Source organism: Lathyrus oleraceus, chromosome 4, assembly GCF_024323335.1.
Source record: "Lathyrus oleraceus cultivar Zhongwan6 chromosome 4, CAAS_Psat_ZW6_1.0, whole genome shotgun sequence".
In the NCBI taxonomy this organism is placed as follows: domain Eukaryota; kingdom Viridiplantae; phylum Streptophyta; class Magnoliopsida; order Fabales; family Fabaceae; genus Lathyrus; species Lathyrus oleraceus.
In genome coordinates, this window is record NC_066582.1 from 478,423,309 (window position 1) to 478,495,397 (window position 72,089).

A 72,089-nucleotide genomic window follows, 5' to 3' on the forward strand; every position below is an offset into this window, starting at 1 on the left:
TGGGGTCATGGGGGGATTAACCCCCTCACCCACTGGGCCAATGGCACATTTGTGATATAAAAACGCGCTCACACGAATAAATAAGAAAAACAATAAATAAACGGGCTTCGCGCACGTATCAACCAATCCGAACATGACAACCAATATTTTCAAATTCAAAAAGCACGCACGACTTCATCTTCTTCCTCTGACCATCTCAAAATCAAATCCTCCAAATATGAGTTTTTCATTGGATTTGATCATGGAAGTAGCTTGAAAACACATATTTGAACTAACCTCCATACTCATGAGCCATTGATTGGCTCTGAGTATGGAGTATTTTCAAAAATCACAGATGAACAAGTTAACCTAGTTTAAAAATTAAACACTGAAAAAAGATTAATCAAAGCTACAAGGTTAGAGATAATGATCAGTGAATGATTTCGAGCAAGAGGGTAACTTGTTTGAGTGAAGGAGATGAGTGGAACTACCTGGTCGGGATCGATTTCAGAGTGGAACTCTGATAACAATGGATGGCTCATGGGAGGTGTTTGCAAGGTGAGTTAGTGTTTCAGAAAGTTTCTAGGGTGTTGAGGGATGAATTTTGGATGGTTATTTTGAACTGAAAGAGCTTGAATCTCAAAAATTAAATCTATGTTTTCAATGGTGGAAATCGGTTTTGCAGCAGGGTGTATTTGGATCTTCAAGCTTGGTTAATGAATGGGACACCTTCCCGTATTTATGGGGAAGGTGATTGAGTGGTTTGGAGGGAGAAATGGAGTGGTTTGCTCAGAAAAAACATGTGGTCCGAAGCATGCTTGTGGATGGATTTTTGGGGATTCAAATTGGCATGTTCTAAAATGGTTTACTTCACCAACCAAATGGTTTTAATCCTTAGCACCAAACAATACCAAGCAAAGGCAATGAAATTGACTGCTATGCATTTGGAGTTTAGCTATTTTAGGGAATTTCTGAAAAATCACATGCGGTCGGGTTTTGCAATTTGAGATGTTTTGGATATTGAGTTAACTTCCAAATACACCACACTACCATATGCAATATGTTTAGGGATCATTGGGATCAGATCAAAGTGTTTTGCAGGCTTGGTGAATGGAAATGAAGATTCCGACTTGACATGGTTTGGTGTGCTGATCAGGATGAACACTCATGTTTGGACCAAGGCCAGATGAATTTGGCTCATGCATTGTGTCTCAATTTTGGGCCATTTGTTCCTTACCATGAACTTTATTGAATGCAAAAAGAACCAAGCCAAAAGGGCTTGTGGTTTGGAAATGGAAACATGTCAAAGTAGTGGTCATGACATGATTTTAGGGCATGGTAGGCATTTTGGATTAGCTTGGCCAATAGCAAAATTGAACCCCTTCCTCATTGAATTAGGTCTTGGAAATTGAAACAAAGTTGGAGAGGAATTTATTTAGGACATTTGGCTCAAAGTGGAATTTGAAAGTCTTGAAAAATGAAGAAGTTATGGTCTTTGAAACTTAGCACAGGTCATTCTTGCCAAAATGTGACTAACCAACATGACCTAGTTTTAGGGTTTTTATGACTTCTTACTTTTCAAGCCACAATGATGGATGTTTTGACATAAAATGATCATATCATGATTATAAATGAAGTTGGGGCCTTTGGGGAATGATTTTAGGTCAAATTGGTGGGTGTATCAAGTCATGGAAAGTTGAAAAATCAAGTGTGAGCCAACTACTTGCAACATGGATTGGGAGGATGTTTAAATGGTTGATTTGGATTGTAAATAGACATGAAATGATGTTGAATGAGTGGTGGGGTGATTGGATGGCCAAAAATTATCAAGTCCAAAGGTCAAGAAGTCCCCAAATTAGGGTTTCTTGAGCCACATGTTTCATCAAGAACCATGTCCAGATGAATTGGGGTTTAAGTTGTAGGTGTCGCAGCCTAAAAATATATAGTATGCGAAAAAACAACCGGCGAAAAAGAAAATGACAGAAGAGTCGCCACCGTGCGTTATTTATCCCAAAGGAGGGAAAGGAAACGCTCGAAGTAAACCTGGAGAAAGGAAAGGAAAAGACAAGGTCTCGCAACCAAATCTTGGGTTCGGGAGTCGATTATGCGAAGGGAAGGTATTAGCACCCCTACGCATCCGTAGTACTCTACAGGATCCACTCTTGTTGTTCTTGTCTAAAGGGTGTGTGTTTATCTAATGTACTATTTACTAAAAGAAAGGGTCAAAGAAAATGACTCGCATGGATGTCGCATCCACTGCATACGTATCTCGTCTGAATATGAGAATCAGAGTCTTCGTAGCTCGGCTACCTATGGGTTAAGGATAAGTGTGCTCGCTAAGACATCGCGTCTTATGCCTACGTATCTCATATGGGATGAGAATCAGAGCAGAACGTAGTTCAGCTAACTACAGGAACAAAGGTCTCGATTGCAACTAGGGCAAGAGAAAGGGAAGGTCTCGATTGCAACGAGGGCGAGAGAAAAGAATAGCAACGAGGGCGAAAGCAAATAAGAATTAGTCGTTAGTTGTCAGTCAAACTCGGCAAGACATCGCATCTTGTGCCTACGTATCTCATCTGAACATGAGAATCAGAGTTGCCGTAGTTCGGCTACATAGGGGTTGCCATCTGAACATGGACTTACAAAGGAAGACACCAGTTGTGTCAAAGGAGAGTGGGCAATGTGTTCACATCCTAGCAGCAGGTGTCGCAGCTCGCTGAATCGAGTCTTAGGCAGTTACCTCTTTGCAATAGAACAGACTACATGCCACAAGATCGGAGACGCTCGAAAAGGTCTAGAAGTGGGGGAAGCTCTGCCCTAGAGTTGTCATGCAATATGTACTTAAGTGTTAGGATTTACAAATGGGAATATCTACCTAATGTTAACATGCAAAGAATATGGGAATTCTACCTATGTTATCATACAAAAGAATAAGGGAATCCTACCTATGTTATCATACAAAAGGATATGGGAATCCTACCTATGTTATCATACAAAAGGATATGGGAATCCTACCTATGTTATCATACAAAAGGATATGGGAATCCTACCTATGTTATCATACAAAAGGATATGGGAATCCTACCTATGTTATCATACAAAAGGATATGGGAATCCTACCTATGTTATCATACAAAAAGATATGGGAATCCTACCTATGTTATCATACAAAAGGATATGGGAATCCTACCTATGTTATCATACAAAAGAGTTCTATCTAATGGGTGCTACCTAAACGGAACAAGAATCGACGAATGGAGCAAGGAGAGGTGCTAGGGATAAGGGTAGATGGCGATGCATGAAGCAATCGACTTACAAGGTTGATGGCGATGCATAAAGCAATCGACTTACAAGAGAAATGGCGATGCATGAAGCAATCGACTTACAAAAGAATGGATAAATACGTGCTAGTTCTGTTAAGTTTTGAAAATGATTACTCGACGTTGAATCGAGGTTTTGATCTTGTTTTGAAATGGTTATCGAATGTTCATTTTAATTCTTGTATTAATAGATGAATAAAGAATGAAAGAATAAATATTATACATTTCATGGGAGAGGGATACATTTGTTATGAATGGGGATTGTTCATGGCAAACAAACAATAATAATATATGCCTCATACATCATACAAGTAGGCAACAGTTATTAATCAGACAGATAAGATATATAAACAAGTATATAATCAAATCAAATAATCCAAGAATGAAATAATGAAGCATTAAACAATGTATGAGAAGTACAAACATATTAAACAATCAAGCAATAAAGACATGGATGAAAGAAATAAGTATAAAAAATATTAGATGAATAAGACAAGTGAAATTATGCACATAAAGAATCAATGAATAATTTAATCGAGAAATGATGCAAGGATCAAATAAAATCAAGATGAAAGGCCTCTAATATGTGGCAAATGAGATGAACAAGGGAGGATCAAAAGATCTCTTCAATTGCCCTAAGCAATCCCTATGTCAAACATCAATCATGAAAAAGTCAACTATAAAGTCAAGTCAACTTAAAAATTATCAAATAAATAGTAAATTAATTCAATAAAATATGAAAAAATAAATTAAATGAGGTGGGGTCAGGACATCATCATCCCCCAAAAAGATTTTAAAAATAATGAAAATTAGTGTATTAATTAATTGAAATAAAACAGAAGTCAAATGAAAAGTCAACCAAGCAAACTAGGTAAAAAATAAATCCAAAATAAATTGAAAATGGGAAATAAAATTCCAATAAAAGGTCAGGTTGACCATGAGACATTGGTCAACCCTCATCCCAAAAATCAGAATCAAAAAATAATTTTAAGTCATGTAAATAAAAATAATAAAAAAAAGTGTACTTAAAAGGACTATTTGAAATAAACAATTGAAATAAAATATTAACATTAAATAAAATATGAAAATAAAAATTAAATAAATTAAATAAAACATTGAGGAATATAAAAAAATATTTTTTGGTATTTTTATGAATAAATGAACTATTTTTGTTAATTAAAATGAAAACATAAATCAAATGTGGGATTAAAAGAAAATAAATGAAATGTTGATGGACTTATTTGGAGTGGTGTGAATAGCAGTATACCAAGCCCGGCCCATGAAGACTCCAACGTGACTACAGAAAGCAAAAAATAAAGATGCATGTACATTCTTAATAAAACAACATGCCCAGCGTGATATTTGGTCACAGTGACTTCTTTAAGTCACTAAACGACAAGGCCACGTGGATGGATGAGAACACACAGCGGATGCATGATCGAACGGCTGTGGGAGGGACGCGCTGGGCTTCTTCATGCAAGCCCTAGTCTCATGTAATATGCAGTAAGAAAAAACGCGAAAATTCAAGCATGTTCTTTCCATCTTCCATCTAACTTATCTCACTCTATAGTGCTCCAAATGCAATGATGTAAAAAGCAAAACTCAAGTACAAAATGAGTAGAGTGCAATGGTATTTTATTTCATGCAAAATAATGCCTTTATCATGGTGAAAAGTGAAGAACAAGGTAGGCTCATGCAAAGATTTTCAGAAAAAATAAATGTCAAAAAAACTTAAAGTTTAAAACAAGGCCTCATGGTGAGGGTTTTATGGACAAGTAGTGCATATCATTAGCATAAAAAAAAGCATGAAGAAAAAGAGAGCATGGCATAATGGAGAGGTAAACATGGTAATGGCATGAAATAGTGTGATAATGGTATGAACAAATATGATGAACAAAACATGGAATATGGTCATGGAAGATGAGATAAAAAGATTACCTAGTGGAGAAAGTCCACTGCTTCTTGAAAATGGAAGGATGGGATGAGAATGAGATGCTTGTGCTTTGAGAACTTTTGGAATTTGTGAAAATGGAAGGGAATGAAACTTGGTCTCTTTTCTCTTGCCTTGCCTCCTTTGAAAAATAGCAGCCTCTCTCTATTCAGATTAGGGTTTCCAAGTCTTAAATATGTAGGATTTTAAGTGTTTGAATGAGCTTAAGTGTTGGTTTTGAATCATGGACAAAGTGTGCAAGAATGAGGTGTGAAAAGAAATGGTTAAAAGTGGCAAAACTTAAGTGAATGAACCAAAAGCAAATGGCCAAATGAGGTAAAAACATGTGTTGGTCGTTTTTGGGGTTTGGCTTGGTTTTCTTGTGCAGCATGAAAACAACCCAACTAGGTGACTTTAAGATCTTGTAACTTGATGAACACATGACCAAATGACAAGGTAATGCAAACAGTAGAAAGAGGGCAGGGAGCTTAACATCTTTCATGTTGAACACATCTTGAAATGGTGAGTGGAAAGAGGTGAAAAATGGCCATAAAGTTCAGGTCCCATGGCTGCAAAATGGTTGGGCCAGTTTGGCCAAAATGCTGTCAAAAAATTCAGCCTATGATACCAACTTTAGATGAGTGTATCTTCCAAACCAATGATCCAAATGGGGTGGTTCCAAAAAGTTATGAAAGAGGACATAACAAGGTACAGTTGTCATGAAGAAAGTGTTTCCCAAAGATGCCTTGAAGTGCAAGAAATCTGGCCCATAAGTCTTGAAAAATTTTGCAAATTTTGGACTTAGAAAATTTTCTAAGTGTCCTAAAATAAAGTCCTACTTTGACCAAGCATAACTTTCTCAATTTTAATCCAAATGAAACAAACTTTATATCTCTAGAAAGCTTGGAACAAGAGGAACAACTTTCATGTTGGAGAAATTTTCAAATGGAGCTTGCATCTTGATGTAATATAGGCTTAAAGTGGGTGCAAAAAACCATAAAACTTGCCTTAAATGGAAAGTCAACCATTTCCAAATTTGGTAACTTTTCCAACTCCTGATTAAATGATGAATCCATGATCCAACCTTGATAAAATTTCACATGTAGGTTTCCTTAGGCATGAATTTTGAGATTCCACTTTCAAAATGTCAAGAGTTGACTTTTCTGGCCTCACAGTTGACTTTTCCCAAACTGTCTGATTCCCGATTCCAGTGATCAATTGAAGCACCTCTGGCTCAAATAAAAAGTTGATTTTTTTGTATGTAGACCCTTGTGGACATATGGAGGGCCATGGAAAAGAGTTCCACCCAAAGAATCAGAAATAAACTGATTTTATACCAAACCCTGGTTTTAGGGCCAAAATGACTAGGAAGTGATTACACTGATTGCCAATGGATCTTTGTGAGATAATTGGGGATCTTCATAGGCCTAGGTTCTTCTCTTTCATGACATGAATGAGCCCTTCTATTTCCAACTAAACCTTGCCTGTTGCGGGTAGCCATGAAACCCTGATTTTTTTGATTAAATCCATATGCACACTCTGAGAGCTCTGAATCTTCCACTGATGAACTGAGGACCATAATAAGACATATGGAACCCCTTGAGACCCTTGAGACTTGTATATTTGGAGAATGAAATTCAATTCTCAGTCTTTCTCTGTGCAGGCTCCTTCTGTTGAGGAGTGATCAATAAAACCATGATTTCCCAAGTCACTGATGTAGTATGCAATGAGTATGACCTAGTATGATGCTAATGCAATGTGAAACATAATCCCATGCTTCCATAAAAAATGAAGGGTAAATTTTGGGGTATTACAGTAGGGATCCAATTAATATATTTAAGGGTATGGGGCATGAAAAAACTTTGGATTTGAGGAATCCTAAATGGCATGGTCAATATCCATGGTGCATCAATACTTGTACAAGCCAAGAGGAGGGTCAAAAGATAGGGTTTGGTCCTTGGGTGACCAAAAAAATCTTAAAGCTTTTTCAAATGGGACTCACTACCCCAATTGCACTTGGGAGTGAGTGAGATGGCTTGAGTGATCCTTTAAGCTTTGTGGGATGCTTGAGAATGAGATTAGGGTTAAGGTGTCTTGGGCACACCTCAACATGACCAGAGGATCTTGGGGCTTTGCAGATGAATCTCATGCCTTGGGCCCGTGGATCATCATGACCATTAAGTATAAATGCATATGAGATATATGTATGGGATGTATTCTTAAGGTTTAGGGTTCAAGAAGATGACATGGGGTAAGGGCAAATTTAAGGGTATGACAATAATTGCATAACAACATTAAAACAATCAGTTTGAATAATATGCCACTATAACTGAAAGATGACATGGGGCCAGGAACGTTGTCTTTATCCAGACTCAAAACCGCATTATGAACTTCCTTATGAGTTGACAACATAGTCAAAGTGTTATTGGCTTCATCTGTCATCATCAAGGGGATAACATCTTCAATGAAATGATCATCCTGCAAAATACAATTTTTTTAAAAAAAAGATCCTTGTAGTAAGCTACGTCATGATCAGCAATCCGATCCTGATCAGTGAGAACCACTCCCTCCACTTTCAAACTTGAAGTTCTCTTTGTAAAAACCTGGTGTTTCCATTTCCATCCATATTCCATTTCACCCTTGCTTTCTCTTTCCAGAAAATTTCCTCGATTCGAAGAGCATCATCAAGCATAACCTGAGCTTGCTTCTATAAAAAATTAAGAGCATCAGTCTGACCATCAACTCCAATAACTTTCTGGATGCCACTATAGTCTACAAAATTGAAACCTTCAAATGAGGAATACTTGAACTTGATATCGTAGAACTGAAGATGAAAATCTTCTTTATTATAGTACTGTTATGTAATTAATTTAAATTAATTGAACGTATGGTTTAAAAAGTTTAAAATATTCTAGAAATTTAAATAGGAAAATTGGTCGGTGAAATATATTAAATATGAATTGGAAAATTTAGTTCACAAAAAATTCAGGTTAAAAAAGATTTTAAAAAAAGATAATTGGTTAAGAATAAATAATAGACAAACAATACTATTTGTTTATAAAAAAAATCATGATAATAAATAACTCATTAATACTACTAAATGTTAACTTTAATTTTAATTTCTAGTGTTATATTTGTGAAAATCCTAGATAAGGGAGACATAAAGGTCTTTGTCTCGTGAGGTGTCGCATGGGCGCCACCTTTGCGTAGCAAGGTGCTCGCCCTCAGAATAATACATGTGGACAATAACAATAACCATCCACTAGTCATGCCGACTAAGTCATAACATGACTTCCTGGAAAATAAGTTATCAACAATCTCCCCCAATCAAGGGGGATAGGTTACTACTTCTAAGGGTTTCCTAAACACTATGCCCATGGGCGTCTATAAATACTTAAGCCCTGACGAGATATAAATATATTATATTTTACCCAAGCCTAACGCGTATACACATAATCACTCACCTCATATGAGTTGGTCATATCATACCACTATAAATGCCATAAACACCATCATATAGGGCCTCTCGCCATTGTGGGAAAGCCATTATTGTTATAAACCTGCTAAGTCTTTTGAGTATCCCATACCCTTGAAAAAAAACCATGCATACCTTTACTTTTTGACCAATACAATGGTGGCCACCATGGCACTCCAGTAAAACTAACCTGGGTCACACCTTCTTTTACAATCACCACATTCATTGCCACCCCCGCTCTTGTACCCAGAAATTTTCAATAATGCTTAACAAGAGAGCACATTCCCTTATGCCAAAAGACACCAAGGGAAGCAGTGATACCAATGTCATGGAAGAGACGTATCTGCCGTGGATCAACTATGTCGTGAGAATCAAGCCCTAGAGAACAACATTCTTAATATCCGACAACAACAACAAGAGACAAATCCCACAGAGGAGATGGAAGTGTTAGATCCCTAGCCTCTCTCAGATGAAATATGTGAAGCGCCCATTCTTGAAGGATTCAAACCTCCCTCTTTGGCCATGTTTGATGGACGCAGTTATCCTTATGAGCACATAGCCTCCATCAACACTCAGATGACCATCAACTAAACACGTGACTCCCTAAAGTTCAAATTGTTGTATGGAACCTTCAGGGGCGATACCTTGCGATGCTATATGAGTATACGTCAGGCTTCCATCGCTAATTATCAGGAACTGGTGAAGAAACTCGTGCACTAGTTCACTGCCAACCGTCACAGGAAAATGTCCACCACCAACCTGTTCAACATACGACAGGGTCCCTCAGAATCGTTGAGGGACAATCTCTCCCGGTTAAATGAAGCTACCATAAGGTTTGTTATTCAAAACCAAGATATGTTCGTGGGGGAGTTCCATAATGGTCTCAAGGTAATGAGTCTCTCGCCCAAAAGCCAACATTTTCGCTAGCAGAAATGGTCACGAAAGAAGAATACATAAAAGGCGAGGAGAGAAACACATAGAAGAAGGAGCGAGGCGCAAAAGAGCGTGTTCCTAACGCAGAAGGTCTGCACCATCATAGGAAGAACAACTACACCTCTCCCATCAAAGACAAAATTGTAGGCAAGGCGACAGAGAGATCCACACCTCTTAACACTCTCTATAAATCGACATGGCATGGGGTTCTTCATCTAAATAACATTCATATGCCTTTAACTCCTAAGGCAAATGTGATGGGTCGCGAACCAGGTAGATGGTGCAAGTTTCATAGATTTAAAGGGCACAACACTAAAGAGTCACTACTATGGAAAACAACTCTCATAACAGTTAGAAAAGGGGATACAACCATGTCCAACCAACCGTCGTGAGATAAGGTGTGATTGTATGTATGGTTCTTTCCACCACGATTGTGCTACTATGGTTATAAGTCAAGTAGCATGCAACCTATCACAATGGTAACTTTAAACAACCATTATTGTATGTCTCAACCTATCACAAATGTTACTTTAAACAACCATTATAGTATGTTTTTCAATAAAATAAAATAAAATGCAGCAGTAGAATAACAACGATAACAATAACAATGACAAAAATAAGAACAACAAGAACTACAACAAGAACAACAAGAACAAGAACAACAAACAACAACAAGAACAACAAGAACAACAAGAATAACAACAAGAATAACAACAAGAACAACAAGAATAACAACAAGAACAACAAGAATAAGAGTAATAATAATAATAACAACAACAACAGTAAAAACAACAACAGTAAAAACAACAACAACAATAACTAACATTGCTAACTTGAATCCATGTTTCCTTGTCTCATTCAGGTTGGAAAGGAGGTGACGGAGTTCTGAAATTTGTTAATGAAAGAAATGATGTTTTCGAGTTTTATTTATGGAAGAAATGGTGTTTTCGAAACTTGGTTTAATGGAGAAATAGAGTTTCGTAAATGGAAGATGATGTTTGGAGGTAGAAGATGAAGTTCGTCTAAGTTGGAAGTTCATCTAAGTTTTAGGTTTCACGCGGATCACTAATGGTAGTGTCTTGAGTGTTGATACTCCTTAAATGGACGATAAATATTTGTTTAAGGATGGTGAAGAAACTCAATAAACACGCTTATATTTCCCTATGACCCTGAGAGACTTTTCACCACGGTTGGAAGTTCCAACCGTGGTAAAAAGTGGCTCAAAAATAAATTAAAACAAAATTATAGGTTATAGGATTCAAACTCATGACCACATGCCACTTTTACCACGGTTGGAACTTCCAACCATGGTAAAAAATGGCTTAAAAATAAATAAATAAACAAAATTGTAGGTGCTAGGATTCAAATTGTTGACCGTGCGTCACTTTTCACCATGGTTGGAAGTTCCAACCGTGGTAAAAAAATGGCTTAAAAATAAATAAAAAACAAAACTGTAGGTGCTAGGATTCAAACTCATGACCAGACACCACTTTTCACTATAGTTGAAAGTTCCAACCGTGGTGAAAAGTGGCTTAAAATGAAATTAAAAGGAAAGCACCTAAGTGAATAGATTCTACCACGGTGGATACTTTGGCCGATGTGAAATGGCGTTACGAAAGGTACTTTTTGTAGTAGTGACTGTTACCAACTCAAGAAGGAGATCGAAAAACTGATATAGGAGGGACACCTCAAAAAGTATGTCAAGGGCAATTCTTCCTGTGGATCAGACAAATCTAGCTCCCAAAGGCGAGATGATGTGGGTAGCCCCATGCCTAACAAGGAAAAGGATATGTCCACAAGCAAGGATAACAAATTTGTATGCTACACGCTTAACACTATTGCAGGAGGATTCAGAGGAGGAGGGGAAACTAGCTCCGCCATAGAAATTAAGTTCGCCAAGTTATCAATATAGAATACCTCTCTAATAAGGAAGGTGAAGACGATCAAATGATGCTAGAAGCTGAAATCATCTTCTCTAAGAAGGACGCAACTGACATCCACCCTCACAATGATGACCCCATGGTCATTATTGTTAGATGCGATAACAGGGAAATCAAAATACCTTCAAGGGGTATCTAGTTAGATTCTCTGTGGAACAAGTGTAAGTGAAAGGCTACATCACCCTAAAGACCGCCTTTGGAGAGAAAAAGCAAGCCAAATAAATTAAGGTCAGGTATTTGGTTATTGATGCCCCTTATTATTTCAATAAGATTATATAGCGGCTAGATTTTAATCAGATGGATGCCTCTTTGTCCACTTTGTATTTTGCATGAAGTATCTTTTCTCTGAAGGGAGGGTATGAGTTATTCAAAGAGATCAAGAAATTTGCAGGAAATGTTACGTAGAGAGCCTCAAGCTGAAAAGGGTCCGCACTCTAGGCACAAACACCAGGAAGGCGGGCTCGAGAATAAAACCACGTGGAGAAGCTTGTAAAGGTGATAAGGCTCCCCCTCAAACCAGGTAGGATATTGAAGATTAAAAGCTCATAAGGAATACCATCATTTAATTACTCTATTGTTAGTTTTGATTATACGAGTGATACTTCTCGATCGTTTGTAAGGACATGTTATTTTTCGGGGTGCACTCTTTTCCCTTTGTACCTTGTATAGGGAAAGGGTTTTATCGAGGCCCCTTATTTTATTATTTTGAAGAATCTACATTTTCTATCTATTCCTTTTCTTGCAGGAAACATAAAAGTTTTGGACCGCCCTTAGAGGCGATCAAAATGATGGATCCCTAAGAGGAATTTTTTCTACCCTTAGAGGCGATCAAAATGATGGATCCCTAAGAGGAATTTTTTCTACCCTTAGAGGCAATCAAAATGTTGGATTCTTCTTTGTCTCCTTTAGAGGAAAACAAAATGATGGAACCCTAAGAGGAATCTTTGTTGCCCTTACAGACAATCAAAATGTTGGATTCCTAAAAGGAATACTTGCCGCTCTTACAGACAATCAAAATGTTGGATTTCTAAGATGAATCCTTGACGCCCTTAGAGGCGATCAAAATGTTGAATACCTAAGAAGAATCCCTGTCACCCTTATAGGCGATCAAAGTTCTAAATCCCTAAGAGGAATCCTTGTCGCCTTTAGAGGGGATTAAAATGTTGGATTCCTCCTTGCCGCCCTTAGAGGCAATCAAAATGTTGTATTTCTAAGAGGAATCCTTGTCGCCCTTAGAGGCCATTAAAATGTTGTATCTCTAAGATGAATCCTTGTTGCCCTTAGAGGAGATCAAAATTCTGGATTCCTAAGCGGAATACGTGTCGCCCTTAGAGGTAATTAAAATGCTGGATCCTTGAGAAGAATCCTTCTCGCCCTTAGAGGCGATCATAATGCTGGATCCCTGAGAGGAGTCCTTGTCTCCCTTAGAGGTGATAAAAATGTTGGATTCCTAAGAGGAATCCCAATTGAGGGTAAACAAAATCATGGAGAAAAGGGTTTGGAGAAAAATAATAGTAAAGATAATTAATATAAAAATGCCCAATGGGCGTCACTGTTTTAATGCTTACAAAATGCCCCCGTTGGGGAAAAGAAATACAACAAAGGTCATTAAGGGCCAAGGAACACCACCGAAATACCAAACCATTAATCCTCCTCCATATATGCCTCATTTGTGATGGCATCCTTCGGTTGGGGAGCTTCAAATATACCTCATTCGTTTGCCACGTCACCATCCTAAGTGTCCTTGGCGAGAGAGGAACCTTTGGGCTCTGAGGTGGCCACCACCTCATCATCCACCCGCTGACCGTTGCAGACAACTTTAGGGAAGTCTAACTAGGGATAAAAGAAGGAAATGATCTCTTTCGCCCGCTCAAAATAGACACCAGAAGTCGAATCGGTTCATCATTGAGATTCAAAACCTCCTCATCCAACTCCTTTTTGGAATAGAGGGCGTCTTCCAGAGATTTATACTTAGAGGAAATCTCTATGGCTTTGGCCTCCACATCCCCCAACTTCTTCTCCTAGGTGTCATTGTCTTTCTGCAAGGCCTGTAACAACCTTTGGCTTTCGGTGTAACCATCCTTATATTTCTTAAGTTTCACTGTCATCTCCTTTTAAGCCTGGTCCTTCCTCGTTTGGTTGACATCCTTCAATATCAATGCCCTTAATAGAAGGTTATCCTTCATGCCTATAAGTGTAGGAGGAAACTTGGATTAGAGAGCCTTGTAATCACTAGGGAACTCCTTGGATAAGGGGAGACGAGAACCTATGAATTAGATGGAATCAAAGCCAACATCACTCCATAAAGTAGGAGGAGGTGGTAGAGTCTCGCCTTCTGATGACTTTTGAGTACTCACCCCTCTTGGAGCAGGCAAGACGCTACCAACAGCATGTGAAGATCCCTTTTCCATCCCCCGAGCCTTTACATTAGGCGAATCAGGGCTTGTTCCTCATCTTTCCTCTTTTTTCCTTTAATAACAAAGCCCTCTAGATGACTTTGGGGGCTATCAGTCTCCCCACGAGCGACATGGATCTTCTGCCACCTTTCCTCAGTCCCTCCGCATATATCCTCACCATCTAATATGCAAAAAAATGCACAATGGTCACATGCCCTTTTTGGAAATGCCCAGAAAAGAACCATTATCCAAAACTTACTACGGTAATCAGCGAGATAATAATTGGCCTTCATCCGTATATCAATTATTATGCGTGAATCCATGACCTCAAACTTCCCTAAGAGTCATAACCCGCAATCACCATGGGATCATCTGTCCAAACCAAGGGAAATAGGGGGCATCATTAGCCCCCAACATCACGAGAGAACTTCCTCTCCCTCTTACGCGGGCAAACTGTTCTCTCAAATTCTTATAGTGGTTGAAGTGAGGCTTAAAATGGGCCCTTCCCGACAAATCGCCTATAGACACCTAACCACCTCTTGTGGTCTGGTAGCACAAAATATGAAAAATATCCGCACAGTAGGGAAAACTTATAGATCTTCGCATACCATATCAAATTCCTTGATAAAACCCCAACTGTTAGGAAGGAGCAGATAGGGCACAACATTGGCGACCTTCAATACCGACAACCAAAGGGGAGATGGGAAGAAAAGTCCATATTCCTTGAGAAAGGGGAAGATAAAAGACGAAGTAGGGGTATGAATGATTGGAATGGATGTGCATGATAACCCTCTCTAATGGTGAACAAGCCTCCAGGGTAACCATCATTATTTGATCTTTCGAATAAGAAACCTCCACTTCAGTTTGGAAAGAAAGGATTTATTTGTCGGAAGTATAATAAGACTCAATGTCCTTGGCATCCTTAGGCATGACGGAAGGGTAAACCATTATCTTTTTGTTCCCGGGAAAATAGAAGAACAAAAAGAAATCACCACCACCATTACAATCATCAAAAGGATGATTATGATCCTCAAATCCTACAACTATATGCTAACCTAAACCTTACTTCGAGCATTTCCTTACATCCTTACCTACATCTACTACAAAGGGAAGGAAAAAACAATCCATACATGGGAGGGTTGGAAATGAGGAATCAAGGGTATGTAGAGAAGCTGGGAAGTTTGAAAGAGCTTGCAGAAGCCATGAGAGCAAAATAGAGCGAGAAAGTGAAAGAGGAAGTTTTTATAAGGGAGTTAAAATTGCAAGAAACCTTTTAGGATCCCTCAGAATTTTGAAAACCATAGTACGCTTCTAGCACGTGACACTAATGTTTAGTGTCTCAAGAAATAGACTATCATTTCTTACATTAAATAAAAACAAGCGTGATCGTCTAATTGATTGATGTTTGACATCCCTAGCCGACAACCTAGTTAATCAAGAGACATCTAGCATATAAGTGGTGACTCACCTCCAAGTTAAGGGACTCACCTTCCACTTAAAATGTCGTATTCAGCTGAGGGACTCGCCTCCCACTTAAAAGATTGCATTCAGCTAAGCGGCTCACCCTCATGTTGAGGGACTCACCTCCCATTCAACAAAGGGGGTCACACCCTATAACAAGGAACACATCTCTTATTAAATGACTCGTCCTAGACCATAGGTAAAACTTGAGAGAAGCCTTAAAAAATTTCGCACTTTAAAAGTCCTCGTGCCTAAGGGACTATGTAGTGTTATATTTGTGAGAATCTCAAATAAGGGCGACACAAAGTCCCAACCTCATGAGGTATCTCCTTGGCGTCACTTTTGCGTAGAAATAAGGCTCGCCCTCAAAATAATACACGTGTACAATACTAATAACCCTCAATTAGTCATGTAGACTGAGTAATACCATGACTTCCTAGGAAATTGGTTATCAATAGTCTCTCCAGTCAATGGGAGCGGTTACCGCTTCTTAGTGTTTCATAAATCCTAAACACAAGGGCCTCTATAAATACTTCTTCCCTAACGGTAGATAAACATATCTCATTATATCCAAGTATGATGCTTATAAACAAAGCCCCTCACCTTACTTGAGCTAGCCCTCTCATACCACCATAAACGCCGTAAACACGATCATATATGACCTCTCGCCGCTGTGGGCAAATCTAACTGTTATAAATCTACTAAGACGTCTGAGTATCCCCTACCCTTGTAATAATTAATATTGATATTTTTGAAAATTTAACTAATAATTCTTTAAAATATTTTAATTTCTATAGACTAATTCTTAACTTTTTTATTTAATTTCAAATTTATTTTTTATTTATTTTTCTTTATATTATATTATATTATTTATATTTAAATTATATTTTATAGAAATAATTCATTAATTTGTTTTCTTATCATTTCATGCTTATTTCTAACCTAACTCAACTTTAAGATATAAATTTTAACTAGAGAGACATAATATTAAATTTTATGTTATAACATATCATATAATTATTATATATTGTCTATTATTTTGCGCACTGAACAAACCTTTAAGAGACATGATGTGTTAAAATGATAGTCGTAATAAAAAAAAAACTAATCCAACTTATATAAAAAGTCATTCATGTTTGTACAAAATTGAAATTGCCTCTGCTTTTCTTTTCCCTTTCATGCTCTCTCTTGTGTAAATCGGAGCCATTAAATTAATTTAATGATTGAGGGCTAAAAAAGAAAATAAAAGAGAAAAATACCTTAAAAAATTCTTCATCTAGTTGTTGACATCTTCAACAATTTCAGTTTTCAAGGAATTCACTAACAAAACCACAAATTTCCCTTCTAGATTTTTCATATACTTTCAATAATCATGCCAAATTCTAATAAAAACAAACACATATAAGTGTTTTCTTTCCTCTTTACCGGTCTTAAACCTTTCAATCAAACTTGCTAATCAACTTTTAAACTGTTTCTTCTCATTCTTTCACTTTGAAGAAAAAAAAACTCTTCTCCCAAACTAAAACTGGTTTTTTTACCGAGATAACCCAGTTTTTCGAAAAAATTCCCAAAATACCCAAGTTTTCAGAAAATTTCCCAATCTACCCCACTTTTAGGAGGAGGCGCCAATTGAATTGGCGACTCCTCTTAAAAATTGCAAGGAGGCGCCAATTGGATTGGCTAGGGCAGGTGCCCTAGCCAATCCAATTGGCGCCTGTGTGTAATTTTTAAGAGGAGGCGCCAATTCAATTGGCGACTCCCTTAAAAAAGCCTCAAATGACAAAACCTCCAACATGCAAGTTTTAGATCTTTTCAAGACAATGAATTTGGACATAAATTTTGCATCATTTGGATTTTTTATGAGAAAGTTATGGGCAGTTGAAGTTGGACTTCTGAGTTTTTCAACTATTATCTGACCTATAATGTTTTGTATTATTGCATGTGTTTCTGTTAGAGTTATGAAATTTTGTCCAACATAGCAACTGAAGTAGACATCTTAAATTTTCCAATGCACTTGGTCCCACCTCAAAATAATTAAAAATGAGTGAGTTAGGTCCTTGCGAACTTGACTCAAAATTAGGGTTTCTGTCAAAACATGTGTATGTGAATTTTGCCAAAAGGGACCAACTTCAAGCCCTTCTGTTTGAATGATAAAAGCCTCAAATGACAAAACCTTCAATATAAAAGTTGTAGATCTTTTCAAGATAATGAATTTGGACTAAAATTTTGCATCATTTGCATTTTTTTTGAGAAAGGTATGGGCACCTGAACTTGGACTCTTTGACATTTCAATTGTTATGTGGCCTATAATGTTTTGTATTATCATATGTGTTTATTTTAGAATTATGAAATTTTGTCCAACATAACAATTTAAGTAGGCATCTCAAACTTTCCAATTCACTTTGTCCCATCTCAAAATCATAAAAAATGAGTGAGTTAGGTCCTTGCGAAGTTGACCCAAAATTACGGTTTTTGTCAAAACATGTGTATGTGAATTTTGCCAAAAGGGACCAACTTCGAGCCCTTCTGTTTGAATGATAAAAGCCTCAAATGACAAAACCTTCAACATAAAAGTTGTAGATCTTTTCAAGATAATGAATTTGGACTAAAATTTTGCATCATTTGCATTTTTTTTGAGAAAGGTATGGGCACCTGAACTTGGACTCTTTGACATTTCAATTGTTATGTGGCCTATAATGTTTTGTATTATCATATGTGTTTATTTTAGAATTATGAAATTTTGTCCAACATAAAAATTTAAGTAGACATCTCAAACTTTCCAATGCACTTTGTCCCACCTCAAAATCATAAAAAATGAGTGAGTTAGGTAGTTGGGTAGTTGACCCAAAATTAGGGTTTCAGTCAAAACATGTGTATGTTAATTTTGCCAAAATGGAGTTTAGACAAAGAAACCTAATGTTTGGAGTTTACACAAAGATAAATTTGATATAATACGAATTGATATTAATAAAATTTGGAGTTTACACAAAGAATCCTAATGGTGATGACCGGGATCACCTAACCGACCTCCGGTCCCACATCCCCTAGCTACCCTAACCCTTGGCCCTAACCCACGTTGACGATTCTGCACCGGTGTTTGTTCATCTGATGGTCCAGGAGCGTCATTACCTCCTACAGGAGAAGATCCGTTGAGGTATTCAGCCAACTCAGCATAGTCTTCAGTATTCAATGATGGTGTACCGGCGTAGCTGAGCTCATGACCCATGCCAGAGAAGTTGGGGTGTGGTTGACTCATGGATGGGCGACCGGGACGGTTGAAGGGAGACATGGGTGTGAATGATGGGTCTAGGAAAGGTTGGAAAGGTTGTTGGGGTGTTTGGAAGAGATATGGTTGTGGGATGTTTTGGTATTATGATGTTTGGGGTTCTTGGCTACGGTAGGAGGAGGGGCGGTTAGTGTTTTGGCTAAGGCGACTTTGGTAGGGTGATGGTGTGGGTGCGAAGCGATGTTCGGTCTGAGGTTGATGGTCCATTTGTTGTTGGTGGTATGAGGGATGTTCTTGGTATTGGGGTTGGGTGAATGGCATGTTTTGGTTGTATGTTTGTGTGTTTGTGGAACGGAAAGTTTGACGGATAGGTGGTTGTGAGTAACCGGGCTGAGAATGTTGTTGGGGGTTAGATGTTGATCTTTCTTGTGTGTAACTTGTCTGGCGTGGGTCGTAGAGGTACATATCATCGGTGATGAATTGAAATCCAACCGATCTGTACCAAGCCATATAAGTACGACTTGGTTTTACCTCATTTGGCATGACTGCGTCAGTTAAGACATGGTCATGGCGGTGCTTCCACTTGCGACACTCCGATCTTGCGAAGGTTTGCCAAGGGTTGAAGTTCCATTGGTTGTTCACTTTACGCATATGCCATTCTCCTAGGCTAGCTGGGGGATCTGGGATATTCTGGACCATACCGAACTGCAGCTTCACACGATCGGTGTTGTGCATCTCCACTGTTGTGAACCATATTATCGGTGTGCATGCTGTCCATACGGCTGCGTCTTCAGGGTTGAACCGTATTATTGTGGAAAATTTCAGGCCTTCCGCATACCTTGCTCCCATGTCATTGCAGCATGCGCTTATACTCGTCAAGACGCTTACAACCATTTATCTGATGTGTACAAGGCCAGCACCATCATGAATGTATATAGTCAAAGCTTCTCAGTACTACCAATGGAGGATTACTGGCCTCCATATGAAGGAGATATTGTTTGGCACAATGAAGAGATGCGTAGAAAGAAGAAAGGAAGGCCAAACAGCACACGCATCAGAACAGAGATGGATTCCACAGATAAAATGATAAGATTGTGTAGTATCTGTCGTCAACCAGGACACAACAAAAACAACTGTCCCAATCAAGGAGCATCATCTAGATCTTAAGCTTTTTGTAACATTGTATTTCTGTAACAATCAATCATTATATATCATTAAGTTCTTGTTACAACGACTTTCATAACAAACATCAGTACAAAACATATGAAAACATAAATGATTCTAACTGATTACAACAATCAAATTAATGTCGTCTCGACCGAACATCATTTCCCTAGCATCCTTATCAGTCTTCATTCGCACCAACCAAAGATACTGTCAAGTCTCTCAATACTTCTGATTTTTTCCCCTTCTGGTATTTTCCCGTCTAACCATCGAACCAGCTCCCTCTTCAATTGATCGAACGTGGTGATGTTCCAAAACAGCATCAACATTTGAGGTTTGTCTCTTGCATAAATCACCTTACCATAACGGCGACGAACACCAAACATGATAGCCAAATGATTATATAAGCTGTGGAACAATTGGTCACACAACGCATCTATTTATAAGACAAAAAAGGCATTTTATGAGGGAGTCACCAAATGAATTGGCGACTCCTCTAAAAACCTACACATAGGCGCCAATTGGATTGGCTAGGGCAGCTGGATTGCCTAGGGCACCTGCCCTAGCCAATCCAATTGGCGCCTCCATTCAAGTTTTAAGAAGAGTCGCCATATGAACAACTTTCATGTTCATCATAAATCCATTTGAAACTTGGAAGCTCATCATTCATTTCAGAACATTATAGGTCATTTTGACAGAAACCCTAATTTTGGGTCAAGTTCGCAAGGACCTAACTTACTCATTTTAATTATTTTGAGGTGGGACCAAGTGCATTGGAATATTTAACATGTCTACTTCAATTGTTATGTTGGACAAAATTTCATAACTCAAACAGAAACACATGCAATAATACAAAACGTTATAGGTCAGATAACAGTTGAAAAACTCAGAAGTCCAACTTCAACTGCCCATAACTTTCTCATAAAAAATCCAAATGATTCAAAATTTATGTCCAAATTCATTGTCTTGAAAAGATCTACAACTTTCATGTTGGAGGTTTTGTCATTTGAGACTTTTTTAAGGGAGTCGCCAATTGAATTGGCGCCTCATCTTAAAAATTACACACAGGCGCCAATTCCCTAGCCAATCCAATTGGCGCCTCCTTGCAATTTTTAAGAGGAGTCGCCAATTCAATTGGCGCCTCCTCCTAAAAGTGGGGTATATTGGGAATTTTGCTGAAAACTGGGGTATTTTGGGAATTTTTTTCGAAAAACTGGGTTATCTCGGTAAAAAAACCACTAAAACTCCTAACAACATGAAATACTACATTTTTTATGAGTTTTTAATTTTATTTACTATTTTAAAATTTATTAAATTTTCTCTCATTTTAATTTTTATAATTTTAATTAAAAAAATCATATTTATATAATTTCATACTAATCAACAAGTTCAATGGCTAATTTTATAAAATAGTACAAATTGTGTAAAAAAATCTTAAAAAGTATATGAGTTTTCCATTTGATATATTTAATATTTGCTTCATTTTTAATAAATATTAAACATAATGATACACATTATATTTCAACTCTTGTATTATCAACATAAAAAAAGAGATTAAAGATAAAACACTCATATTATAAAATAGTTTTATAATATTATTTAATAAAAAATTATCATTTAATTTAAAAATATCAATATGATTTAATCCAATATAAAGTAATGATTGATTGATAATGTATAATATTCTTTTCTCTAAAAAAAAAATTAAATATCTAAGAATGAATTCTCCATGATTTTATATTTATTTTTAGAATTGTCATAGTAAGTGGTTTCTCAAAGATAAAAAAAAATTGATAAACTAATCTTTTATTTTGAAAAAGTGAAAAAAAAAAGACCGGGAATCTGATCCAGGTGGATGGGGGTTGAATTACAACTTGCAAAGCAACACCAATTTATTTCAATTAAATATTTAAATAATATTATTTTTTTGACGGTAATAATAAAATAAAATAACATTAACAAATCCGAAATAAAAAAACCTTAAAAAAAGGAAGAATAGAAAGAGTTATTGTTGTTGTGTTTGGTGTTATGTTGTGAAACACACAACTTGCACTTCTCATACTCTGCAGAGACGAGAGAGAAAGAAAGAGAGAGAGAGAAGCGCCTCTCACTCCTACTTCACTCTCACTCTTCTACTGCCAGACCACGTGAACCTACAATGGACTCGCGCGCACAGTATAATCCTCGCACCGTTGAAGAAGTTTTTAGGGATTTCAAGGGTCGTCGAGCTGGTCTCATCAAAGCTCTCACCACTGGTATATCTCTATCTAACCAACCAAAATTTTGTTGTTTGTTTGTTTTTTTCAAATCGAAATGTTGAACTTCGTTTTCTGGAGTAAAGTAATGTGCTTTGCGTGTTGATTTCTCGATTTTCAGCTTTGTTTTTCGATTTTACTTTATGGGTCAACTGAATTTTCAAATGGGTTTAGTTTTTTTCACACATCGCTGTTTTTTGTTTTGTTTAAGCGGTAATATTTAAAAGTTTCAAGTTTGCATTTTTTTGAACTTTTTTTCAGTGCTTGAGTACTGGCTTTTGGTTTTGAACTTTGCAGTGTTTATAATTTAGCTAGCTTTGAAATGGGTTTTGTTTTGAATTTTTACAAGTATTTTTAATGTTTCTGTTTGGATGAAACTGATGATTGATGATGATTTACAATGGTTAATTTTCATCTCATTTTGATATGTGTAATGATTCATGGGTTTTGAGGATGGGAAATTGAGTTTTGTTTGTTGGGTGAAACTAAACTGATATGGTTTATAGTACTGTTTTTTATTTGAGAATTGGGTTTGCTTTGTAAGCACAACAGAAACTCCAACTTGGGGTATAGAGTTCCTTAACTCCAAAAAACCCGCCCGAATCGATTTTCACTTTGGGATATGAGAGGATAGTTCTTCTACAAAAACCGGTCATTTTGGTGCAGTGAGATACTGAGTGTGAGAAAAAGACATGAGGCACATTGAGAGAGAAGGATCTCGAGAGACATCGAGAAAAATGAGAGTTTGTGAGGTAATGTATTTTGGGACCTTCTCATTTTTACACAAGACAACTCTTGTAATTAATACGAGGCAACTCCTTTTTAATTAATGTGACATAATAATGAGTGACATGTGTAACCTATTTTGAGTTCTTTAAGGGTTGAACCATTGGAGTATCAAATGAGCGGATTGCTTAAAAGCGATGTGGCATTGTGGAGACCACCTAATGGTGAGATAAGAATCCAAAGCAGGTGCAATATTGGAGATGCTCTGAGGAAGTTGCACTGCATTTATTTTTGCTTTCCCTTTTAGTCCCTGTTGACAAATGTCTCTCAGTACTCCTTTTTTTGGACAGAATCCTTTCAGTCCACTTAACTCGTGTTTGCCTAACATTTGATGTGGAGGCCGTGCAGTATGTTAACCTGCAATTGATATATGATGGGTTTCTTGTCATTTATTTTTTCTTCTGATAATTTTATATTTGTTTTCGATACTTGTATATGACATTTGTGTTTCAATGTGGCCTTGAGCTTTTTGACTATGTTTCTATTAAACTTATATATATGAATGCTCTGAAATTTTTTATTTACTGATGAAGTTTTTCTGTCTCGTTATGCTGTTGTTGCAGATGTTGAAGATTTCTATAACCAATGTGATCCTGGTAAGTTACGATCTCTTCTCATGTGCCGCATTCAATTAATCGATAGACTTTTTTACTTTTGGAGGGCTGAATGTAACAGGGTCTTCCTTAACATTCATCAATCAGTATCATTCTCTTGATTTGTTATGATGTTTGAAGTGTTTTGTTTGTTTCCACTGAGTGTAGGTTTAATTGTCATTTTGTTTTTGTGAACACATTGCCACACTCTCTGTGTGCGCACGCGTTGGTGTCTGTGTTTCATATTTACAAACTATATTAGTTACATGATGTTGTAATTAAGTAACACCCATTGTAGTTCTTGCATCCAGGAACACATAGTCATGCTCTTATCTTCTCAAGGCTCCTAACGGTATTATTTTCGTTACAAATATAAATATCATATTGCAGATCTTTTGTAGCTGCAAAAGAAATGTTGTAGAGAAAGGGTTACTTCCATGTTGCAGGGGTTATAATAGGTCATTACTTTTTCGGGTATTCTATTTGGTACTTGTGTTTTATAAACCATTGCCTGGTTCTTTCAGATAAGGAGAATTTGTGCTTATACGGCTTTCCTAGTGAGCAGTGGGAAGTTAATTTACCTGCTGAAGAAGTTCCACCGGAGCTTCCCGAGCCTGTGCTCGGAATTAACTTTGCCAGGGATGGCATGCAAGAAAAAGATTGGCTGTCTTTAGTTGCTGTTCATAGCGATTCATGGTTACTTGCTATTGCCTACTATTTTGGAGCCAGATTCGGGTTTGACAAATCTGACAGGTATCTCATATTTTAACCATAAATCTTACCTGCATTTTAGTTGTCTTATTTGTCGATTTTCCTTATATATATCTGTTGTTCATTCATGTACTCATGACATATATTGTGATTCAGGAAACGCCTTTTCAATATGATCAATGAACTGCCATCGATATTTGAAGTTGTTACTGGTACAGCAAAGAAACAGGTTAAGGAGAAGTCTTCAGTTTCAAACCACAGTGGAAGCAAATCCAAGTCCAGCTCAAAAGTGGTAAATTATATTTTTCTACGCCTGGCTAATACATCTACTTTTTATACATACGTGTGTGATACTGTGACGGTGAAGAACTGTGATTGATTTTCAGATGTCTGTTTTTAGATGCATGCCCTATTTAAAATTGAGTAGCTAGTTAGTTTATAACAATGTATTTTCTCGGGCAAGAATTCGAGGAGAACAATTGAAAATGCTAGAAAATGGAATGACCTTTATTACTCTATTTGGTACTTTCATAGGGGAGAATATAAGAAATATGCATCTCTTATGCTTCTTGAAATCACTCTCGGACCAGAAGTTGGGACTGAAAATGTACTCCATATTTGTTAGTGGCTATATGAATATTCGATTAGTATTGTATGTATTGTTGTCATATTTCTGTTTCTTTTCTCTTTTATCACCTGGCTAGTTTGTTTTCTCATCTAATATTTGGCTGGTGAAGCAGCGAGCTTCAGAACCCCAGGTTAAGCAGACAAAGGCGTTAGAACCTAAAGACGAGGAAGAAGAACTGGATGAGGAAGATGAAGATGAACACGGAGAGACCTTATGTGGTGCATGCGGTGAGCATTATGGAACAGACGAATTCTGGATTTGCTGCGACATCTGTGAGAAGTGGTTCCATGGGAAATGTGTGAAGATCACACCTGCCAGGGCTGAGCATATCAAGCAATACAAGTGTCCATCATGCAGTAACAACAAGAGAGCTCGCCCATAATGAGGCCAACAATGCTTGGATCGTTTTGTGATCGTGTTGTTGTTCTGTTGTTTCTCGTTCTAGATGTTGAAGTTATTGGATAGTTTCTGTTTGGCACATTTCGTAGGTGTTTGTTTTTTCTAGTTTATTATAGAATTGTGCTGCGCTGTGCTGTGCTGTGGTGGTTTTGTTGATGTTGTTGTCAGCTGCAATTCAGTTGATGACTTGTTGTGTTTGTTCAATTTATGTAGTTTATGAATTGTGGTGACTTTGGAAAGTGAAATCTTTTCCTCAATGTTAAAGAGGAAAACTAGGATAATGAAACAGAAATTTATTTTAAATGACGTCTTGTTACTTTCTTTGTTGCTTGCTAGCTTGGTAGTAGCATTGTGGCACCCCTCCAAAATTTCAATGAAGTTGAGAATTATCTATCAGTTTTTATGAGACACATTTGGAAATTGAATTATCCAACACAAGATTCCTTGCTAACATTTGAAGTATGAGGAGGAACACCATGTTTACAATAACATGTATCAATTATGTGACTGAATTTATCATAAAATGTGCAAACTCTTTGTCCAAATTTTGCGTTTCTAAAACTATATTCATCTCAGAAAATACTTATACAGTTGAACTAACTTCTACTAACTAATTACAACCTTATGCTTGTTGTACTAAAGTACTCTCTCTGTGTCTCAAATATAAACAATTTTATAAAAAAATTCATCCATTAAAAAAATATTTAAATACATTTAAATTTTAATTTATTTTTAAATTTTATCCATACTAAAGTACCCTTTTCATATTAAAATAACTTTAACAATTCTATTAAAATTAGACAATTAAAAAAAGTGTACTTTAAGGAATTTGAGTTGATCCAACGGTCAATATCACAAAGATGAAAAAAATTGTTTTTTTAAATATAATTTTGAGGTATTATTATTAAAATGAAATAGAACCATTTTTTTAGGTGAGAAATGCGTTATCCTTTCTAGCGGGAAGAAACAACCACATTACCAGCAATGGTGTTGGTTTGTGCTTCTTCTACCCTTCCACTCACAAACTCTGTTCCATTCACTTCTCACATTTCAACAACTCCTTTTGGTTCCTCTTTCCTATTCAACAACAGATATACTAGTAATGTTTCTGTTTTTGTTTGTCATGCTAAGAAGAAAATCACTTTTGTTGATCGAATTCTTGATTACATTGAAGGTGCTTGTTGATACTTTTTATTGCTCTTATAATAAAGTTTCATTTTTTATGTTTTACCAGTTCTGGGTCTTTTTTGATTCTGTGTTTTTTTTAGGAGGTCCCAAATTAAGGAAATGGTATGGTGCACCTGGTCTCTTTGAAAAAGATGATACTTCTACTTCAGATGATGGTGGTGAAGATTATCCAGGTATATTAAGGCTCTATTTAGATTGATAGAATTAGATTTTGGTCAAATTCATCCCTAGGGTTGTCCCCACTTATGAGCTCGCATTAAATCCGTAGGTGTCCGTTGAGCAGGTTTCCGCTATAGGCCACCCACCATTGACTTTCATTTTCCAGATGTCTAGTCCTGAACATTAATTGGTGTGTTAAGAGTCTCACATCGGCTAATATGTCCTGAACGTTAATGGGTGTGTTAAGAGTCTCATATCGGATAATATGTCTTGAACATGCACTTATAAGAGCAATTATCATTCTACAAGTCAGCTCCTACAAATCGACTTTATATGAGTTAGGTCAAATTCTGATTCTATCATGGTCTCATAAGAATTATCAATATATGTGTTAAGAGTTCCAGATCGGATAATTTATGGCTTGAACATATGTTTATAAGTGGGGGAAATCCTCGTCTTAACTGGTTTTTTAGAGTTGAGTTAGGCCCAACCATACAAAGTCCGGAGCTTGGTTTAAGATCCATTGGGCCACCCACCATTTAGTTTCACGCTCCAGACGCAAATTCTGGATGTGAGAGGGGGTGTTAAGAGTTCCACATCGTACAATCTATAGCCTTTACATGTGTTTATAAGTGGGAGACAATCCTTACCTTACTAGTTGGTTTTGTAGAGTTAAGTTAGGCCTAACCACACATTCTTAAGAATATGAGACTTGGTTTTTTCAATATAGATAAACAATTTGATAAAAGCTTATTATATAAGTGCTTATGTAAAAGTTATTTCTACAGGTGAGGCTTATTAGGATAAAATAAAGTGAAATTATTTTCAGAAAGATCTTAGAGAGTTTATGGAACATGATTCATGTTGATATATAAATAATTGTTTATGTTTATGTTGGTATTTAGCTATATGTGTTTTTTGAGTAATAGTGATTTTGTTTGACTCAATTGTCTAAAAGCAGAAGATGAAGTTAGGGATGCAGTCTTGGTAACAGATGGAGACAGTGAGATGGGTCAGGTTTGCTTGCCTTTTTTTTATACCCTATATATCATTACATCGCCTCCCTTGATTAGTTGTTGCAAGGTTTTAATAGTAGTCGCGCCGTGATTTTTCGTATTTCATAGAATCGTAGTCAAATATAGCTAATGCGGTCTTAATCACATTCACATTGCAACCTAGATGTCGTGGCCTAAATGGACTCATATGCCATTTTCAACATTAATGACGGAATTCTGATTTGTGCTGTGTTTGGATTATGCAGATGGTGATATTGTCATTGATTGTGAACAAATCTCGAGTAAAGGCATTGGTAAAGGATAAACGAGTTGCGCTTGAAGCCTTTGGAAATTACGTTGAGGTAGCTGAATTTAATTTGCAGAACTACCAACACATAGTAAATTTAAATTGTTTGTTTATACTGTCTATTTGTTCTTATATTCTTATTATTGATTACATGATGCTTGTTGCAAAGTCAATGGTAGGAGATACAAGCGACAACCGATTCCTCAAGAAAGCTCTGCGAGGAGTTAGCACAATTATATGCCCAAATGTATGCATAACTTGCTATGCTTCCTCTTTAGACATGTTTGAGCTGGCCTATGGCTTACATAAATCATTCAACTAAGATAAGTACATCTTCTGGTCACTATTATAAGCAAAGATTCTCTTTTCAAATTCATTGAATGATAAATGTATCAGGTCTATATATAGACCGCCCAGATACATAGGTTATTCAATAAACTTGAAAAGATAATATTTTCTTATAATAGTGATCGGAGTATAATTTAGTTTCTAATTCATAAAGACGACCTACGTTTGTATCGGTTATCCAAAGTGAAATGGTTGAATGATTTCATTCTTTTTTCAGGAGGGTTTTATTTCTAGTGTTGGGAGCCTTCAAGGGGTAAAGCATGTGATCCTCTTATCACAGGTACTTTTTGTGCAAGATACATCATCCCCTAGCACTAGAAAACTACAAAGACAACCTTTGTTTTGTTTTAACAAAGTTGCAGTTGTCAGTTTATAGTGGTAAAATTGGAATTCAATCTATGATGAAAAGCAATGCAAAGAAATTGGCCGAGAAAGACGAGTCTGTATTGAGGAGCTCAGGAATCCCTCACACCATAATCAGAACTGGTGAGTTACAAGATACACCTGGTGGAAAGCAAGGTTTTAACTTTGACAAGGTACACTACCGGCTTTAATTTCCTACGAAACGCGATTCTATCACACAGACACGCGATTAGATGTCAGTGTAAATTGTCTGTTTATATTACCATTATATTAAGCTCAACAAGAGAATGCGCTAGATGTTTATAATTTGATAAGATATACGCGCATGCGACTTATATGTTTGTGTTTGCTAGGACAGGGTTGTGCAGGTAGCGGAAGTATTAGCAAAGAAGATGCCGCCTTTGTATGCGTAAAAGCTCTGGAGTTTGTACCACAAACTGGATTCATATTTGAAGTGGCCAATGGAGAAAATAAAGTTTCAGATTGGAAAGAGTGTTTGGCTGCATTGATGGAGAAATCAAGTTAACAACCTCTTCAGTGAACAATCATAAGACATGCAGTCAAAATATGGTTACGTTGATAAAAAAGAGTGCGATTTTCGCTTTTTTTTACTTTTCTGTGAACAAAATTATTGTTTTTTCGGGTAGAACTTGAACTACATGTTTCAATGAAATTCTTGTAACTAAAAGGCATGAATTATGTATTTTAATGATTTATTTTATGATTGAATATTGACAGAGTATGTACCTTTGAATTAGGGACATAGAGATGATAGAAATGAGTAGAATAATTTAAAGTTATTTTGATAATTGAAAATAATACTTTTAGAGTTGTTTTGGTAATTGAAAATAATATTTTATTTATTTTTATCATATTAATTAGTGAAAATAGAAAAATTGAGCAAAATATGAGAAATTGAAAAAGTTTGTGAGAAGAAGGAATAAGAGATAATTAAATTTGGGTAAAGTTTGTGATTTAGAAAAGTTTACCCTAAAAATAAAAAGTTAAGAGGAACCTAAGTTTAAGGAGATTTTCACATTACGTGACATTTGAGAAAAAAGAGCAAAGAGGCAAGAGACAAGATGATCATGAGAAGAGAGTAAAGGTTCTAATTCAGAATTTTTACAAGGAATTCAGGTAAGGGGATATGTGCTTATCTAATGGGTGTTAAAGCATGAGGGGTAGATGGAGGGACCCTTAAAGATGATACAGTTGAGTGTTTTGATTCATAATTTTGAATTGTGATGCTATGATGACTGATATATGATAATTATATGTTGAATTTTATGTGCCTATATGTGTATAATTTCCTGTTTTAAGATATTGATGTTTTCCACCATATTTGAGGGTTTGGAAGATTTGGGGTAAATATGAATTGATAAGATTGAATGATTTTGTTGATGTCAATATGTGATATAATGCGAATTTGTTATTTTAATCATAATATAATTATAGTATGTCGAACTATGAGATCGAAGGTTTTTATGGAATCGAAATCAGAGGTATGAAAGGTCTCCAACAGTAAAATTCACAATTATGTATTTTGAAGGTCTGGACGAGTTCGCTCAGCGAAAATACTTCGCTTAGCGAAGAGAAACAATACTGAAATGCTGATTTTTATTTCCAACTGTTTTTGTCGTAACTTGAGTTTTATAACTCGGATTGAGACGCGATTCGAAGTGTTGGAAAGTTAACACAAATTATTTCTAATGAAATTATTTTTAGGGGATGAATATGTTGTGATAATCTGATTATTTGATTACATGGGTTATTGTATTATGATGAAATGTTTACATGATGTTGTTAAATGATTGTATGTTTATGAATATGCATATGTTGAGTTCATGAAGTTGATGTTGTTATTGATTGTAGTAATATTAATTAATGTTGTGTATGGTGTATGATGTTATGATGTTGTTGTTAATGAGGTTGTATGTTCAAATATACACATGCTATTTTAAGGGTGATGATGTTATTGGTGGCTTACACGATCAAAAGAGGGGCCAATGTGTATGTGTTGTTGTTGTTGCATGATTGAGAGTCCACGCATTCATGTTGTCTAAACTTCGGTTCTTTATGATGAGCCTCAATCTCATGGTGATGGTTCGAGTGCGAGTAACTAATTCCTATTGTGGATGATTAGTGAAGTGTTACCTATGGTGATGGTATCGATTTGGTGTGCTACGGTTCCAAGAGTGAATCAATCCTATGGTGGGGATCGTGGAGTTAAATGAACCTAAGTGTTCATAAATTGCTACCACATGAATGTTGAGTCAGTTGTTGAGTACATTTGCATTTGTGTTGCATTTGGTGATTATTCTTGGTGTTATGACGTGTGGATGAGAATACTTGATATGTTGATGTTGTTGTAATTAGTGTGTGATGTTGTTAGTTAATCTACTTCTGATTGTTTTTCACCGCTAACTATTGAAGTGTATTCTCACCCCTTCTGTTTGAATGTTGCCTTTACATGAGTATTATGCAGATACTTAGGAGTAACGTCAATGAAGTAGGTAGAAGATAACTCTTGGAGTTACCTCTTTATTTTATCGCTTTTACTAGTGGTACCTTGCTCTGATTATGTAACATTGGGTTGGGTTAAACACTTGTTTTATTCCTTATGTCCGATTATGTTGAAGTCATAAGACTAATTTTGTTGTTGAGCATTCTTAAGATGTTGAGTTGATTGATTACAACTCTCTTATTTTGTTATTAGAATTGAAGTTGATACTAAATGTAATTACTTTCTTTATCTTCCATAATTGTTGATGATAATTCTGATGCGGTGATATTTTAAAATGGAAGTGAGCGTGCGACGGTAGGTTATGAATGTCTTATTATGTGAATATGTGATACCGATCTGATGAGATGGATATCGTGTAAATATCCCAGGTATGATTCAATTAAGTTGGATCTCGTGTAAACATCCTTATTACAAATGTATGTATTGAAATTTATTGTTGAAACCCGTGTTACAAAGCAGGTCTTGTATTTTACGAATGTGTGACACCTTACATGGTTTTGTTTTATATTTAAATTATGTGATTAAATATGTCACGTGTTTAGGGTGTTACATTAGTGGTATCATAGAAGGTCGGTCCATCCGTCCAGGTTGTTTATTATGTTTGTTACCTAGTATACGACATGTGTGTGAGAATACTGTTGATGCTTGTTTTGTTTTCCATTTGCGAGTTGGGAATGTAACAAGTGAAGGAGAAGTATATGCTTCTCTGGGATATTCCAACTGTAGAGAGATTAGACATCATATTGCTGCATGCGAGAGTGCAATGTTGGCTAGTTCAACTGTTTTGAGAATGTTATGCTTTCCTGAACCTGGAGAGAGATTGGATTCGAGGATGGTGTTGGTTAGAAAAATGGTGTGATCCTTAAGGGAAGACTGTCAGATCTTCTCACTGGTCACTTCCTTGTGAGGGGGAAGGAGATGTTTTAGATATAGATAAGCCAGTGGTGCGTTGAGTATCTTGACGTGTTCCTTAAGGATGTATACGATTTTTATTTTGTTGGAACAAGTTGACGTTATTCTTAGAATGAATTGGTTAGAGTTAAAAAAAGTGTCTACCAATTATTTTGATAAGTTGGTGTAGTGTGCCACGATTGCAAGAGCTTAGGTGATGTGGAAGCTATGTTGCTCCTGACACTAAAGATGTTATGTATTCGAGATTCTCATCTGTCGGTAAAGTGAGAATGTCTTTAGGGAAAAAGATCAGGTATCATTGATGTTGCTTCTTAGAGAGTAGAGAGAAATGTGACGGTTGGTGTTATGCCAATGGTGTGTGATTCCCGATGTTTTCTTGAAGATATTTGTGACTTGTCTCCAGAGCGTGAATCTGAGTTCGATGGAGGTAAAAAGTTGATGTTTGTATCAGCTAAGAGAGTATAAGAGTTCGTGAAGGATATGGCACAAGTTTTTTTTATGTTAGCTTTGTTGGAAGCCAGGGGCAAGGGAGTAGCTCATGATCTTCCTACAGTGTGTGAATTTTTGGAAGTGTTTTTTGAAGACATCACTGATTTTCCGCCAGAGCGTGAAGCAAAGTTTACTATTAACTTAATACCTGATACTAGTCCAGTGTCGATGACTCCTTATAAGATGTTTGTTTTTAAAAAAAGCAACTGGAAGATCTGCTTGAGAAGAAGTCTATTCGTCTGAGTGTTTTGGCGTATGGTGCGTCGATGCTGATAGTGAAGAAGAAAGACGGTATTATGAGGCTATGTGTGGAACATCCGAGAATTGTATTGCAGACATTGAAAGTGAACCAGTTGTATGAAAAGTTTTCTAAGTGCGAGTTTTGGTTAAGAGAAGTGAGTTTCCTTGGTCATGTGATTCTAGTGGTGGTATAGTTGTGGATCCATCAAAGATAAATGACCTGTTACAATGGGAGACTCTGAAGTCTGTCATTGAAATTAGAAGTTTCTTAGATTGGCTAGTTACTACAGGAAGTTCATTGAAGGTTTTTCAAAGTTAGCATTGTTGTTAACTCAGTTGACTCGAAAGGGTCAAGCATATGTTTGGGATGTGGATTGTGAAGAGAGTTTCCTAGAGCTCAAGAAAAAGTTGACGTCTACTCCAGTTTTGATTTTGCTGAATCCAAGTGAGTCATTTGTTGTATATTGTGATGCTTCGAAGATGGGATAAAGAGGTATCTTAATGTAGAATGGCTAGGTTGTGGCTTATGCTTCGGGGTAATTGAGAGTTCATGAAAGGAATTATCCTACGCATGATCTTGAGTTGGTAGCAGTGGTATTCATTTTGAAAATTTGGAGGCATTACCTTTTTGGTTCTATGTTTGAAGTGTTCAGCGATCACAAAAGTTTGAGTATCTATTCGATCAGAAGGAATTGAACATGAGGCAGAGGAGATGACTCGAGTTGTTGAAAGATTTTGATTTCGGTTTAAGTTACCATCCGGGTAAAGCTAATGTTGTAGCTGATGCAATGAGTAAGAAGTATTTGCACATGTCGATGTTTATGGTTCGAGAGTTAGAATTGATTGAGCAATTCAGAGATATGAGTTTAGTGTGTGAAGAAACTCCTAACAATGTGAAGTTGAGTATGTTGAAACTGACTAGTGGTATTCTTAATGAGATCAGGGATGGACAAAAGATTTACTTGGGATTGATTGACCGATTAGTGTTGATCAATCATGGTGAAGGAGGTGACTTCATGATTGACGAAAATGGTGTGATGAGATTCAGAGACATAGTTTGTGTTCCAGATGTGCCCGAACTTAAGAAGAGTATTCTTGAGGAAGGACACCGTGGTAAGATGAGTATCCATCCAGGTTCGACCAAAATGTACCAAGACTTGAAGAAGATGTTTTGGTGGCCAGGAATGAAGAAAGAGGTTTTAGAATTTGTGTATGCTTGTTTGACCTGCCAGAAGTCAAAGATCGAAAATCAGAAGTCGTTGGATCTGATGCAACCATTGAATATTCCAGGGTGGAAGTGGGATAGCATTTCCATGGATTTTGTAACAGGTTTGCCAAATACTTCAAATGGATGCGATTCAATTTGGGTGATTATGGATAAATTGACCAAATCGACTCATTTTATACTGATGAGGATCAATTATCCTTTGCAGAAGCTGACTAAATTGTATATTTATGAGATTGTGAAGCTGCATGGTGTTCCTTCAAGTATTGTGTCAGATAAAGATCCAAGATTTACATCGAGGTTCTGGGAGAGTCTGCCGGCTACTTTAGGTATTAAGTTGAAGTTGAGTTCTGCTTATCATCTGTAGACGGATGGTCAAATAGAGAGGACTATCCAGTCTTTAAAGGATTTGTTAAGGGATTGTGTGCTAGAAGAAGGAGGTACATGGGATAAATACTTGCGTTGATTGAGTTTACCAACAACAATAGTTCCCATTCTAGTATAAGAATGGCACCATATGAGGCATTGTACGATAGGAGGTGTAGAACTCATTTGTGTTGGTATGAGTCAGGTGAGGGTGTTATGCTCGGACCTGAGATTGTTCATCAGACGACTAAAAAGATTAAGATAATCCAAGAAAAGATGAAAGTGTCACAGAGTCGTTAGAAAAGTTACCATGACAAGAGGAGGAAAGCACTTGAGTTCCAGGAGGGAGATCACATGTTTTTGAGAGTTACACTGCTAACTAGTGTTGGTCGAGGTTTGAAGTCTCGAAAGCTCACGCCGCATTTTGTTGGTATGAAACCGGATTTTACAGATGATAAGAGAGGTGGCCTATCAGATTGCTTTTCCGCCACTGCTTGCTAATTTTCATGATGTATTTCATATGTCTCAGTTGAGGAGATACATTTCGGATCCGTGTCATGTGATCCAGGTGGATGATGTGCATGTGAGAGATAACCTGACTGTTGAGAGATCCACCCATACGGATAGAGGATCAAAAAGTGAAGCAGTTGCGTGGTAGAGAGATTGCTTTGGTGAAGGTAGTGTGGGGAGGATCAACTGGTGGGAGCATGACTTGGGAGTGTGAGGAGAAAATGAGAGAGTTGTATCCGACTTTGGGAGTGTAAGGTGATAAAGGAAAGAGAGTGAAGGTTCTAATTCAGAATTTTTGCAAGGAATTCAAGTAAGGAAAGATATGTGCTTCTCTAATGGATGTTAAAGCATGAGGATAGATGGAGGGACCCTTAACCTCCTTAAGGTTGGGTGTTTTGATTCATAAATTTGAATTGTGATGCTATGATGGTTGTTATATGATGGTTATATGCTGAACTTTGTGTGCCTATATGTGTACAATTTCCTGTTTTGAGATATTGATGTTTTCTACCATGTTTGAGGGTTTGGGGTAAACATGAATTGATAAGATTTAATGATTTTGTTGATGCTAATATGTGATATAATGTTAATTTTATATTTTAATCACAATATAATTGTAGTATGTCGAATTCTAAGATCATAGGTTTTTACTGAATTAAAATTGAAGGTCTAGAAGGGCTTAAATAGTAAAATTTGCAATTCTGTATTTTTCAGGTCTGGACGAGTTCACTTAGCGAAAATACTTCGCTTAGCAAATGTTCTCATAGAGAGCAGGGCTTCTCTCAGCGAAGAGAAACAATACTGAAATGCTGATTTTTATTTCCAATTGTTTTTATCGTAAATTGAGTTTCGTAACTCGAATTGAGACGCGGTTCGAAACGTTGGAAAGCTAACGCGAATTACTACCTAATGAAATTGTTTTTAGGGGATGAATATATTGTGATAATATGAGTATTTGATTACATGGGTTATTGTATTATGATTAAATGTTTGCATATGTTGTTGTTGGTACCACATGCATGTTGAGTCAGTTGTTGAGTACATTTGTATTTATGTTGCATTTGGTGATTATTCTTGGTGTTATGACATATGGATGAGAATACTTGATATGTTGATGTTGTAGCAATTAGTGTTTGACGTTGTTAGTTAACCTACTGATTTTTTTCACCGCTAATTATTGAAGTGTATTATCACCCCTTCTGTTTGAATGTTTTCTTTACATGGATATCGTGCAGATACTCAGGAGTAGCATCGCTGAAGTAGGTAGAAGATATCTCTTGGAGTTACTTCTTTATTTTTGTCGTTTTTACTAGTGGTACCTTACTCTGATCATGTAACATTGAGTTGGTTTAAACGCTTGTTTTATTCCTTATGTCCGATTATGTTGAAGTCATAAGACTAATTTTGTTGTTGAGCATTCTTAAGATGTTGAGTTGATTGATTAGAACTCTCTTATTTTGTTATTAGAATTAAAGTTGAGACTAAATGTAATTACTTGCTTTATCTTCCATAATTGTTGATGATAACTCCGCTGCAGTGATACTTTAAAATGGAAGTGAGCATGCGACGAATGGTTATGAATGTCTTATTATGTGAATATGTGATACCGATAAGATGAGATGGATGTCGTGTAAACATCCCATGTATGATTAAGATAAATTGGATGTTGTGTAAACATCCTTTTTAAAAATGTGTGTATTAAAATTTGCTGTTGAAACCCGTGTTACTGAGCAGGTCATGTGGTTTATGAATGTGTGACATCCTACTTGGTTTTATTCTATATTTAAATTACGCGATAAGTTATGTGCGGAGTTTTGGGTGTTACAATATTCACTTATTTTCAACTTCTTCTGACATTTTTCCTCATCTTAATTATCATACTATTCCACCATTTTCACTTGAGGGAGGGAGTAATAAGTTATCCTAGTTATGAATGCCATATCATTATAAATTATTTTTTTGTCCTAATCATCACTTATACGTCCTCAAAATTTGAGGGGACCAACTAAATACAAAAAATGTAAAATTGAGGGACCAAAAGGATGATTTTTAAAATAGAAGGACTAAAAATTAAAAAATATCAAAATAGAGGATCAAATGTGCATTTGAAATTATGTTTTATTAAAGTGATTATTGAAAACTCAACAAAATAATTAATATTTTTTTATTCAATACATTTCATAAGCCACAAACAAACCTAGAGCACAATGGTATATGTTTATGAGATCATACTAGTAATTTTATCAATACAAAAACTTTATACCATGAATCTTTGTTATATGTGAAAGATAGAAATACTTATGGATTTGTGCATTGCTCATTTTCTGACCTAGCCTTCTTTTCTGTCATTATAAATCACTAGGGAGCATGGTGCTATCGATTATTCCTGGGAAATTCTTAGATATTACTACAACTGATGGAGACACCTATAAAGTCACACCAAACTCTGAAGAAACTACTAAGCAACCTAAATCATTCGTAGATGCGTTTAACAATGTATGTGACATTTCGCTAAGTCAGCTACCGAAGCCTTGTGTTAAAGGGGTGTCGCATCTCGAAAAATACGATTCCTCGCGATGGTCGCGGAAAAATTAATGTTCGAACAGAGTCGCCACCAAACTTTATTTATCCTAGAGAAGGAATAGGAAAATATCGATAAAACCTTTGAAAAATGGAATAACGGTCGTCGCAACCATATTCAGGTTCAGGAGTTGATTACGCAAGGGGAAGGTATTAGCACCCCTCACGTCCGTTGTACTCAACGGGAACCTTTTAGTTCAATTTTGCGATTTGAATGTTAACTTAGGTTGTTTTTTTTCTTTGGGTTATAAATATATTGAAAATAGAAATTGATGGGAACCTCGGAAAGGGGAAAATGGAGGTTTTTTTATTAGTGTGTCGCTAAGATCTCGCAATCTCGTGCCTACGTATCCTTATGGTGCAATAAGGAAATCAGAGCATTCGTAGTTCGAGGACTACGATTGGCTGGTGTCTTTTACCGAATAGCTGTTTAGATCACGTTCTAGAGGCTAAACGCTGGCTTGTGTACTCTCGGCAGAGGCTTAAGCACTAAATGTTGGATGTTTTGTTTGATCGGTTTCAATCAAACGGGGGTGAGAAGGAGAATATATTTGATGTGTTGAGATATTTTTGTTGGATGACGATTACTCGGATAATCGGGTAAGACAACTCGTATCCTAATAGTCGGGAAAGGGAATAGAAGACTCTAGACCGCTTTCTGTTTCATCTGAGTAATTATGAAAAGGATTGGATAATGATTAAGGTGTTTTGAATGGATGATGAATACTCGGATAGCCGAGTAAGACAACTCGTATCCTAATAATCGGGAAAGGGAATAGAAGACTCTAGACCGCTTTCTGTTTCATCTGAGTAATTATGAAAAGGATTGGATAATAATTAAGGTGTTTTGAATGGATGACGAATACTCGGATAGCCGAGTAAGACAACTCGTATCCTAATAATCGGGAAAGGGAATAGAAGACTCTAGACCGTTTTCTGTTTCATCTGAGTAATTATGAAAAGGATTGGATAATAACTAAGGTGTTTTGAATGGATGACGAATACTCGGATAGCCGAGTAAGACAACTCGTATCCTAATAATCGGGAAAGGGAATAGAAGACTCTAGACCGCTTTTTGTTTCATCTGAGTAATTATGAAAAGGATTGGATAATAATTAAGGTGTTTTGAATGGATGATGAGTACTTGAATGGTTGAGTAAGACAACTCATATCCAAGCATTTGAGGAGAGGAAACGAAGACTCAAGACCATCTCCCTTTTCGTAAAATTTATTATGAAATGATTTGACTTACGGTATAAGTTGGTGGAAAAATGACAATTGTTTGACTGACCGAGTAAGAGAACTCGTATTCAAACAATTGAGGAGAGAAGTTGAAAACTCGAAGTCATCTCCTTTTTTCATTTCGTTATTACGCAATAGTTTGATTTAATCGGGGTTTGGAAGTTTGTAGAGGAACGACAATTATTTGACTAACCAAGTAAGAGAACTTGTATTCAAATAATCGAGGAGAAAAAATTGAAGACTCAAAGTCATCTCCCTTTCCATTTCTTATTATAAAATGATTCAATTTGTTTGTGCTTAGGTGGATAGAAATGACGACTATTTGACTAACCGAGTAAGAGAACTCGTATTCAAATAATCGAGGAGGGGAATTGAAAACTCAAAGCCACCCCCCTTTTCATTCCCAAATGAAATGGTATTTGATTGAGATTAAGTATTTAATTTGATTTGAATAACGATAAAATACTCGATATCGGATCGAGTTTTCAAGTTTGTGCTCGCGGATAAATTGGATTACTCCATTTAAGAATAAATCAAAACAGAGGCACTAAAATATTATTTGCAATATTTTTTTTAAAGAGAAATGTTATATCAACACATAAGATGACTTAATAAAAATATTAAATATTTATAACAACAATGAAACTCAATAATATAAATATTTATAAAAAGTGAAACCCCATAATATAAATATTTATGAAAATGAAACTTAATCATGTAAACATTAATAATAACATATAAGCATAATTTAAAGTGAATTTGAACAACACATTAGCATTTATACAACAAATTTCAATTTGAACGGAGAAGCATACCCAGCCTAATGATCTTGCGGCAAAATCGGCGAAAAAAAAATGGCACTACTTCAGCATTATTATTAAACTTCTACCATCCATTATTATGTTTTATGCAGCAGTTTTCAAAGAAGTCACTTCCTTAAGTTTCCAACTTCATAAGCAGCATACATGTACATGGAGTGATCAATAACCTGAACAACAAATTTAGCTGGTAGAAAGTCTTCAACATTGGAAGTAACAAACACCATAATACACAACAAATCTAGCAAAATAGCAAGACAAGATAAGAAACTGTCCCCAATGGTATACCTGACTAGAATGCAAAACCAAAACATCTAATGCAATACATGAAAAAAGAGTTAGTTAAACATAACTACTAAAATGAAAAGGGTTTTAAACAAAATCACTTACCATTAACAACCACTCAGCAACAATAACAAATTAATTTTCAAGGTCGCCAAAAAAAGTGGTGCCATCCTCGTCGTCGTGAAAGTCCACATACGACCATCAGAGCTTCAGATCTAGATCGCCGCCGCCACTCGTGTCCAAATCTGTCGTCGAGTTGTTTTGCGTTTGAATCCGGCGTTGGAAGGGTGGCGCAGCAGTGTAAGGTGTTTGCCGGCGATGGAAACGGTGGGGATTTGTGTGCGCCGGAGGGTGATGAAGGGAGGCGTGGTGGTGGTTTTCGTGGATGGAAGGGTGCTAGGCGGAGATGGGTGTTGGAATGGTGATACGCGGTGGTTTCGGCGGTAAGGTAGAGGGAGTACGGGTGAGATTCGCTGGTGACAAAGGGTTTGAAGTGTGGGTTGTTCGCGAGAGGTTAACAGTGGAGTTGGTGTGGTGAGCGACAAAGGGTGAGGGGTGGCAGTCGCCGGTTGTGGAGAGATGAAGACGGGAGAAGAGTATTGACTATTTTCAATTTTTTCTTTTTAGTGAGAGCAGCGAGAGAGAGAGAGTGTGTATGTGCCTCTCAAATGAATCTTTTTTATTTTTATATTTTCAAAGCTATGAGCGTTGTCCTTTTTCGTTGGAGAGAGGTCCCCTGAAAAGTCCTCCTATTTAACCTTTTATTTCCATTTTTTAATATGTGAGGAGTGACCTCTACCCCCTTTGGATCCAGCTGGCAACCTTCATAAAAGAGAAGAGATATTTCTTTATTTTCGTTATTAATATTCAATTAATTTAAATATTATTTTTGATTGGATGATAGAAATGGACACGGATTGCTAATGAGGAGCATTGATCAATTTGAATTGATGGCCTGGATCGAATCAAAGAAGCACACCAAGAAGCACATACTATTTAAATAAATTAAAATGTCTATAATGCTATTTTTAGACGATTTAATCGTTTTAAAATAATTTAAATCAATTGAATCAAATAAAAATTCCAACTTCTAAAATGAGTATGATAAAAATAAGATAAGGACATGAAAAATTCTATTTATTTAATCCGAATATTTTGGCGAAAGAATAAAATTAAAACGACTAAAAGTCAGGCAAAAATTTGCTCGAAAAATTAAATCGGATACATTAAAATGATCAGTGCGAAATATACTTATTGAAAAAATACAGCGTTTCTTTTAATTTTGAAATAAATTTTCACCGGTTAACAGGCTCAGACGGATTAAAATGCAGCTGAAAAATTCATCGAAAAATATAACGAGCATACCACATTAAGCTACGCGGACTGTAGGCTAATAAAACTGGTATTTGCAAGTTTAATTTCGAAACTTTTTATCCGTTGATTTTTTCCGTACTTGAGGAACGATTTAGCCAGTTATCTGTATATTCAATAATTTATTCTGACTGATATTTTAGCTATTATTAATGATAAAATGTATGTTATGTTGTACAACTGATGCAAGTTGAAATAAAAATCGAATTTATGAAATTTTTAAAATGTTCGGACAAAATTGGGGCATGACAGCTGCCCCTATTTAATTACCTTGAGCCAGAAAGTATGAATGACAATAGTATTCGTACATTCGTGGTGGAAGATAATTAAATATGAAAAAACCCGAATTTTGTCCTTTGAAATGCAAGGAAGAAATGCAGAAACAAAATGCAGTGAGAAATACAGTAAGAAAAGGTTATCGGAAGGTAAAATGAAACAATCAAGACTCTCTGGGAATCGCCAGAACAGTATCTTGGATATCACAGTTGAGATTTTCCAACAATGGAATGATACCTCAACTGTATCTAAGACTTTCTGAAAATTAGCAGAACATTATCTTGAACTGAAAACAAATGAGATTCTTCAAATGAATGAAGCAGTATCTCAAATAGATAAATGAGATTCTTCAGATAAATAAAGCAGTATCTCAAACAGATAAATGAGATTCTTCAGATAAATGAAGCAGTATCTCAACTGTTCGTCCGTTAGGGGAATATTTTAGAAAAGACTCCTTTTGGAGGAGATTTACTAGAAATGCTCTGCAGGGGAAAAGCTTATAAGAGACTTTTTAGGGTAACCTCTGCTTGGGGAGCAATGATTGCAAAGAAAATGCTGGGAATATCATTATTAATCATAAAGTTGAAAAAATGGCTTACTGGAAAATGATTCCACGAGCACATGCAGGGTAGTAACTTTATTTGGAAATGAGAAATGTCCAAGATATACATGAATGACCTTGGATCCTGATATTTTGGCGTGATTTTTGTATGCTGTTCCACTTTGGGTGGAAATACTATGCATGGGAGGATGCATGAAATGTATGCAGTATGCGATTGCTGGGGGTATTTGCCTGTGCATGTAGGAATGCAAATGATTTTTGTTTTGTTGAAATTCCCATTTTGTGGGAGTGCTATGCATGGGGGTACTGATGATCGATATGACCGTGTTTGATGAAATTCCTGTTTGGCAAGAAAATTATGCATGAAATGATACATGTGGGAATACAATTGGATATTTAGATATTTTTGGGGTAGGGTTTTATTTTTCAATGAGATTATTGGGGAATATCATCATCAAAGGGTTGATGGAAAATAGTTTATGTCGACATCAAAGGGTTGATGGACAAGTAAATGTCATCGTCAAAGGGTTGACAGAAAAGATTGCCATCATCAGAGGGTTGATGGAAAAGAAATTGTCATCGTCAAAAAGTTGACAGAAAGAAACTTCACTATTGAGTGGCATCACCAAAGGGTTGGTGGAAAAGACTGTCAATCATCATAGGGATGATGGAAAGGTGACTATCATCGTCAAAGGGTTGGCGGAAAGGTAATTATCATCATCAAAGGGTTGACAGAATATAATTGAATATGTAGGGTCATCGTCAAAGGGTTGACGGAAGAGAACTGTCATCATCAGAGGGATGATGGAAAAGGTAAAGAAAGACATCACCAAAGGGTTGGTGGAAAAGGAATTATGTATGTAATATCATTATCAAACGGTTGACGGAAAGAAACTGTCATCATCAGAGGGCTGATGGAAAAGCGTTTGTCATCGTCAAAGGGTTGACGGAAAGAAACTTCACTAAGGAGTGGCATCATCAAAGGGTTGATGGAAAAGGACGACCATCATTAGAGGGCTGATGGAAAAGAGACCTCACTATGGAGTGGCATCACCAAAGGGTTGGTGGAAAAGGAATTTTGTAAAATATCGTCATCAGAGGGCTGATGGAAAAGATTGTCATCGTCAAAGGGTTGACGGAAAGAAAAAGTCAAGTTATGTCCTCATCAAAGGGTTTGATGGAAAGGCTTATTATGTTATGTATGCATATGATGCATGTCAGTGGAAATTTCTCGTTTCTGTGAGAGAGTCTTTTGCTATGCGACTTCCTGATTTGGCAGGAAAGTTATGCGTTTTTATTGTATGCAGTGCACATGGTAATGCAAGATGAATATTGGTTGTTTTTGGATTGATCTCCTTTTTTTAAGGTGAGACTTCCTAGTTACCAATGTTGATTGGATTTGAGTTTATGAAGATGCCAGCAAAGTGGGCTTTTATTTTTGGTAGTTGCCAATATGGATTGGACTTTTGGTTGGAGGTGCCAATAGAGATTGGACTTTGGTTTTGGAGATGCCAATAGGGATTGGACTTTGGTTGGAGAGAGGTTTTGACTTCCCGACACTCTGTATTTGATAATATGATGATTGGGTGATAAACATGGATGCTCTTGGTGCCCCAAGTTTGATAATTTGTTGATAGACGTTGTGTTTGTTCTTGAGAGAACCTCAACTTCTTTTCCTGATGTGCCTTGATGGTCTGCAAATGATTTAATGAGCGTAGCGACATAATCAATGCATGGTGATTGTGCTCTTGCTCTGCCCCAAGGCTCTTTGCAACTTGTCTGCCCCAGCCTGTAGGGTACTTGAAGGAATTTGTCCCTTTTGAAAGGAAACCCTGGGAACATTTATACCATGGTTTAAACCTAATTTTGCCCCAGTGTATGAATCTTTTTGTAGTTTTCCCCTGATTAGGATTTTGAAAGGCTTGCCCCAAACAGACTGAATATTTTGAAATTATTTTCCTCCTTGATCCACTGATGCTTGGGGATTTTTTGACTGACCAATTCATAATCATTGGATACCATGCTCTTAATCCATAGGGTTAGGAAGTAGTCTTGATTTGGGTCAGCATCGACGAATGATCAAGTTCTTCTGATTGTTCCTTATTGTTGGAATTTCTTTGATGTCAAGTACTTACTTACATTTTAAAATTGTTTATTTAATCAAACGTAATTTTAATGCAACGTTCATGCAGGTTTGAAAAATCATTTATTGAAGTGATGTGATAGTTTGTGATGAATGAACCATTAGTTCAAACGCATTGCTGATTTAGCTAGTGTGTGAAAGATACAGTGAGAATATGATGCCAATACAGGTGATTAGCAAATATTTAGGAGTCAGCTTACGCAACCTTGTTGTAGTATGCTTTCAGAATAAACCCTACTTCAATTAGGTCTTTTGAGGGTTATATCGCGGCATGATTCACGGTTTTTTGAACAAAAGGATATAAGGCTCAAATTTTGTTTTAACCCACCCCTTCTTCATGATGATCTCCAATCCTATGTCCAGTTAACTCAACACACACATTCAACTTTTAACAGAGTTCAATGGTGTAAAGATGAAGATCCAAGATTCGCTTGACATGGCAGTCACCTTATTTTGCTCTTCACGGATGTTTGTGCCCCTTTGATTCTTGATATGGTGGTCACTGAATCTTGTTTTGTTTCGTATAGGGTTTTCGTGACCTCTTTTGATTTTTGTTGTGATCCCTAACTTTTGCCTGAACTGCTTCTTGAAGCTTTGGTCCATCGGGATTACCCTAATTTTTGCCTAAGTCGCCTCTTTGGGCGTTCGACTTAGCGGGCTCTTTCTTTGATTTTTTTTTGGGAAAATTGTGGTAGCCAAGTCATTTGTCATTGAAGAACAACCGACATCAATCTTGGGATTTTTCAAGGTTCCTTTGACACTTCAGGAAGTGTGCGAAGAATGGCATGTAGTTGATCCACAAACGGGATATTTCATCTTGTAATCCGAATGTGTAGCTAGATTAACTGAACACTACCCTACCCCAAGTTAAGCGTAAGGGTTTTGTAGATCCGAAAGAAACTCCTACTTCTAGGCTCGAAGTGGTTAACTAGGGATTAACTCCTTATCTCTCCAGTGTTTGGGGATTTGAAATAATCCCTGTACATCATCCGCAAGATTTTATTCGAAAGCATACCGTCAGCCATTATGGGTATTTTGTTTTCGTCATCCTCCCTCCAGTCTTTGCAAAAAACAATTTGATAAGTGAATGGGAGTAATATTTTTTATATCAATGGAAAAGATGAGTGAATACGAAAGGATTCGTTCAAAACATGCATAATCGTTTCATTAATATTACCATTAAAGGAAACCAACAATACTTGAAAGCAGATAAGTACTTAAGATGCAAAGAAAAATACAAATGAAATGCTAGAAATAGCCAAATGATTGCCAGTGCAGAGGAAGCTCTCTCGTGTCTGGTTCACTGTTGGGTTAGCCTCCTTCAGAGTAGTGGTAGCTCTGCTGATCGAGACTAGCATGATAATCATCTTCAGATCTATTCTCAGAAATCTCTTCCACCGTTTGGGCTGATGGACCCGCATAGCTAGGTGAAGAAATATTGTTGACGTGAATGCCTTGAGGCGCAAATGAGAACATTTTGGAATCAAGCAGAGTCTGTACCTTGCTCTTGAGCACCTTACAGTCTTCAGTTGAATGCCCATGTGCCCCAACATGGAAGTCACATCTGGCGTTGGCATCAAAACCTGGTGGATATGGAGGACTTACTGGTTTTAGGTTCTTTGGCACTATCAGTCCTCTCTCAATCAAATATGGAAGTACTTGGCTGTATGGCATTGGAAGCGGATCGATGTGTCTCTCTAGCTTTCTTGGCCTTTGTTGAGTATGTTGACGTTGTCGATGTGGAACATCCTGCCGTTTGTATAACTGCTGAGGTGGAATCCGTTGTTGATATTTGGGAGATCTTTGATTTGTAGGATACTGACCATAAGGAGAAGATGGGCTCTGATATGGAGCTTGTGGGATTTCCCAGACTGCATTAACTTCAGCCTCTTCTTCCTTTTGGGAACTGGCAACAAATTCATTCTCAATGCTCTGGCTATTTAAGGCGCATTGGATTCTTCCACTTTTAAGGCCATGCTCGATGCGTTCTCCAATTGACACCAAATGAGTGAAGTCTGATGCTGCACTGCTAATCATCCTTTCGAAGTAAGGGCTTTGTAAGGCATCCCTGAATAATTCCATCAATTCTTTGTCTAAGAGTGGTGGTTCAACGCGAGCCGCTAACTCTCTCCATCTTTGGGCATACCCTCTAAAGGATTCGTTGCTTTCCTTAGATAAAGCTCTTAACTGCATGCGATCGGGAGTTATGTCCAAATTATATTTGTATTGCTTCAAGAAGGCGTTAGCTAGGTCAAACCATGATTGAATACGACTCCTTTCTAACTTCATGTACCAACTCAATAATTCCCCATTCAAACTATCCTAAAAACAGTGAATCATTAGCTTATCATCATGGGCATGAGAGGTCATTTTCTGACAAAACATCACCAAATGGCGCTTTGGACAACTATCCCCTCTGTACTTCTCAAACTCTGGTACTTTGAATTTTGGGGGTATAACCAGGCCAGGTACCAAACACATGTCTAAAGCATTCAGTTCAAGAGTATCTTGTCCTTCTATGGCCTTGAGTCTTTTCTCTAGCACGCAACATCTTTTAGCAATCTCATCATCTTGTGGTTGTTCAGCATTAACCACTAGGCTTGTTCCATGGGAATCTGGCACGGAGAATGCAAAACTGTGATACTCAACAACATCATGATGTGAGGAATCTTAAACAACATGACGTTCTTGTACAGTAGAGTTATCAACTGGGGTTTGCACAAGCTGAGGTTGGGTAAGACCATTTACTGTAGGCGGAATGTCATTCTCGACGACTGCAGTCTGCTGAATGTTGTCCTCCCTCTTTGCTAATACTATCATAGCCTCCACAAGTTGGTCTAGCTGATTTTTCATCGAGTCCATATTTCCTCTCAATGCAATATGACTTTTCTCCAACGGATCCATGGTCTTTCAAGGGCTACTTCCAGTATGATATTAGTATCGGGAAATCAACTGCAGGTTATGGACGAAGGGTGGATGAGTTTTTTTTGTATTTATTTTTTTTGGTGAAAAACGATATGAAATGTATGATGATGAATGCAAATGCAATGATATGTGTATGAATGTAGTGACATGTTTAGGATCACAAGTTCAAAGTGTTCTCAGACGGATTAGAATAACGGGTAATGACGGGTATCTCTGATTAATGTAACCCCATGGGTAAGCTCTACAGTTGGTAGGTTCCTAGAGTCACAGATATTTCTTGAGGACATCACTGCCGTGACGAAGACTCATCGGACAATAATATCCTTAAGAAGATCTCGTCTAAGTGAGGTCTTCGTATTATCCCAACAAGGAAGGCTTCATGGGGATTCTACTACACAACTCTCGAGTCCAAGGTTCTAACAAGGTTCTCAGAGTCATAGGTCGAGGTTGGAAATATTACTTTAAGATAGTAATACGTCCAAGGGATCTCATCTGATTGGGGCTTTCGTATTAACCCAACAAGTCTGAAACTTCGTAGGTTAATACTACATAACCACCGGATATAGTGGGTTAAAAGGTCCCTAGAGTCATTGGTCCAACTTGAAAATACTATCGTCGTGACGAAGACTCGTCGGACAATAATATCTCAAGAGAATCTCCTTTAGGCGGGGTCTTCGTATCTTCCCAACAAGGAAGACTCCTTGTGGGCGTCCATTACACAACCACCAACTTAAACTTACGGTTTTTCTCAGACTCGGGTAGATAGCCTATCTCACAAAGTACCACCAATCAGAGAACCCTAATAATACATAACCAAAAACACCAGACAATAATTATGGCAGAATAAGTAACAAACAAACAAACAAGATTAACACACAATACAGAAACTGAACTAAATTAGGCTTCACCCTCTTTTGCTTGGAGCTAGTCCCCAGCAGAGTCGCCATCTGTCGCATCTCGAAAAATACGATTCCTCACGATGGTCGCGGAAAAATTAATGTTCGAGCAGAGTCGCCACCGAACTTTATTTATCCTAGAGAAGGAATAGGAAAATATCGATAAAACCTTTGAAAAATGGAATAATGGTCGTCGCAACCATATTCGGGTTCGGGAGTTGATTACGCAAGGGGAAGGTATTAGCACCCCTCACGTCCGTTGTACTCAACGAGAACATTTTAGTTCTATTTTGCGATTTGAATGTTAACTTAGGTTGTTTGTTTTCTTCGGGTTATAAATATATTGAATATAGAAATTGATGGGAACCTCGGAAAGGGGAAAATGGAGGTTTTTTATTAGTGTGCTCGCCAATATCTCGCAATCTCGTGCCTATGTATCCTTATGGTGCAATAAGGAAATCAGAGCATTCATAGTTCGGGGACTACGATTGGCTGGTGTCTTTTACCGAACAGCTGTTTAGATCGCGTTCTAAAGGCTAAACGTTGGCTTGTGTACTCTCGGCGAAGGCTTAAACACTAGTTTGTTGTGCGCGTTAGAAAGGATTAAACAATGTTCTTTCTGAAAAGAGTTTGAGTTAATATGTTGGATGTTTTGTTTGATCAATTTCAATCGCACGAGGGTGAAAAGGAGAATATATTTGATGTGTTGAGATATTTTTGTTGGATGACGATTACTCGGATAATCGAGTAAGACAACTTGTATCCTAATAATCGGGAAAGGGAATAGAAAACTCTAGACCGCTTTCTGCTTCATCTGAGTAATTATGAAAAGGATTGGATAATGATTAAGGTGTTTTGAATGGATGCCGAATACTCGGATAGCCGAGTAAGACAACTCGTATCCTAATAATCGGGAAAGGGAATAGAAGACTCTAGACCTCTTTCTGTTTCATATGAGTAATTATGAAAAGGATTTGATAATAATTAAGGTGTTTTGAATGGATGACAAATACTCGGATAGTCGAGTAAGACAACTCGTATCCTAATAATCGGGAAAGGGAATAGAAGACTCTAGACCGCTTTCTGTTTCATCTGAGTAATTATGAAAAGGATTGGATAATAATTAAGGTGTTTTGAATAGATGACGAATACTCGGATAGCCAAGTAAGACAACTCGTATCCTAATAATGGGGAAAGGAAATAGAAGACTCTAGACCGCTTTCTGTTTCATCTGAGTAATTATGAAAAGGATTGGGTAATATTTAAGGTGTTTTGAATGGATGACGAGTACTTGAATGGCTGAGTAAGATAACTCATATCCAAGCATTTGAGGAGAGGAAACGAAGACTCAAGACCATCTCCCTTTTTGTAAAATTTATTATGAAATGATTTGACTTACGGTATAAGTTGGTGGAAAAATGACAATTGTTTGATTGACCGAGTAAGAGAACTCGTATTCAAACAATTCAGGAGAGAAGTTGAAAACTCGAAGTCATCTCCTTTTTTCATTTTGTTATTACGCAATAGTTTGATTTAATCGGGGTTTGGAAGTTTGCAGAGGAACGAAAATTATTTTACTAACCAAGTAAGAGAACTTGTACTCAAATAATCAAGGAGAAAAAATTGAAGACTCAAAGTCATCTCCCTTTCCATTTCTTATTATAAAATTATTCGATTTGTTTGTGCTTAGGTGGATAGAAATGACGACTATTTGACTAACCGAGTAAGAGAACTCGAATTCAAATTATTGAGGAGGGGAATTGAAAACTCAAAGCCATCCCCCTTTTCATTTCCAAATGAAATGGTATTTGATTGAGATTAAGTATTTAATTTGATTTGAATAACGATAAAATACTCGATATCGGATCGAGTTTTCAAGTTTGTGTTCGCGGATAAATTGGATTACTCCATTTAAGAATAAATCAAGACAGAGGCACTAACATATTATTTGCAATATATTTTTTTTAAAGAGAAATGTTATATCAACTCATAAGATGACTTAATAAAAATATTAAATATTTATAACAACAATAAAACTCAATAATATAAATATTTATAAAAAGTGAAACCCCATAATATAAATATTTATGAAAATGAAACTTAATCATGTAAACCTTAATAATAACATATAAGCATAATTTAAAGTGAATTTGAACAACACATTAGCATTTATACAACAAATCTCAATTTGAATGGAGAAGCATACCTAACCTAATGATCTTGCGGCAAAATCGGCGAGAAAAAAAAATGGCACTACTTCAGCATTATTATTAAACTTCTACCATCCATTATTATGTTTTATGCAGCAGTTTTCAAAAAAGTCACTTCCTTAAGTTTCCAACTTCATAAGCAGCATACATGTACATGGAGTGATCAATAACATGAACAACAAATGTAGCTGGTAGAAAGTCTTCAACATTGGAAGCAACAAACACCATAATACACAACAAATCTTAGCAAAATAGCAAGACAAGATAAGAAACTGTCCCCAATGGTATACTTGACCAGAATGCAAAACCAAAGCATCTAATGCAATACATGAAAAAAGCATTAGTTAAACATAACTACTAAAATGAAAAGGGTTTTAAAAAAAATCACTTACCATTAATAACCACTCAACAACAATAACAAATTAATCTTCAAGGTCGCCGGAAAAAGTGGTGCCATCCTCGCCGCCGTGAAAGTCCACATACGACCATCTGAGCTTCAGATCTAGATCGCCGCCGCCACTCGCGTCCAAATCTGTCGTCGAGTTGTTTTGCGTTTGAATCCGGCGTTGGAAGGGTGGCGCATCAGTGCAAGGTGTTTGCCGGCGATGGAAACGGTGGGGATTTGTGTGCGCCGGAGGGTGATGAAGGGAGGCACGGTGGTGGTTTTCGTGGATGGAAGGGTGCGAGGTGGAGATGGGTGTTGTAATGGTGAGACGCGGTGGTTTCGGCGGTAAGGCGGAGGGAGTACGAGTGAGATTCGCCGGTGACGGAGGGTTTGAAGTGTGGGTTGTTCGCGAGAGGTTAACAGTGGAGTTGGTGTGGTGAGCGATGAAGGGTGAGGGGTGGCAGTCGCCGGTTGTGGAGAGATGAAGACGGGAGAAGAGTATTGACTTTTTTCAATTTTTTAATTTTAGTGAGAGCAGCGAGAGATAGAGAGTGTGTGTGTATGTGCCTCTCCAATGAACCTTTTTTATTTTTATATTTTCAAAGCTCTGAGTGTTGTCCTTTTTCGTTGGAGAGAGGTCCCCTGAAAAGTCCTCCTATTTAACCTTTTATTTCCTTTTTTTAATATGTGAGGAGTGACCTCTCCCCCCTTTGGATCCAGCTGGCAGCCTCCATAAAAGAGAAGAGATATTTCTTTATTTTCGTTATTAATATTCAATTAATTTAAATGCTATTTTTGATTGGATGATAGAAATGGACACGAATTGCTAATGAGGAGCATTGATCAATTTGAATTGATGGCCTGGATCGAATCAAAGAAGCACACCAAGAAGCACATACTATTTAAATAAATTAAAATGCCTATAATGCTATTTTTAGATGATTTAATCGTTTTAAAATAATTTAAATCAATTGAATCAAATAAAAATTCCAACTTCTAAAATGAGTATGATAAAAATAAGATAAGGACATGGAAAATTCTATTTATTTAATCCGAATATTTTGGCGAAAGAATAAAATTAAAACGACTAAAAATGAATAAAAGTCGGGCGAAAAATTGCTCGAAAAATTAAATCGGATACATTAAAATGATCAGTGCGAAATATACTTATTGAAAAAATACAGCGTTTCTTTTGATTTTGAAATAAATTTTCACTGGTTAACAGGCTCAGACGGATTAAAATGCAGCTGAAAAATTCGTCGAAAAATATAACGAGCATACCACATTAAGCTACGCGGACTGTAGGCTAATAAAACTGGTATTTGCAAGTTTAATTTCGAAACTTTTTATCCGCTGATTTTGTCCGTACTTGAGGAAAGATTTAGCAAGTTATTTGTATATTCAATAATTTATTCCGACTGATATTTTAGCTATTATTAATTATAAACTGCATGTTATGCTGTACAACTGATGCAAGTTGAAATAAAAATCGAATTTATGAAATTTTTAAAATGCCCAGACAAAATTGGGGTATGACAAGGGGACAAATGAGCAATATTCATCCCTGAAGAGGAGTATCAATTAGGAGTCGAAGCATGTAAGCATAACTTACATGGTCGTATCATTTGGCTTAAGGGATATGTGCCACTTAGGTGTTGAAACTTAAGAACATGTTGATCGATAAATGGAAATCAATCGGAAAATTGGTTATTACTTCACTTGGTAAGGGTTATTTTAAATTTTCCTTTCAACCCTAGAAGATGTTAGAAGAGTCAGATTGATTACTTCGTGGAATCTTAACCCATGATTTCTCAAATTGTTATTAGAAGTAATTCATATTTATTAGTTGTACTATTTTCTTAGCCCCTAAGTTTGTTAGAGGGTATTTTAGTATTTTATCCTATTCTAGTAACCCTAATTTTAGCTTATAAATAGGGTGGCAATCATTGTAACTTTTATCATGTTTTGTAGCCGTCATTCTCTTAATAGAATATTTCCGTTCATCATTTATTCTACCTTTGCACCAACAATTGGTATCTAGAGCTCCGGTTCGGATTCATTGGGAAACACGGGAAACACGAGTGAACGTGAGGTCTTGTGTGTTTGATTTTGATTCTTAGATTCGTGTTGAATCTTGAACAAAATCTGATCAGAATTTTTAATTCTGTGGGTTGGGAAACACTGTGAGAAATCTGAGTGTACTGTGCAAGGTAGAAAGATGAACGGAAACGGCAACATGAACACCAAACTTCCAGTATTTGACGGTAAAAACTGGAATCGTTGGATGATCCAAATGCGTGTACTGTTCGGTGCTCAAGATGTTCTAGATCTTGTCACTGATGGTTATGTTCCGGTAGCAGCAGATGCGACGGATGAACAGAAAAACGCGTAGAAGGAAGTAAGGAAGAAGGATCAGAAAGCATTGTTCTTCATTCATCAATGTGTTGATGTAAATGTGTTTGAGAAGATTGCAGATTCAACGACAGCAAAGGCTGCGTGGGACACACTGGTTAGATGTTATGGTGGTGACGCATCAGTGAAGAAGGTGAAGCTTCAGTCCTTGAGAAAGCAATATGAGAATCTCAACTTGAAGAATAATGAGAAAGTTTCTGAATACATCTCCAGAGTGATTCTGATCACTAATGAGATGAAAGCGTGTGGAGAAACTCTTTCTGAAGAAACAATGGAGAAGGTATTGAGATCCCTTACCTTTCAATTTGATTACATTGTGGTAGCAATAGAACATTCCAAAGATCTGAGCACCATGAGAATTGAAGAGCTGCAGAGCAGTCTAGAAGGGCAAGAGTTGCGTTTGACTGAGAGAAGTTCTGAAAGGGAAGTAGAGCAGCAGGCTCTGAAAGCAACTTCTGATAGGAGGTATCAGAAGCAGTCAGAAGCCAGGAGAAGATCTGATGGTGGTCAGAAGTCAGAAAGCTCAACCTCTGATAGACAAAAGAATGCTCAAAAGGGAAAAGAGAAGTATGACAAGAAGAAGATCCAATGTTACTGTTGTAAGAAGTTTGGTCACTTTGCTAGAGACTGTTGGTCAAACAAGGAGAGAAAATCAGAAGAAGCAAATATAGCCAGAAGTTCTGATGATGAATATATGCTATTGATGGCCTCTGAATCTGATGATATGGATCTGATAGACTGGTGGTATATGGACATTGGTTGTTCAAATCATCTTACTGGAAACAAGAAATGGCTGGTTGACTTTGACTCTGAAAAGAGGACAAATATCAGATGTGCTGATGACAAATATCTTAATACAGAAGGTATGGGAAATGTCAGAGTGATTCTGAACAATGGGAAAACATCATTGATTCAGAACGTGTGGTATGTACCTGGCATCAAAAGCAATCTGATGAGTGTGGAACAATTAATTGAGAAAGATTTTTCAGTTACCATGAAGGACAATCTTCTGAAGCTGTATGACTGCAATCAGAAGTTGATTATGGAGTCAGAACAGGGAAGGAATAGAACATTCAAGGTGAATGTCAGAACTACAGACTCAGAATGTCTTAGTGCAACAAGTGTTGAGAAGGAGAGTGAGTTGTGGCACAGAAGATTTGGTCATTTGAATTTCAGAAGCTTAAAACATCTGAATTCAAAGAAGTTGGTACATGGAATTCCTGCAATTAAGAAGCCTGAAAAGTCATGCAAAGTTTGCATGGAAGGAAAACAACCACGATTGCCATTTGCGTCAGAAACTGCTCCAAGAGCAAAACATGCCTTGGGAGTTGTACATTCTGATGTGTGTGGTCCATTTCCAGTAGCATCGATTGGAGGGAATAAATACTTTGTGTTATTTGTTGATGAATTCACAAGAATGACATGGGTATCCCTTATTAAGTTTAAACACGAGGTGTTTGATGAATTCAAGAAGTTCAGAATGAAGGCTGAGAATCAGAGTGGTCAGAAGTTGAAGATTCTTAGAACTGACGGTGGAGGTGAGTATAACTCCAAAGAGTTCCAGAAGTTCTGTGAGGAGAATGGAATTGAGCATGAGGTTACTGCTCCTTATACCCCTCAACACAATGGTCTTGATGAAATAAGAAACCGCACTTTGCTTGATATGGTGAGAAGCATGCTAAAGGAGAAGAAACTTCCTCAGAAGCTCTGGGGAGAAGTTGTTGCCACTGCAACGTATGTACTCAACCGATGTCCTACGAAGAAGTTGAAGGAAATAGTTCCAATACAGAAGTGGACTGGAGATAAGCAAAGTGTTAGTCATCTGAAGGTGTTTGGTTCTGTTTGCTATAAACATGTTCTAGAAGCCAGAAGACAGAAGTTGGATGATAGAAGCAAAGTGATGATTCTGATAGGGTACCACAGTACAGGTGCATACAAGCTCTATTGTCCAGAAACCAACAAAATTGAATTCAGCAGAGATGTGATTGTGAAGGAATCAGAATTTTGGAATTGGGATAAGTCTCAATCTGATTCTGATGTTAGAACTTCTGAAGAAAGGTCAGAGTTAAGAATTTCTGAAGTTGGAGTAAACTCTGACGTTGATTCTGATTCTGATAGTGATTCTGACTCTGGAGAAGACTCAGAAGATGAAGGTGACTCTGATGATCCAGACTCTGATGACCCAGACTCTGATGGTAATCCAGATTCTGGTGGCAATTTAGACTCTGGAAATATGCCAGCCCCTGAAGATGGTGAAAGCTCTGGAGGAAGTCAACCATCTGAAGCTAGAAACTCTGAAGCTCAAGACTCTGAAAAAGTTCAGAGACCACAAAGAATCAGAAACATCCCCAGAAGATATGCAGAATTTGACATGCTGCAAGACACTGAAGTAGACTCTGAAGGAGATGTTATTCAGTGTGCCATGTTAGTAGACTTTGAACCCATAAGTACAGAAGAGGCTCTTAAGCAGAAGCTCTGGCTGAAGGCCATGAAAGAAGAACTTGATGCTATAGAGAGAAACAAGACTTGGAAGCTGACAGAACTTCCAAAAGACAAGAAAGCCATTAGCGTCAGATGGATTTTCAAGCAGAAGTTAAAGCCAGATGGTTCAATTGGCAAACATAAAGCAAGGTTGGTAGCCAGAGGATTTCTACAGAAACTTGGGCTGGATTACTCTGAAGTGTTTGCACCTGTAGCAAGACATGAAACAATCAGAATGGTGATTGCAATAGCTGCTAACAGGAATTGGCCTCTGATGCATTTAGATGTAAAATCTGCATTTCTGAACGGTCCATTAGAAGAAGAAGTTTACGTGTCACAACCTCCTGGATTTGTGAAAAAGAATCAGGAAGGGATGGTGTACAGATTATACAAAGCTCTATATGGATTGAAACAAGCGCCCAGAGCTTGGAATCAGAAGATTGATTCATTTTTCAAGAAGCAAGACTTTCAGAAATGTGAGATGGAGTACGGTGTCTATGTTCAGCATACTTCTGAAGGAAATATGACTCTGGTATGTTTATATGTTGATGATATACTGTTGACTGGAAGTTCTGAACAGGAGATAGCCAAGTTCAAGAAAGTTCTGATGAATGAATTCGAAATGACTGATCTGGGCAAAATGACATACTTTCTAGGGATGGAATTCAGATACTCTGAGAAAGGTATTATTTTGCATCAGCTCAAGTATGAATTAGAAATTCTGAAGAGATTTAATCTGAAGAATTGTAAGATTGCTGTCACACCTTCTGATACAAATCAGAAACTGGATTCTGACTCTGATGGAAAGGATGTGGACGCTACAACCTTCAAACTGTTGGTTGGTTCTCTGAGGTATTTGTGCAATACCAGACCTGATATTTGCTATTCAGTTGGGATGGTTAGTAGGTTCATGAGTAAACCTAAGTGGTCCCATTACCAAGTTGTTGTCCGGATTCTGAGGTATATCAAGGGAACTCTGAAGTATGAAGTATTATTTCCTTCTAGAAGAAAGGATGAGTCAGAACTTCTGAGTTATTCAGATTCTGATTGGTGTGGAGACAGAGTTGACAGAAGAAGTACGTCTGGGTACTTATTCAAATTTCTGGGAGGTCCCATTTCTTGGTGTTCCAAGAAGCAACCTGTTGTGGCGTTGTCAACTTGTGAAGCTGAATACATTGCAGGTGCTGTTACTGCATGCCAAGCTGTGTGGATTCTGAATCTATTGTAGGATCTGAAGATTAAAGTAAACAAACCTCTGAAGCTGATGATTGACAACAAGTCTGCAATCAATCTTGCCAAAAACCCAGTGTTGCATGGGAGAAGCAAGCACATTGAGACCAAGTATCATTTTCTGAGACATCAAGTTCAGAGGGGAGTGTTAGAAGTTGTACACTGCAGCACTCAGAAACAGTTGGCAGATGTTCTGACGAAAGCTATCAAGACTGATCAATTTCTCAGATTAAGGGATGGAATTGGTGTTACAAGTTTTGATGGAATATGAATCAAGGGATGGTATTAGAAGTAATTCATATTTATTAGTTGTACTATTTTCTTAGCCCCTAAGTTTGTTAGAGGGTATTTTAGTATTTTATCCTATTCTAGTAACCCTAGTTTTAGCTTATAAATAGGGTGGCAATCATTGTAACTTTTATCATGTTTTGTAGCCGTCATTCTCTTAATAGAATATTTCCGTTCATCATTTATTCTACCTTTGCACCAACAATTGTTCCCCCTAGACAACTGATTTCAACCCTTGCTCCCTCAAACATTCTTCCACCCAAGTGTCGATTCGAATTCATGGGTTAGCACAGGAATATGGGATTCCCAAGACCGTCTTTTCCATTGCTAGTAGTGTTGGTACACCCTTATGTACAAACTCTGCCTCGAATAAATGTTGCTTTGATAGACCTTTCAGACATTATGTCAGAGTTTTTGTGGATCTGGAATTGTCTCAGGAGCTTTGATATAAGGTCTTGGTGGAAAGGAAGGGTTACACCTTTTTTTGTCGAGTTGGAATATGAAAATATTCTGGAGTTCGACTCTAATTGCAGCCAAAATTGTAATAGCATATACAACTGCAAAAGAAGAAATGAAGATGGTATCAACGAAGGTGGGAATTTGAATCATAAGAAAACTTTGAAAAGGTTTTATGTACACATCTTAAAAAAAGCTCAGCGGGAGGAGGAAATGGTTAAGTTGAATAATGTTGCTAAGAAGGTGACAACCACATTACTATAGGAGATTTCAAATGACAACGATAACGACATGGCTACAAGTTAGGATGCAAAATACAATGATATTGGTAACACTACAGGGCCTTCAAAACATATTATTCTTTTGAGAGAGGATGCCCATACAGATGAGGAGATAATTGTTGATAAGGAGAACATAGATAAAGAACAACATCCTTTATTTAATGTGGAAGTTGAACTTGTTAACTCAGAAATTTCGAATGACTTGGAATTTGTTATGGAAACACAATTTAGTGATGAGGAAGTAGCACAGATAAACAACCAATATCATGGTGTTTTAGAAAGGGACATGTAATTCCTAAAATACTCTTGGGCCAACATAGAAAAAGTTAAGGTACATGAATGGTATTGGTGTCTGTAGCCTCATGACATCTCAGCCAGAGGGGGTTGTTGATGAAGAAGGTTTTCAACTTGTGAGATCAAGAATGAAAAAGAAGACACAGAAAGGTAAAACATATATGAGAAACTATATCACCTAGTCAAGGCAAGGTAACAATTGAAATTCCCAATGAATTGTATATTTTGGAACGTGAGAGGCATTGCCAACTCTCCTACAAAATTGGCTTTAAAGCGGTTAATTCTTAGGAACATACCTCATTTTGTCTTCATTTGTGAACCTTGGATGAATGTGAATATGTTTCCTTTGAATTCTCTTAGAAGGTGAATATTAAATTTTTGTTGTTGTTAACAATAGAGATTATCTTAGTCCTAACTTGTGGTGCCTATGTGACAAGAACTTGGAGCCAATTGTGGTGGATAGTAATGACCAATAAGCGTCCTTTACCTTTAAAGTGGATGACAAGATCATGGGTATGTTTGTAGTGTACGCTTCTACATGTTACATAAATAAAAGATCCCTTTGGAGGAAGTTGCAAGATGTTTTGGATGATAATTCTACGCCATGTAGTTTCACTGGGGATTTTAACACTATTTTGGGTGCTCATGAGTATTGTGGTTCGTTTTTGTCGGCTAGAGGACCAATTGAACATTTCTCAAATTGGAAAAACAACAATCACTTATTGCACCTTCCAAATTCTGGAGCTAAATTCACTTGGTCTAATGGGAGAAGAGGTTCTGCTCACACTCAGAAGAGATTGGACAAGGTAATCTGTAATCAGGCTTGGGTTAATTCCTGCGTTTACACTTCTTGCTCAACTTTGACAAAGACGACGTATGGTAATTATCTATTAATACTGCATTTTAAATGTGATAACACAACTTTCAAATCCCAATTTAGATTTCTTCAAATGTCGACTCCTCACAATGATTGCCTCAAGGTGGTGGAGGACTCCTAGAATTCTAGGGTGGTGGGATGCCCAATGTTTTTGATATCTAAGAAACCTCAAATTCTTAAGAGCAATCTTAAGGTTTGGAATAAAAATAAGTTTGGCAATGTGCAAGGTCAAGTTAGGAAAGATAAGCAGGTTCTTAGTAAAATTCAAGAGGAAATGGATAGCTTTGGGCACTCTAATGAGCTGATAGTTCAAGATAGGGTGGCATAAAATAATTTGGATCATGCCATTAATGTTGAGGAAACCTTTGGAAAGAAAAGGCCAGAGTTTAGTGGAATGTTGAGGGGGATATAAACACAAGGTTTTTCCACAGGATCACGAAGATAAAGAATGCGCCTAAGTTGAGTCATTCCCTAAAAGTTGGAATTTTGGTTGTCACTGATCAAGACCAGTTAGCAAACCATGTGGTCGAGCACTATAAATTTTTATTTAACGAAGTTTCTATTTTATAGGACAATGGCTTAGTCGAAGAGGTGATCCCTCATCTAGTTAATGACCATACTAACAGCTTATTGACTATGCTTCCATATGAGGAGGAAATTTACAACACCATTTTTAGTTGAGGGAGGGAGAGAGAGAGAGAGAGAGAGAGAGAGAGAGAGAGAGAGAGAGAGAGAGAGAGAGAGAGTTTGGTTGACCTAGATGGTTTTAGACCTTTGTTTTACCAAACCTACTAAAAGGTGGTCAAAGAGGATGTTATTAAAGCCACCATGCAGTTCTTTACAAATAGTTGGATGCTTCCAAATTAAAATTCCAACATAGTGGTCCTAATTCTAAAATCTCAAGATGCAGAGCATGTTGATCAATACAAGCCTATTGCAATGACAAATGTCAAGTATAAATTATCTTTAAGTTACTGGCTGACATGTTAGCTCGTGTGCTTCCTCACATCATATTTAAAGAGAAAAAAAGGCTTTATTCACGGTAGGAGCATCAAGGATTGCATTTGTCTAACATCGGAGGCGGCTAACATGCTTCATAAAAAATCTCTTAAAGGGAACATTGATATGAAGGTTGACATAACAAAGGCCTTCGATAATTTAAGCTGGGACTTTTTATTGAAGGTCTTGAAAACTTTTGGGTTTAATGACATTTTCTATAGCTGGATTCTCTGCATCCTTCAGTCATCTAATGTGTCATTCTCCATCAATGGTAGGCTGCAGGATTATTTTAATTGTCAGAAGGGTGTTCGATAGGGTGACCCGCTTTCACTGCTCTTATTTTGCATTGTTGAGGATGTGCTCAACATGGGTCTGACTCAATTGGTATCCAACAATAAAATCAAGCTCATTAAAGCTTCAAGAAGCATCATGTTTCCTTCCCACACGTTATATGTTGACGATATCATGCTCTTTATCAAAGGTAATTTCACAACAATTGATGTCATTGATGGTCTTTTCAAGAGGTACACTAACTGATCATGTCAAGTATGTAACCTTTCAAAATCAATTATTTATGTTGGCTCCATGACTGCTGCTAGACACAATTTATTAGTTGACATGATAAGTTTCACCATAGGTCAGTTACCTTTCACATATCTTGGGGTCCATATCTTCAAAGGGAGGCGTAAAAGTTACTATTTTAAACCAATTGCTGACAAAATCAAGATTAGGCTTGTGGCGAGGAAGGTTTCCATTCTCTCTATTGAAGGAAGAATTCAGTTGGTAAGGTCGGTTACTCATGGCATGATGCACTCGCTTATGATATACTCGTGGTCGGTCGACTTAATTAAGGAAGTGGATAGATGGTGCAATAACTTCATATGGAGTGCGGATATTAATCAAAGGAAGATGATTATTGTGGCTTGGAAACATTGTTGCAAGAGCTATAAGGATGTGGGTTTAGGCTTGAGACCCATTAGGCTCATCAATGATCTTATGAATCTAAATCAGTGTTGGAATATTGTCATTTTGGATGACAACTGGGCTACGGTTATGAGATCTAGGGTCTATAAAAATGGTAGGCAAATTAATTACCATGTTTTTACTCAATCTAGACTGGTTATAGAAGCTTTATTTTTTAGGTCGAGTAGGATACAACCTGATTGATTGTCAACGACAAGGGCATTAATTTTTGGACCGATAATTAGTGTGGTAGGAGTATTGTTGATTTGATTCATCTCCCTACTGGTAGGCATTACCAGTTGAGAGCTATGTTGAGTGAGATTATTCATGACAATATAATCACTATCTTGTAGGATTTATGTCTGATGTGTCCGGATCAACAGCAATCAGAAGATCAGGTGGCGGCCAACCCTTCGAAGATGGATAGAAAAGTTTGGTTAAATACGGAAAACAATTTGATTTCTATTAAGGAGGCTTACTGTCACTTATCTACCTTTCATCAAGCAACATCCTGGGGCACTTATTTTGGAATATGTTAGTTTTGCCTTCGAAATCCTTGTTGCTCTAGAGACCGATTTATGCTAAACTACCTACGGATGACATGCTGGTTTCTAAGGGGATGCACCTGAAGGAGAATAGTGATCCAAAACGCATCGGAAATTAAAAAATTCTCCTTTAGCGATCCTTACGAATGAGCATGATCAGTGATAGAAGCATTACCTCTTGTGGCGATTGAAACCTTTGATGCAGATCTAATGAGTGATCACGAACGTTGAATGGTGACAACGCCTCTACTCAGTCCACACGAACGAATTCCTTCAATCTCAGTGCTAGCTGCTACGAATGAAGGCTTTGAGTGTGTGTGTGTGTGTGTGTGTGTGTGTGTGTGTGTGTGAGAGAGAGAGAGAGAGAGAGAGAGAGAGAGAGAGAGAGAGAGAGAGAGAGAGAGAGAGAGAGAGAGAGAGAGAGAGAGAGAGAGAGAGAGAGAGAGAGAGAGGGAGGGAGGGAGGGAGGAAGAGAGAGAGAGAGAGAGAGAGAGAGAGAGAGAGAGATAGATAGATAGATAGATAGATAGATAGATAGATAGATAGATAGATAGATAGAGAGAGAGAGAGAGAGAGAGATAGAGAGAAAGAGAGAGAGAGAGAGAGAGAGAGAGAGAGAGAGAGAGAGAGAGAGAGAGAGAGAGAGAGAGAGAGAGAGAGAGAGAGAGAGAGAAACTAAATTTCATATGCACAAATGCTTCTACACAAGGGTTCTATTTATAGAACCACTTGTGTAGGCTGTAAGCTAAAAAGCTCACTTAAGTGTATATGCCCCATATCTATGATATACCAAAACCACTTAAGCACGTGGTATCTTACCATATTTCGTATTCTACTTAAGTACACCGTACCTTACGATGTTCTACAATTCACTTAAGTGCATCGTGCCTTACGATGTTCCTTATTTACTTTATCTCTCATCAATCCGTCCTTTTGTGTGTGACCCTGTAGGTTCTCGTGACATTGATAATTATATTAAGTCACGTATTTAACATGATAAACAGTGAGAGGTATCTAGCAACAAATTCTTTTGTGATAATACTTATGTGTACAATTATCCTTTTGCCCTTATGTCTATATTGAACACAAGGCATAGACCGTGTCATCCTTGTCCAGTTCAATATTGGGCCCTTAGACATTTATCCTATTACGCAGGATGGGCAAATTCCATCTAGGTCACTCATGTCCCTTAGCATGCTTTGTGGAGTACCCATCAACTGTCTTTATGGTCATCCAGTTACGGGCAACGTTTGATCAGCAATAAAGCACTCGACTCTACATCTAGGATCCATAATGGTTTCAAATCGAAGGGTGATATACACCACTATCACCAAGAGAATAACTTATGACACTTTGCATAACATTCTATATAGTATTCTAATAGCGGGTCAATCCAATATAAATATTACTCCTAATATTCATACCTATGTTTAAGACTTGATAACTCTTTATCCATGATCCATGAGATGTGATCATCATTTTATATACATAATAGTCTTAATGCTTTAATGTTATCCCATTTCACAACAAAGCTCGGCTACGGATACTTTAAGAATAATGTCCTTATGCTTAATGGGATCTCATGATTAAGTCACACTTCATACATTAAACGGACTAGCTATTCTAGGAACTTTATTAAACAAACATAATAAAGAAAAAACCTTTTATTATTAATAAATAATTCGATACAAGTACCAAAATTATTGGTCTCTAGGGCTTACACCAACAACACCTTCCTTCTATGTGCAGTCTTTGTTGGAATAATGTAGAGTCTCTATAACATGTATTTTTTTAGTGCAGATATTCGAAGAACTTGTGGTATTGGCTTGGTGGTTTGCTGAATAATAACCCTCACATTAATTCCATGGAGGACTGTTTAAAGATTCTTGACATTAGGCATTCGCTGCAGTGCAATGTTATGATTCTCGCTGCGGTAACCAACACTACTTTTTCCATTTGGTATGCTAGGAATAAAGCTCGTTTTCAAAAATGCTCCAAGCATTGGAAATCGAATTGCTCAGTCATTGTCTTGCAGACTACTCTAGCTAGGAACACTACTCTCAAATGCTCAAACCATGACATTCAGGATTTTGCTATTTTGAAGAACTTCTTTGTTACAATTCATTCTCCCAAAGTGAAATTTTGTAAAGAGGTTATGTGGTGTCCTCCTTCCTTGAATTGGGTAAAGGTTAATACCTATGGCGCCTCCTGCGGTACTCCTTTGTTAGGGGCGTGTGGGGGCATTTTTAGGGATCATGAAGATAATCATTTGGGTAGTTGAGTATTGGATCGAAAAACGCTTTATATGTAGAGATTATGAAAGTCATTTTAGAAATGGAACATGCTTCTATTCATCATCAGAATAGATTGTGGTTGGAGACTGACTCTAAGCTAGTGGTGTTTGTCTACAGTAAACCATCTGTTGTGCCTTGAAAACTAAGGAACAAATGAGACAAATGTATTCAAACTATGGATAATTTTAATTTTTTAGCAACTCACATTTACATGAAAGAAAATCATTGCGCATATAAGTTAGCTAATTTAGGCTTGATAGTTACTAACTACACCGGATGAAATGATATACATCATAATATAGCTTTAGATTTCAATAGAAACAAATTAGATTTTCCTAACTTTCACATTTGTTAGGTTTGAGATTTTGACTTGAGTCCCCTCATTTTTCTACCTATTTTAATTTTATATCATGGGCATTGCCCTCTTGATTAGAAAAAAAAACTTCAAACAATTTATTGGGTAAGAGAACTGAATCTTGGCCTCATCGTCTTGTATTGTTTATTCTAGTTTAATAACTACACGAAAGACAAGAGCTTTTTTTAATGATATTAAAATTATTCTTTTTCTTTTGACAAATGACATGTTCATAGCACTAGTGCTTCAAGCCTTCCACTAGTTAAGTTGTAACTTGTAAGCTACATAGTCACTATTAAACCTTAATAAAACTAAGATGCACACATCAAGACTGTCAGAAGTTGAATCTTATCCTAAATGAACAATGCTTAAAACAAAACATGAATTCATTTTAGCACTACTAATGTTACATGTCAATTTAGTTTATAACTGACACCATTATTAAAGTCTTGCACATGTATGGAAAAAATAAGCCCTAATTTATAGGATGAGATTATTTAAATGATTTGTGGGCCTAAATCTAGAGAAAACAATAATTTTAGTCTCTTCAAGACTATATAGAGAACAATGTCATTTGCAAAAGGGAGCTAGCTACAACGTAATTTTCTTGGGATAATGGACTAATGTGTAATTTCCTAATTTTGTAGTGGCCTAACTCCTCTGGTCCACCTTCTCATCATGTTGGTAACCCTACCAATCCAACATTCAACTAAAGTTATCCACAACGAACCTAATCTAGCTCTATATAATATAAAAAAACAAAATGCATACAAGTTGAACCTAACCTAGCTCTAAATAAAATAAAATAAAATAAAAATGCATTCAAGTTGTTCCCATTTTCTCATAACTAATGAGTAAAGATCCTAGCAATTTCTTTATAGCACTTTGAAAGCTTCCATGCTATAATTTTAAGTATAGAAAGACTTAATAATGTCATAAAATCTAGAAATGTATCTATATAAACTCTAAACTATAATCTATATCATAGATCTATAACATATTAGGTATCTATGAGTATTAAAAAAATACATCTAAGTATCTTGAATGTTGTACTCAAAACTCTGTTCTTTAAGCCTTTAATTAGATAACATTATAAACAAGCTTCAAGTTGAAAACCGAAACTACACAATATTGAAATCCAATGGATTCTTAGCTACTAGATGTTATTTTAATTTGAAAATTAATAGCTATCCATCTTTTGAACCAGAGGGGCACATGATTAACAAAAGAAGCTTCCAAATTAGCATGAAGCATATACATGACTTTAATGAAAAAGAAGAAATGTAATGGGTTAGAAAAAAAGAATTTATTTATATATACACCTGCAATGACTTACATTGATCAAACAGTCATGCTAGCTAGCCCAAACAAAAGGAAAAAACAAATGAGACAAGAGTAGAATTTAGACAAAAGAGAGGGGAAAAACCTCTTTCCCTCTCTCTGTTCTTTGCCGTTGATGTGGTAATTATATCATTCATCATGTCAAAACATCTTGACTCTTTGCAGAAAGCCGTTTAAGCAACTCATAGGTTGTGATCATTGTTGTTGCAGACACTGACATCGAAGCCCATCTAGGTCCTAATCCTCTATAACAAGCCGTCCAACCGCCTTCCTTAACCAAACCCCTAACTGTCTGCATCACAGTTGGTCCACGGCGGCCATTCTCATCGCCGTCCATGACTTGCAGCCTTGTCTTGATTGTATCCAATGGCATAGTAATCAACGCAGACATACCTCCTGCCATTGCTGCACTGACTCCTTGAACAGCCATAATCGTTTTCGTATCCGGCCTCAATGCATTAGTCACGTTGTTATTATCACTCCCTTCCCCAACTTTCTTGTTACTCAAGTAATATCCAACTCCACCCCAAACCATCCTTTGTGTAACAGAATATGAGGCCCACCACACTGCATTAGAAGGCGCATACGTCAAAACCGATATCCCAAAACCTCTATACAAACCCCTAGGACCATCCGTCTTAACAATTTTCCTAAATGCATCAATTCCATTCACATATCTAATAGAAGAAGCCTTAGGATCACTTGAATTACAACCACCTTGAACCATCAACCTTTGGCTCACAACATCAACAGGGGTCCACACAAGTTGTGCAGCCAAAGCAGCAGTCAAACCAGCAACTGCATTGGCAATCGCAGCAGCAGTTGGTTCAGCAAGACCAAAACCAACCGTAGCAGTCCCCACATTACTCTTAGTAACCTCAAGTGCAGCCATGTATAAAGCTCTAGCAGGGATTGTACCCATCAACGAAGTACCAAATCCGCGATACAAAGCTCTAAACCCCTCGCCTTTAATCAACGAAAACGCAGTCTTGATACAAGAAACTTGTGATTGAGCAACTTGTTGCCTAGTTTTCAACACAACAACAGGGTACAATGTTGCTGAAACACCAGAGAATAAAGCAGCACCAAGGAAGAAAAACTTGGATTTATCAAGCATTTTCCAATCAATTTCAGCTGGGACATGAATCTCTCCCTCTGATTCTTCCTCAGCAACAGCCATGTTCATTTTAGCCACTTTCACAAACTCAAACTCAACCAAAATCTAATTTTCTTATCTTACTTCAAAAACACCTTAAAACCTTAACACTATCACAAACCCTAACTATACAAAAATTCCCAAAGCCAGCAAAGAAAATTCGAAAATCAAAGGCAGATAATATAAATGACTGTACAAATTTCGCAGATTATAACAACGTATCAACGAAAATTGGAAGGGAAATCAGTGAGAAGAGAGAGTTAAGAGAATGATGAAATGGGGTTAATTTTTTTCCTCTTGTGAAACCAAGTTTTGGATCGAACAGGTGAAACGATGAATAGATCTAGCATTTCTAAATCAAGAACGAGTGTGTCATGGAACGGTTCATACCGGTAAGTTTATCTATCAACGGCGTCGCCGGCGACGGAAAGTTAGAAGCATGCCGGAAAATTGGTGGCAGGTATCGGCGTCAGAGAAGCATAAATGAAGGTGAAGTTCAAAATTTTGCTAAGGCTTACCGGAATAAGAGGTGGATTTGAAGGTAAAAATGGTGGGGGGAGAAGGACACGCGTCAGTTGTGGATTAGAGCTAGGTTTTGTTGTTTGTTATGTTTTTTTTTAATTTTTTTTTTATTTTTTGTTCGAGAAAGTTAAAGTGACGTGGTAATCCTTATCCATGGTTTGTTGGAGTGAGTTTTTTATAAGATAGTATAAATAAGTATGTATTTAATTTTGAAAATCTATTCACTTTATTTTTAATATTTTAATGAGATTAATTACTATACAATGCGAATATAAAAAGAATTACATTGTCGATTCATCGTCATCACCCATCTAATAAAAATCAAACTTACTTTAATATTTAACGTCTAAGATTAACTGACGATATAAAATGCTTTTTGACTATGTATTTCAATTAAATCCTATTTTGATTATGTGTTGTTTGACTTTTATTTAATTATAGTCAATTTATTTAATTTTGGTCATTCTCACATAATTTTACTCAAAATAAATATTGTGTGTTACTTCTAAAATGTTAAAAAGATCTTATAAAAAATTATCAATTTTAATTTATAATACATTAAATACGTACAATTCCAAAAAAAGAACTTGTTATTTTAAAATCATAAAAAGTGTCTTTGAAACTCTTTTTAGTATTGTCGTATAAAAAATATTGTGCAACATAGCAAATAAATAATATAAGTGAGATATTTACAATAAGTTTTAAGTATTTTTTTTTTAATTTTTTGCCTTAATTATCTTGTTTTATATTAAAATTACTTTTAATAATATATAAAATATTTATTTTAAAATAATTTAGTATTTCTGACATAAAACTAATATATATATATATATATATATATATATATATATATATATATATATATATATGAGGACTGTATTACTTTTTATAAATACTATAATATGTTTCTAAATACAATACATATCTAAATTGTATATAATAATAATCAAATATTTAAAATAAGAGAAGCTAATTGAAAATGAAGAAATTATGAATTAGACACAAAACAATTGAATATTAATTTTATAATTTTAATGTATAATATTTAAAAGAGAAAGATTGAATAGAATAGAGATAAAATTTAGTGAGGTGAAAAAAATGAATGTATTGTTTTTAGGTGATACCACATAAGTATCAAAATATTTTTTAAAATTTATATTTATGCGGGACAAACGGGCAACTCGAGGCCCATACGGGTTAACCCTAATGGGTAGCGAGCTTTTTAGGGCTGGACTAAAAAAGTCCTGAAGAATATGGACTCTAATTTTTAAGGTCTAAGCCCTATGATATTTCAGGCTTGGTGGGCCAGCTCATATGGGCTAACCCATTTTGGCGGCTCTATGTACCTCACTATCTTCCTCTATGTTGTCTATAATCTTTTCAACCTCCATCTTCTTATAGTACTCATCCATACTCTTCGAACTCTAAGTAAGCCTTTATAATTTGTTATGCAAATCTCAATGGTAATAGAGTGGCATGAACCACTTCTTCGTGATTCTTTTCATTTCTTACCAAGTTTCTATTGCTGGTTCTTCATATTTTCTTCTTTCTTTTACCAATTGGTCCCACCACACCAGAGAATATTCTGTAAATTCAAGGGCAGCAACCTGCACTTTTTGAATAATGAAAGTATTACAATTAAAAAATTATTTAATTTTTGTTTCCAACTCTATGTATGCCTCCAGATCATTCCTTCTCTAAAAAGGAGGCACTTTGATTTTTACGCTCGTCAATGTATCTTCTCCAAGTCTCTTTTCACGCCTTTCCTCCTCGTCCCCACTACTTTTTTCAATTTGATCAATCCTTTCATGCAAAGTTTCAGTTTCTTCTCTCAACATGGTTCTAAATCGTGTTGTGAGAGCTTCGATTAGTAATATATTTGGGTCATTACCACCATTCTCATCCATGATCACTCAAATTTAATCCTCACAAATGTTTACATTCACACTCAAAGCTCTTCTTTAAGTATTTTTTTAAAGAAACCAACTAATCTACACAAGAAAACAAATTTTCTAGTGATAATTAACAACCAAAACATAAAATAATAAGACACAAAGCAAAAATAAGATGAACGAAGGCTGGGAATTGGGTTTGGTTCAAGAAAATAAGGTGAACATTTTTGTAACGGATTTTTTTTTTTAATTTGCAAATGGAAATGATAATGAAATAGTAGAAATAAGAACAAAAAATGTAACTTTACCAAAGTGTGACCCTTTTCAAGAATCTTGCTTTGATTACCACTTGATGACTCATAAATTGGGATTTTTCGAACCATTTTTATTAAGGTCGAATATGAAGGCTTATCTTATGTGTTCTTTTGATTCTCTAAGACACATATATATATTTTAAGATGAATAGATGATAATTTTAGAATTTTGTTATGGTAAATTAAGTTGTTGGCAAATTTTTATAACAAAGAAATAAAATAGAAGAAATAGGTGGAAATTAGATAAAGGAGACACCACTTGTAATGCCTCAGAATGCTTTCAGGATTACTAACTTACCGCACAAACCAACACGAGTCTTTTCAGCATGTTTTGTCCTCACTCACACGTTTTATGGGAAACTTCCCAGAAGGCCACCCATCCAAATACTACTCTAAGTCAAACCTCCTTAACTATGGAGTTCTTATTTGTAGGCTATCGAAAAGAAGATGTATCTTATTGGTATAGGTAGTACCAATCAATCCTTATAAGCCTTTCTTCAATCATGCGATCTCATACCTGTACATCCTCAAGATCCCTCTCAATCCGATGTGAATTCAGCTACCACTCTCCGTCCTCTTCAGCTTCGAGTGTTACATCCACTCTCTGTCCACTTCGGTCTCGAGTGTTACATGCACACCATATTCCGCTTGGTTCGTTCCCGAACCACATCATACTGAGAGAGGTATACTCTGATACCATTTGTAATGCCCTATACTACTTTCAGAATTACCGACTGACTCCACAAACCAACACGAGTCTTTTTAACATGCTTTGTCCTCACGCGCACACTTTCCAAGAAACTTTTCAGAAGGTCACCCATCCAAATACTACTTCAAGTCAAACCTCATTAACTATGGAGTTCTTATTTGTTAACCTACCAAAAAGAAGATGTATCTTGTTGGTATAGGTAGTACCAATTAAGCCTTATAAGCCTTCCTTCAACCATGTAGTTCCATACATGCATAACCTCAAGATCTCTCTCATTTCGATGTGAATTCGGCGACCAATCTCCATCCTCTTCAGCCTCGAGTGTTACATCCACTCTCTTCCCTCTTCGGCCTCGTGCGTTACACCACTCTTCTAATCCTAAAAGAAGATAAACTTATGGAATGATGATCACCATAAAAATTATGAATTATTGATAAGATAAATGTTGGTTCAATCCAAAACCAAAGATGAGCCTCACTCACTATTCTCAAAGAAAAATATTTACTAAAGTTCAAGTTTATTTGTTTATTTATTTATTTATGCTATATATATGGGCTTTTACATAGGATTAGCATCCAATGCAAACTTAGTCACTACTTATGTTACAAAACAAAGGTATAAAATAAATATTAAGGGAAGGCTGACTGATTATTATATATTTGAATGAGGGAAATTATATGTTGGAGACAATAAATTAAATGGGGAGATAATACATTGAATGATAGTTCTCCTTTTGTCCCTCTTCTTTGACTTGATGCACCTTTTCTCTTTTTCTTACTATCTTCATTCATTTTAATGTCTTCTAACTTTATTTACTAGAAAAAAAAATTTGAATCACTTGCCTAGTGATCATAACGGAGGCTTGTGATTGGTTTACAAAATAAAACAGACATTTGCATGGTTTATGCTTTATTAACACAAATTTATTATTTTTAATTCAAAAATAAATAGGACTAAGGTGGATGGGCAACATATATGCTCCCAATACATCTCCCAATAGACTAAACAAATGATAATTTTTTCCTCTTATAATTTTGGACTTAATTCTATGATGGTTGTCACTATTTGTTTTAAGACCTCTTTAGCTTTCTTGGCACGTGTCCTTGTCACTGGTCCTCCCAGCCCTTGAATTTCTTCATTAATGTAGGTGCTTGATTGGCAGCATTATATGGTAAAACACTAGCTGGATTCTAATGTCTTGACTGATGTCATGACATGGTATGTATGTGTGACTGCATTGTAGGTTAGAATATCTAACTGTACTCTGATGTCTTGACCGATGTCATGACACACTTGAGTAGTTACTGCAGGATTAGCTAATACAGGATTTATTGAATGTCAAACTGGATGCTGTGACATTTATACCTGTCAGCAGATACTAAGGAATAGAACAGCTGGTGTTTTGTTAGAACTTAGTATTTATTTCCAGTTTGGTTATCAAGGAAAGACCAGACCTGGCATAAGGCCTACTGACTGAATGTCAAACTGGATGTTATGACATTCATCATTACTGAACAGTAGACAGAGTGGTGTTCTGCTATACTTCAGCATGTTACTTAGTCTGTTCTTCAAGAGGATAACAAAACTGACTTAAGGCCAGATGTGTAAATGTCAAATTGGATACTTTGACATCTATTAATGTAAGCTGTTACTGTAGTATGGTCATTTTGGTCATATACAGGTCAGCAAAATTGTACAGTCTGTTTTCTGGAAAAACAAACTCAGCATATGATCCTTGATGTCAAGCTGAATGTCGTGACATTCATTCCTGACAGCATATGCTATATTGTAGGTTGTTCAGTTTTCTGTTTCATCTTTTTCTCAGGCTATTCTTCAGGGATTCAACAGCTTAGAGAAAATCCAGGAAATCAACAACCAAGCTACATTTAATGAACCTAACAAATAGCCTATTTGTTAGTAACCTAGATGTTGAATTTATGGGAACTCGCGTGACCTTAAATTCAGGAGAATACAAGTGCAAAAGCCCAGGTACTGCAATATAAAAGGAAGTCGTTCCTTCATTCAGTTTTGGGGTTTTTGGAGGCGTGAAGATTTAGTGTGTCCATCATACTTCACTGCTGTATTTTTGTGAGTCTTGTATTAGACATATCTTGTAAGCCAAGCCTTTATCACGTTGATGATTGCTTTGGCATAGGGTGTTCATT

The 72,089-nt window shown here is 36.6% G+C and overlaps 3 protein-coding genes across 5 annotated transcripts; 2 read left to right on the forward strand and 1 right to left on the reverse strand.

Annotated features, from left to right (window-relative positions):
* The first annotated feature begins 21,830 nt into the window (after nt 1-21,830).
* On the forward strand, nt 21,831-25,499 carry LOC127076311 (PHD finger protein ALFIN-LIKE 4). 2 transcript variants are annotated; one of them, XM_051017930.1, is made up of 5 exons: nt 21,831-22,079; nt 23,429-23,461; nt 23,983-24,211; nt 24,326-24,461; nt 24,907-25,499. In XM_051017930.1, exons 1-5 carry the CDS (start codon nt 21,983-21,985, stop codon nt 25,177-25,179), a joined length of 768 nt encoding a protein of 255 aa, XP_050873887.1. In that variant the 5' UTR covers nt 21,831-21,982; the 3' UTR covers nt 25,180-25,499. The 2 variants fall into 2 exon arrangements, with proteins under 2 accessions (XP_050873887.1, XP_050873888.1); XM_051017931.1 differs by having other exon boundaries at nt 21,832-22,079; nt 24,910-25,499.
* Nucleotides 25,500-26,107: 608 nt separating this feature from the next.
* Nucleotides 26,108-29,298, forward strand: LOC127076312 (uncharacterized protein At2g37660, chloroplastic). 2 transcript variants are annotated; one of them, XM_051017933.1, is made up of 8 exons: nt 26,108-26,370; nt 26,465-26,557; nt 27,505-27,560; nt 27,805-27,900; nt 28,015-28,092; nt 28,411-28,473; nt 28,556-28,729; nt 28,910-29,298. In XM_051017933.1, exons 1-8 carry the CDS (start codon nt 26,181-26,183, stop codon nt 28,967-28,969), a joined length of 810 nt encoding a protein of 269 aa, XP_050873890.1. In that variant the 5' UTR covers nt 26,108-26,180; the 3' UTR covers nt 28,970-29,298. The 2 variants fall into 2 exon arrangements, with proteins under 2 accessions (XP_050873890.1, XP_050873889.1); XM_051017932.1 differs by having other exon boundaries at nt 26,111-26,370; nt 28,915-29,298.
* A 35,976-nt stretch (nt 29,299-65,274) lies between these two features.
* Nucleotides 65,275-67,048, reverse strand: LOC127076313 (uncharacterized). The gene has a single exon (XM_051017934.1). It carries the CDS (start codon nt 66,515-66,517, stop codon nt 65,468-65,470), a length of 1,050 nt encoding a protein of 349 aa, XP_050873891.1. The 5' UTR covers nt 66,518-67,048; the 3' UTR covers nt 65,275-65,467.
* Between the last annotated feature and the right edge of the window lie 5,041 nt (nt 67,049-72,089).

Coding starts and splice junctions, on each gene's coding strand:
- LOC127076311 (XM_051017930.1), top strand. CDS start 21,983: ATGGACTCGCGCGCACAGTATAATCCTCGCACCGTTGAAGAAGTTTTT. Junction 23,462..23,982: donor CTATAACCAATGTGATCCTG/GTAAGTTACGAT, acceptor TGGTTCTTTCAG/ATAAGGAGAATTTGTGCTTA. Junction 24,462..24,906: donor CCAAGTCCAGCTCAAAAGTG/GTAAATTATATT, acceptor TGGCTGGTGAAG/CAGCGAGCTTCAGAACCCCA.
- LOC127076312 (XM_051017932.1), top strand. CDS start 26,181: ATGGTGTTGGTTTGTGCTTCTTCTACCCTTCCACTCACAAACTCTGTT. Junction 28,474..28,555: donor ATGTGATCCTCTTATCACAG/GTACTTTTTGTG, acceptor ACAAAGTTGCAG/TTGTCAGTTTATAGTGGTAA. Junction 28,730..28,914: donor AAGGTTTTAACTTTGACAAG/GTACACTACCGG, acceptor TTGCTAGGACAG/GGTTGTGCAGGTAGCGGAAG.
- LOC127076313 (XM_051017934.1), bottom strand. CDS start 66,517: ATGAACATGGCTGTTGCTGAGGAAGAATCAGAGGGAGAGATTCATGTC.